The sequence below is a fragment of the Mesoplodon densirostris genome, chromosome 11, assembly GCF_025265405.1.
Source record: "Mesoplodon densirostris isolate mMesDen1 chromosome 11, mMesDen1 primary haplotype, whole genome shotgun sequence".
NCBI lineage: Eukaryota > Metazoa > Chordata > Mammalia > Artiodactyla > Ziphiidae > Mesoplodon > Mesoplodon densirostris.
Genome location: NC_082671.1, coordinates 45,646,089 through 45,718,177, shown reverse-complemented (window position 1 = coordinate 45,718,177; position 72,089 = coordinate 45,646,089). Strand labels below are relative to the sequence as shown.

At 39.8% G+C, this 72,089-nt stretch overlaps 2 protein-coding genes and 1 pseudogene across 2 annotated transcripts; 2 read left to right on the top strand and 1 right to left on the bottom strand.

The window, feature by feature from the left end:
• Positions 1-27,680: 27,680 nt before the first annotated feature.
• Positions 27,681-28,619, top strand: LOC132499267 (olfactory receptor 9K2-like; annotated as a pseudogene).
• An 11,716-nt stretch (positions 28,620-40,335) lies between these two features.
• On the top strand, positions 40,336-41,334 carry LOC132499204 (olfactory receptor 9K2). The gene has a single exon (XM_060113622.1). The coding sequence runs from the start codon at positions 40,393-40,395 to the stop codon at positions 41,332-41,334; it is 942 nt and encodes a 313-aa protein (XP_059969605.1). The 5' UTR covers positions 40,336-40,392.
• An 8,396-nt stretch (positions 41,335-49,730) lies between these two features.
• LOC132498901 (olfactory receptor 9K2-like) lies at positions 49,731-50,661 on the bottom strand (the record flags this gene model as incomplete). Its single annotated transcript, XM_060113128.1, is given in 2 exon segments — positions 49,731-50,078; positions 50,080-50,661. Coding segments are annotated over 2 exon segments (930 nt in total), but the record flags the coding sequence as incomplete, so codon positions are not given.
• Positions 50,662-72,089: the final 21,428 nt, after the last annotated feature.

Genomic DNA, 72,089 nt, shown 5'->3' with positions numbered 1-72,089 from the left:
CCCGAACTTGATCCCTATAGGCCCTGCAGGCTAATCCCTACCTCGGCTTTCCCAGTCCCCATCTCAGGAGGTCAGGCAGTGAGGTTGCTGATGTTGGTGTGGGAGCAGGATTTTGAGCTTCCCTCTCTGTCAGCTGGTGTCTGTTTTCACGACAGATGGTGGGTGGTGACGTGGCTCTATTGTCCTCCCTTGCCTGCCCTGAAGGGAGATTTCCTTTGCCAGCAAACGTGCTGTACTTCCAGAGGAAATAGCATCTGCCTCTGAGGACAGGTCCAGAAGGCATCCCTACTCTCTCTCCACCACATCCCTTGGCCTGAAAGTAACTCTTCACTCATTTAAGGCCCAAAGAGTAGCCTGTTGTTCTCAATCAGCTTTCATGGCTGCAGCAAAGGAACAAGTTTAATGTCCCAAAAGAGTCAATGAAGTTAGGTGTGGGGAGGGATTTTTTGAATGTAAGGGTTATTACATATGACTCAATGAGCTCAAAACTTTCAAATTTGTTCATAATCAAACCTGCTTCTCTACTATATATTCTTTTTTTCTGATACTCTCTCCTCCTGTCCTAATACTGCTGTAGTTTCCCCTAAGATTGTTCAGAAGAATTTTTAATTTTAGATAGTGGAAAATGGGAAGTATTTTATGGAGAACTTTCAGAGAGCTCAGTAGTGCTTAAATTTTTGCACGCATCAGAATTGCTTGGTACGCGCTTGTGCGGAGTGGTGGGGGGAAGTGTAGGAGAGCTTGCTAAGATGCTGATTTTAGGGCTAAAACCTTAGAGTCTTATTTAGTAGGCATGACTACTCTGGCATGTGTATTTTTGGTAAGAACAACAGTGATGATAAAGTTGAAAAATATTTCCTGGGGTTTTAGACTGAGGCTATTCATTTAGCAGATTAAAAAAGTATATTGAGGGAGAAGAAAATGGAGAAATGTTTGCAAGGCTTGTTGCTAATGGAGGATAGAGGGAAGAGGAAAGAGACACGTAGTTAAATAAGAGAAGAAAGAAGAGGATTTTGTGAACTAAAGGGCTCAACCGCTTGTGAAAAAAGGAAGCCCTGGAGAGCTTAATTAAGATGAAGACTGAGGTGGAGGAATCCGGCAGTCTCCACCTATTGTAATATACTTAGGATGCAGAGCCTTTTCAAAATAATACTATTAATGTTTTCTTTGGATCAAACTAGAAAGAAAATGAAAACTGTCTGGTTTTATGGAAGATGCTGAGCTTAGGGCCTAAAACTTGGAACTCTACTTCAGGATCATGTAGATCGTAGGGCTTTGAGATACCCCTGCTCTCACGCAGCTACTGGAATAATATTAATGAATAAAAAATAATTTATACTTATAGAGTGGTATAGTGGTTAGGATATCAGCTTTTAGTTACTGTATCAAATAAGACCAAAATATTTGTGACTGGGCTTCCCTGGTGGCGCAGTGGTTGAGAGTCCGCCTGCCCATGCAGGGGACACGGGTTCGTGCCCTGGTCCGGGAAGATCCCACATGCCGCGGAGTGGCTGGGCCCATGAGCCATGGCCACTGAGCCTGCGCGTCCGGAGCCTGTGCTCCGCAACGGGAGAGGCCACAACAGTGAGAGGCCCGCGTACTGCAAAAAAAAAAAAAAAAAAAAAAAAATTTGTGACTTAAGATAGAAGGTTATTTTTCCTTTACAAAAACTCTAGGAAGTGTGACCAAGAATAGTAGGGTAACCACACAGTTTTCAGGGACTCAGGATCCTTCTCTCTTGTTTTGCTGCCATCGTAAATGAGCAGCTTAAAAAACAAATTATTTTATTGAAGTATAGTTGATGTACAATGTTATGTTAGCTTCTGATGCACAGCAAAGTGATTCAGTTGTACATATATCTAACAGTTTGCATCTGCTAATCCCAAACTCCCAGTCCATCCCTCCCTCACCCCTCCTCCCCCTTGGCAACCACAAGTCTGTTCTCTATGTCTGTGAGTCTCTAAACATGCAGCTTTTATTCATCTCTAAGATGGTTACTCTTGCTTCTGCCATCATAGTCACATTCCGGCCGGAAGGACAGCGGTGGGGGAGGGGGTGTGGGTAGAGAGAAGAAAAGGTGGGCACAAGCTTGCTCTTGGAGAATGATCTGTAAGTTACATACACCAGTGACCTGAACTTAGTCACACAGCCATGCATAGCTGTGAGGGATGTTGAGCCACCATATGCCCAGCTTCACCTTATATTCTAGGTAAGGACAGAAAAACAGACATTGGTGAATTTCAGTGGTATTTTTTTCCCCACAAGCAGGTTATAGTTCCTAAAACGTAGCAAATGAATCATATCTCATTCTCAATGTGAGACAAGTAACATGGTCAGTATTATTTTTCTTTTCAGATGAGAAACTAGGCCTAAGCGACAAGTGGCTGATTTTTGACTTTGAACTCGGACAAGTCTTTTGATTACAAGTCTCCTATTCTTTCCACTATGTTGGGATGTTTTCCATTAAAACAACGTAAAGACAGAGCTTTTCTGACCTTTCTGATTGTATCCAGTAATTAATGACAAATTCTATCCCTCCAGACACTTTCTAATTCAGGCAACCCCTTTTACTCTCCTCCCTACCCCACCTCACACTTCCATCTCTCCAGACCCGGTTGGAGAGAGATTTCCAAGTCCTGCACTTTGAACTCAACAGCTGCCAGGAACCAGAGGGCTATATTTTATGGTTATTTTAATACAGGTTTTGGGAGCAGCCTCTCAGTTTAATCCTTGGCAGATGAACTCACAGTAGAGAGATTGGGAGTTATTTACGAAGACTCGCTGGCTGCAGGAGATTGGACAGTTGTTAATCTTTTCAGCTGAGGTTGAGGGAGCCCATTTTCATCAGAATTTGTTCAGGAATAATCCTTTCTTTAAATTCTGGCCCAATTCCTCCAATAATTGCAATCAGGGCAGTGCTCTTTGGAAGACAGTGTGTTAATATGGAGTTTAAAGGAATCAAATAGGCAGACTGAAATAGTTCCAGAAAAGAACCCAACAAGAGCTCTGTTTGTTGCTCTCACATAATTTAAGGCTGTCATGGTGGAAGGGGTCTAACAACCACTGTGCTTCCACCTGCGTCTAGGGAGGACTTGTCTGAAGTTATGCCACATGTGACCCTGGGAAATGAAAACAAACTAAAGACCCTCATGACTCACTAGAGAATTTTACTCCAAGAAAGAACTAATAAAAGAAGAAAAGATTATGTTCAAACAAGTCTATAGTGGGGACTTCTTATGACAGTGCCACTGCATAAATACATAATTATGTTTCCTTGGGGAAGAAGGTATCACTCAACTGTAAACCAAGAGACCAAGTATGTTAATTTGAAATCTTTTAGAAGCAGATGCCAAGATATGATTTTGGGGGGAGAAATGCCTATGAAGGATTAAGGGGACAGGGGAGAGAACAGGAGTGGGAAGAGAAATCCTTCGGATTTCAATGCAGGTCTGATACCTATGACAGGAGAGGGGAAGGAAGCAGGATTGTGTAGGAAGAGACTCAGACCACAGCATAGCTGTAAGCAAGTTTTGGCGGTGTCATTGGTGAGTCCCTGAGCCCAAACGGCCTGTTGGAGGAATCCTGCATGTTATAGGGCCTGTCTTGTGGTTAGTCATTAACAGGGAGACCACAGGGGTAACATGGCATCCATGGTGGTGGGTCTAGAGGGATGTCAGCCAGCTGTGCTCCCTGCAGTAGGTTCTTTTGCAGAAGATCCCAGTAGCTCATTTCCATGGCCATCACACCTGGGTTCCCAGTTGTTTGGCTTGAGTAATTTCCTTCCCTATCTGGGCTTCAGTTTCCTCATTTACAGAACAAAATGGCCATGGCTAGATGATCTTTAAGTCCCATGCATCTCTTTCCACCTCTGATTTTACAGAATCTCAACCTTTAATCCCTAAAGGGTGGATGTGTGTATGTGTTGGGCAGGGGTGTGAGCTGGGAAAGGCTGGAGTGGAGAGAAATGTGTTAACGGCTGTGAGGAAAGATGGATCATTCTGTCAGGTACCTTCTTCCTATCTCAGTCCTCTCCCTTTTCTGTTCTCTGTGCTCCAACCTGGGCGATGTCTGGGCTGGCCACGGCTTCAGCCTAATCTAATCTAATATATCAGAGAGGTAATGAACTATAAAAGTGTGGATTCAGTTACAATTAGAGGGGAGTTTTGTGTTGGCTGGAGTCTGCTGCTAGCCAGAGAATAGAAATTCAGGCTAGGTTGAAAGGCCCCATCTGTGCTAGCGGGGCCTGCCGTTAGGGGCTGGGCAAAACCTGATTGAACACAGTGAGGAAAGAACAGAACTCATATCAATGATTTTTTTTAAGGGAGAAAAGTATTTTTATTTTTATTCATTTATTTTTAACATCTTTATTGGAGTATAATTGCTTTACAATGTTGTGTTAGTTGCTGCTGTATGGCAAAGTGAATCAACTATATGTATACATATATCCCCATATCTCCTCCCTCTTGCGTCTCCCTCCCACATTCCCTATCCCACCCCCCCATCCCACCCCTCTAGGTGGTCACAAAGCACTGAGCTCATCTCCCTGTGCTATGCGGCTGCTTCCCACTAGCTATCTATTTTACATTTGGTAGTGTATATATGTCCATGCCACTCTCTCACTTCATCCCAGCTTCCCCTTCCCCCTCCCCGTGTCCTCAAGTCCATTCTCTACGTCTGCGTCTTTATTCCTGTCCTGCCGCTAGGTTCATTTAGAACTGTAGAGAAAAGTATTTTTAGATTTTGTCTTTTTTCAGGACAAGACCAGAGGAAACAAAGTTTTCTTTGATTTTCTTACCCTAATTTCTCAGGTAGAGCCCAGGTATACTCAGAATCTTTATGGCTTTGACTCTCTTTTCTAAGACTCCTGAATCTTCACCTCTCACCGTCTCCCTTCTCTTCCTAAATGGTAAAGCTTTAGGCAATGGAATAGCCTGTCCTTTGGATTTCAAGAAAGATCTCATTCTGTTGGAACCCATACAAATTCTGCCAGAGAGCCTTAGAGACTCTTCCTTTATTTATTTATTATTCTTCCTTTATTTCTTTTTTTTTTTAAATTTATTTATTTAATTTATTTATTTTTGGCTGCGTTGGGTCTTCATTGCTGCATGCGGGCTTTCTCTAGTTGCAGCGAGTGAGGGCTACTCTTCGTTGCGGTGCATGGGCTTCTCATTGCAGTGGCTTCTCTTGTTGTGGAGCACGGGCTCTAGGCGCATGTGGGCTTCAGTAGTTGTGGCTCACGGGCTCTACAGTCCAGGCTCAGTAGTTGTGGGGCACGGGCTTAGTTGCTCCACAGCATGTGGGATCTTCCTGGACCAGGGATTGAACCTGTGTCCCCTGCATTGGCAGGGGGATTCTTAACCAGGGAAGTCCCCTTCCTTTATTTCTGTAATCCAAAATTGTACCCATCTTTCACAGTCCAGCCTTCTGGCATTTCCTAAGAATGTACCCTTAGAAGAATCTCAGAGAGTTGTGATCTGTTTTTCTCTCCTAAACCTCCATTACACAATGGAATTCTCCCGATGAAATCTATCCTAGTTTGCCTTGCATTAGAGACATTTGCTACTTGTTTTTGCTCATTTTTCTTCTTTACTGTTAAACCTCTGATTTCAGGGATTTCCCCCCACACACACTAATCTCTATATCCTTTGCCCTGAGCCCATCTTTAATTAGTGTATAATATTCATTAAATACAAGCTTACTGAGAAGGATAATGTATTCTCAAGAAGAAATACTTGCGAAAGATTGTCTTCTCTGTCCTCTTAAAAATAAAAATCTCTTCACTACCCTATTTTCCTGCTTTGCCTAATTTCCTTTTCCAAAGGGAACACTGAGCAAGCCAGTTAAAAAATAAAGTGAATTTAAAAAAGTGAACTGTTTTTTTTTCCCATGCTATTTGCATGGAAGGGAAGACCCTTGTCCCCTGACCCAATTATAATTATTCTTACCTGAAATGTTATAATTTAAAGTATAAGTTTGGGGAGTCCCACTGCAATATATGACTTTCCTGAAATTCTGCATGAACTTAGTTACAAAACTGTTTCAATATTCACCCATCTATATGGCAACGTGGAAATATTCTTTACATATAAATATTTTATTTTTATTTTTCATTAAACAAGTAATAAAAGTATCCTTTATCCCAGTTCTGCCTCTTACTAGTAACATGATATTGGGCATACAAAATTTCTCTGTGCCTCAGTTTCCTTATTTTTAAAACAAGTATAATAATGGTATCTTCCTCAAAGATTTTTTGCACCAATATTGTGCTGTAAAGCAAGTGCTATTTAAATATCGGCTGTGTTCATTACTGTTACTGTCAAAAATTATTAAAAACAGAGAAGCAAAATTAAAAATATATCTATCAATATAAGAGTCATTCATAATCCATTACCATGTATCCAGATTTCTTTGGAGGGATTTTTTTAAGTGGCTAAAACTTTTCTTTCTTCTTTCAGTGGACACATTTGTGTCTGGGACTGAACCAATAATATTTTGAGGATTTATAAAATGTCGAAAAAGAGAGCTGGACCTGTGTCCTTACAAAGGTTCTCACATTAGACTGATCTAAATTGAATTGTAGAACACTTGGGTCACGTAGGGAGTAAGAATTCATGCGCTGTATTAGGGAGTGGGAACCATACACGGGAGGGCTTCTATTTTAAAATCAAGCAAATAACATGAAAATCAGATGCAAAATAAAACCCAGATTAGCATATAATCACATTAGCAGACTAATTGAGTCAGGAGCGCAGCACTTTGGGTAATAAGGTTGCATCCTTCAAAGGGAGAATAAGACAAAGTCCAAATTGTTTATCCATCCTTCTATTTCAATGCAGAGCAGAGGGTCCTGGGACCAGATGTGGCCAGGGTCCCATCCGGGCACTCAGCACAGTATCACTTACTCTAGGGGACCTATAAGAGGGGATTAGGGGTCATAGACTGAGTGGGGCAGCCCCCTAAGGCCTGAAGGATTAGCATTTAATGCAGCCAGCTTTGCAGAAAATCGGGCTCAGACGAGGATCTAACCTCCTTTATTTATCTTTGTTTTTCAAAAGCTCCAAGAGTGAGGGGGTTTCCTTCTCTTTTCATACAGTGAGGTTTTTTCCATCCTGAGAAACTGGGGTGGGGACAGACATGCTGGATCTCCAGGTATTTATTTGTGTCAAATCTGAAATAAAACTTATTTTCCATCAATCCACACTTCCTGTGTTTCTTCTGGGCTTTTGTTCTTTCTGCCCAGTTACCTTTTATCCATCCTCTCCTCCTAGATACCTAACCCCGAATATTTTAATTGGAATTAGTTCCTTTACTCCTCTTAAGTCCGAATGGAAACAGCAAAATAAGTCCTACCTTCTAGCCCCCTCAATGTATTTGGAGCAATCGTTAATGTTGCTACGTTTGCCTTCAGCCATTCAAAATTTATCTGTATAGTGCTTACTACATATAGGCCAGGCTCTTCTAAGCTCCCCTGCCTAAATCATTACAATATAATGGAGAACACTAGAATAAAATAGACTAGAACCTAATGCAATTATATATCTAGATTGACTACAATTTCATCTAGTTCAATTCCTTCAATTTTACTGATGAGTAGAATTTATGAGATATTTAGCAAGGTGTTCATGATCCCAGGTCTAGATATTGGATGACAAAGCCATATCCAGGGTCATTCACTCTCATAACAGTGTTCTTTTCACTGTACTCCCTATGTACAATCACAGTTGACCCTTGAACAACACTGGAGTTAGGGGTGCTGACCCTGCCAAGTCGAAAATCCATGTATAACGTTTGACGCTCCCAAAACTTAATTGCTAATAGCCTACTGTTGACTGAAAGCCTTACCAGTATATAAACAGTCAATTAACATGTATTTTCTATGTTATATGTGTATCTACATATATTTTATGCATTCATGACATACCTAATTTAAATTTTTTTGATATTCATGGGCTATGCAGTTTGTGAGTTTTTTCAAGTTGTTGCAATCTCCAAAAAATTTTCCAATATACCCATTGAAAAAAAATCCACATATAAGTAGATCTGCACAGTTGAAACCCATGTTACTTAAGGGTTAACTGTACTTCTTTTTTCAGTTTCCCTCTACTATTTTTTCAACATCTCATAAAGTTGCAATACTTATAACTTATCTGCAGAAAATGGGTTTCATCTGAAAGTGGAACATTTTGTCCCCATTTATTTTCTCCCTCAAATTTGCATTACACATTATCCAAAGGGATCGGAAACTTCTATGAAATACTCCTATTTCCTACCTTTTTCTCTGAGGCATAGGAAAAGCACAATAGCAGACCATACAGAACAAATTTCTTAGTAAATCTGCAAGCTAATGAGATGCATAGAAGTTCTTAGGCTAAGCTTTAGAGTTAGACCAGGGCTCCAATGACGCTTTGTTGCCGAAATATCAGCTTCCCTGTGCACTGATGCCGTACAGAAATACGGAGACAGAGATTTTGGAGGAAGAGAGAGATGGCTTTATTTTTCTGCCAGGCAGAAGGGAAGACACAGCAGGCTACTGCCTCAAGAACTGTGCCCCCTTGTCTTGGGGAATTACAGGGGGTCTTATAGGTGGAACTCGCAGTCCAGGATAAGTGATAAGGATCGAAGTGGTGAAGGTCTTGCGTTCTTCTTCTTCTTGCGATATTTTAAAACAGTCACTGCTGGTGTAAGTCAGCCTAGCCTGGTAATTGGGTCCGTTCATCTCTGGGTTATGGGCCCGAGACCTTCATTCTGAAATGCAAACAGCTACAAGGGGTGATTTGCTACAAGAGAATGCAGCGAGAAATTGCCAGGTGCAGGGTCCAATTCATATGGAATCAGAGAGTAATTAGCTTTGTTTAGCTTTGTGAAGGACCAGTCTAGCTACAAGTGTTTGTTAGTAACAACAGCTAAAGAATAACCAAGATTGCTTAACTCTTTCAGGCCTGTTTATGCTGTTTCCCCAGCCTGTTCATTGTTGCTTACTTTCCTTGTTTATCAGAAAAGTCTAATTTCTATTTTTGCTGCAACAGCTTCTGATATTTATTACTCGTGTGGCAGTGGGCAAGCTCCTCCATAAGCTTCAGTTTTCCTCATCTATAAATTGTGAGACGGTGTGACCCACACAGGAGGGTTTTTGAGAATATAGAGGGCTATATATGTAGAACAACTGGCACATGGAAGGCACCAACCAAATAGTAGTCTGTAAGCAAACATATTTCTTAAGCTGTCTTACACTTTGTGGACCTGGCATGGAGGTAAAGGGAATTTAAAAGAAGGAGAACGCAATGCAGTTTATGCTCCAAAGACATCTAAAATCTCAAGAAATGGCTGAAATCCAAAACTGCAAGTTCATAGGCAGAATTTTAGTTTCTGGTTCCTCATGTAAGGAGCTTGGGAGTTGCCACTCTAACAAGTAAAAAGCTGCGAAGACTGAAAAACTAACAACTCTTCTTGGATTCACAAGAGACGGAAGGACACAAGGCAAACCACCGCCCCCGAGATTGGAGAGACAGGAGAACACAGGTCATCCGGTTTACCAGAGCAGAGGCTCACAAGTGGCACCTCTGTGGAAAGCAGGGGCAGGGCAGGGTGACCTGCTCTGTAAATGATGAATTGCTGGAGGCTCGTGTGGACGCCTCTGAGAGTTAAAAACTCCAGGGGGACCCATCATGGGGGGTGGGCACAGTTTTGTATTTACTTCTAGGAGCTTGACCAGATTCTCACAGCAAGTATCTGAGAAAAATCCCTGCATGCTTCAAGCAGTTGGAGGGGAAGAGGAACAGTTTTGAAATACTTTGGAGAACTCTGTTCTTAACAAGGCCTGCCCTCTGGTGAAACTAGTTCAGCAGAGCCTAACTGACTAGAGGGTGGGAAATGCCCCACATCAGCCATCTCCAGCTGTTGTGTCCACCTAAGGTGGGGAGAAGAAAACTGAGAAGCTCTTGAGAAGTTCACGGTCCAGAGGCACACGCTTATTGGAAGCCAGAGACCTGATCATAGGACTACACATGCTTCTCCTCTCCCCACACCTCACAACCACATCACTAAAGGCCTATTTGCAGCAGTTCCGTTTACCCAGTACAACATGTCTGGTTATCAAGAAAATATTGCAAGGAATACCAAAAGGTAAAAAATGAACCACAACCTGAAGAGACAGAGCAAGCGTCAGAACCAGACATGGCAGCAGTGTTGGAATTATCCAGTTCATAGGCACTTATTAAAAGTGTCTCCAGGGGCTTCCCTGGTGGCGCAGTGGTTGAGAGTCCGCCTGCCGATGCAGGGGACACGGGTTCGTGCCCCGGTCTGGGAAGATCCCCCATGCCGCAGAGTGGCTGGGCCCGTGAGCCATGGCCGCTGAGCCCGCGCGTCCGGAGCCTGTGCTCCGCAACGGGAGAGGCCACAACAGTGAGAGGCCCGCCTACTGGAAAAAAAAAAAAAAGTGTCTCCAGGATCTAGTGTTGGGATAAAAAGCGTAAGATGCTGCTCCATGCTTCAAGGGCACTGATGTCTAGGGAGAGACAGATATTACATTGCCACAAAATATCTGCTATTTGCTAGTATGAAAGGATCGATCCAGTACTACATGACACAGGGAAAGGAATTTGGAATATGTATAGAGAGAAGACAGAGACTGTTAGAAAGACATTTAAGTTATGCATTAAGGGGTAAAAGTAGAGAGAAGCATTCCAAGCAGTGGGGATGCCAGGGCAAAGGACAAGCTTGAGAGTAATTGAGGTGTCCTGGGACTAAGGAATGTTCTAAGGGATCAGTGAGTAGTATCGGTGGGCGGTGACGCGTGTGGAGGGGGTTGGTTAAGGATGAGTTTAGGTAAACTGTAACTGAGTAGTGCCAGCCTAAAGTGTTTGGACTTGATCCTACTGGTGATAGGAAGACACTGGCATTTTTACACAGAGAAGCAGCAAGATTCAATGTCAGTGACTGGTATCCTGACATGGGACCAAAGTGGTCCATTTTGGAGAAGGTGTGCTTAACAAACCAATGTATCCTGGAGGAATTTTTGTTCAGTCTGTTAGGGTGGTATATTTTCTCTGAATCAGATTTAGGGAGACATAGATTGCTGAGGGCCTCCTTGATAAATGGGGAGTGGATCAGAGGCAGAAATGGCCCATTGATGTTCTGTCCCCAGACCTGGACTCCTCTCCCATCCCTCCGAGGCTCACGAGAAATGTTTCAAGGTGCCAGTCTGGTATTCATACCCCATCTGTCACGAACCCCGTCGCAGTCCTGCCTCTCATTAGAGGGTGGGCAGCCCCTTTCCCAGCTACCTCCACTGCCCTCTCACCCAGCCTCTACACCAAAACAATCGGATCAGAGTCCCGCGGATTGTTTCCTATGGAAATCAGGCATGTGGAGCCCCAGGGGGAATAGCTCTGCTCTCTTATATTCATTTTCTTCCAGAAAGGAAAGGGATTGGGGAGGGCAGTTTCTAGGCCTTCACATATGTCTGAGAGAAAGGGACTAAGAGTGGCTTAGGGTAGAAAAGGGTAACGGGGTAGCAACAGAATTGCTTGCCTAGGTCACAGACACTTTTGTTTAGGGGAGAACTTTAGGTTTCTGGGGTTCTGAAAACTGAGAGAGGTAACTTCATATCCAACTATCCTAAATCTTAGTATATTAATTAGATGAGGATAATAGCATGATAGTGGGATAAAGAGACACCTCATTTGTTTTGCTATTACACCAAGAATTTCATAAGCAAACAGGACATCATCTAAGGTTACAGGTCATTTGTTTATTTTTGTTCTGCTGGCCAGAGCTGGATAAAATTATTTTTGTTCTTTTAAACTGGTTAGTTACTCAGTGATGTTCAAAGAGTCAGAATGTTATTGTTGTGCAGATAAAACATCTGCAGGTTTGACAATTGTTTTTAGACTTCAGCTGGATATTAGCTTTTAATAATCCTGCATTACTTTCCAACTAAACTAGAACTACTTCACAATTAGCCATCTATATCTATATTTATATCTGTATTTCCTAGACATCTTGTTATACTTTCAAAATTTTGTTAAATGTACCTTGTTTATAGCCCTTACTTTTTAGCTCCCCACCCTAAATTTTTTTTTTTTTTTTTTTTTTGCGGTATGCGGGCCTCTCACTGTTGTGGCCTCCCCCGTTGCGGAGCACAGGCTCCGGACGCGCAGGCTCCGGACGCGCAGGCTCAGCGGCCATGGCTCACGGGCCCAGCCGCTCCGCGGCATATGGGATCCTCCCAGACCGGGGCACGAACCCGTATCCCCTGCATCGGCAGGCGGACTCCCAACCACTTGCGCCACCAGGGAGGCCCCCACCCTAAATTTTTGCAAAGAAAACAAACATGAATTACTATGTAACTGTTTTTTAAATTTCCAAATTGATGTATTTATTAGAGAAACTTTGAAATTGTGACATCAGGAATATTCCTGCCAATCTGAGACATTTGTGTGAATCTGAGGCTGAGCTAGGCGCAGGGCCCAGGTGTTCTCTCCAGGGGGCAATATGGGTGGATGATGGGGGTTGGGAGTTGGATCAGAGGGTGAGTGAATGTACAGACTCAGACAGCTGAGGTTTGTATTTGATTTGATGATTTGATTTGATTTGATTTGATCTGAGAAACTTGATTCTTAGACACAGAATAAACCTGTCCCTTTTTTTCAGTTTGCCTAGTGTTTACTTTTGACAGCATCTTATTAGAACATTTCCTTTTTTAGAAATTATAAGATATTCCCCATTTCTTATTGAATTAAGTAGTAACACTGAGAACAGTCTGTCATTCAAAGCTTCTACCAACAGCCTCAATCTACCACTCTAATCATTTACCCAAATACTTCTGATTACGAACTTTATACACTTGCCAAAACAGACCACATTTGTTTTTCCATTAGTGCAGACTCTGCTTTTGGACTTTCCTAGACATGCTTTTGCTCCTATGTGTGCTGTGCTTGGGATTCTTATCATCTACCCCTCCCCCACTTCTCTCCTCCCAAGAGAACTTGATTTGTGCCGATTTCTTGAAATCAGCCAGATGGATTTGGCTCCTTCCTTTAAGTCTTCAGGACAGTTCCTACCTCATTGGTGTTATTTGCAGGTTTTTGTATTAACCCTTTTAAGAAAACATTTATCAATTTCCCAACTATAGTCGAGACCCTCAATAGGGCAGTGGGTGGCCTCCTTATCCTCACCCCCATCTCCATCTCACCAGATCCCTATCCCTATAAAAATGTATTATCTCTCCTACTAATTAGAGAAGAGGTAATACACATTTTAAGTTATATATGTGTATATATATGTGTGTGTGTGTGTATGTATATATATATACATATATATATATATACATACACACACACACACATATTGTGTGTGTGTGTGTGTGAATTTCAGTTCCTTTGCATCTTCCAATTTTGGATCTCTATTCAATGTAAAGTTAAAGGGGTTTGATTCAATGATCTTAAACGTGTATTATTGATAAAGTGTTACAGATTCTACAGTCCTTCCTAACTCCTTCATTAAGGGCATACTTTATGATTGTTGGGGGGCAGGGACTAACGTTTAAAAAGGGTGTCTTACAGAATCTGTCTTATAAATATTTATTTGAATTAAAAACAAATGTCTAGAGTCTTTACTTTGTGAAGTTCAAATCAAGCCTCTTTTTTCCTCTGTTCCCTCCCCAGTTAGCAGAAATCCTGCTGTGACTGCAGCATCCTGTCCCTGGGCCTGGGTCACAGCTTGCTGGGACTCAGCTTTCCGGAGGGGGCTGCAGACGCTGGGGGGTGACAGATGGCTCAGCAGCAGCAACAGTTTGAGGAAGGAGTCACCAAGGGGAATCTGAGAAGGGCGTGTATCAGGCCTTCCTAAGAGCTAGAAGAAAAGACCCAAGGGGGGTATAAATACCGGGGTTTGTCTTATAGAGAGGCTTTCACAAATTTGGACTAAGGAAACAAGCACAAAATAAAGAGCTTCTTCCTTGGGCAAAGACTTATTTTCCCACTTTTCCTACCATCTTTAGAAGCCTCTGTACAGGTTACTGTGTCCCTGTTGTCTCTTTCTGGTCAGCCTCTTTCTGTAACTTCAGATAAGGTCCTTTTCTGATTCAACAGGTTTGGGGAAGGGGTCAACACCTCCCTCTGGCCCAGGCTAAGGCCCTAACTTGACACCTGAGCTGTGAGCCTAGAGTTCTAGAACGTTGAACTTTCAGGGCTGGTGGGATGCTAAGGAGCCACTGAGACTGGAACACCTAGGCCAAGGCCCTGAAGTGGCAGGATGACCAGGGTATGCACAGGACAGGGGTCCACTATGATTTTATTTCCAGTTTATCTAGGGTCAAGTGATTAAATCTCAGGGCTTAATCACCATGCTGTTCACTCACGTGCAGCCTTGGGGAGAGCCCCTCCCTCTGGGGCCGTTAATTCTGGAAATCCTCAACCTTCTAAGCCTGTTACACCAGCACCTCGGGATTAGACGGGGTGTCCACCTAGTGGCTGCTGAGGAGAACAGCAGCTACATTCCTTAATTACCTCTTTAAGAGGTTGGGAGAATAGGAAGCAGTGACACCAGGAGACCAGTCATCCATCTCACCCTCACCAGGCCGACTCCAGTGTCTTATAACACTTCGTTCAGGCAAGTTCTTCTGAAGGACCAATCATATCACTTTCGTGAAAGGCTAAACCTATTAATTTCATTCAACACACTGGGGATTGGTTTTAGCATCCTTTTCTGAAAAAGAGTGATCAAGTCAGTGATTTTGTGGTCAACGATATTACACTTGAGTGTGACTTGGGCAAGTCACTTAATTTGTTGAACATCCATTTCCAGATTGGTAAAATGAAGATGATACTTTCTGCCTTACAGAATGATTATAATTAGTGCTTAGTGCTTTACAGTTTACGAAAGTGGTTTACAAAAGCTATAACTTACATCACATATAGTGCTATAGTAGGTGGTCATAAGAGATTAGTGATATGAAAATGTAAATTTTACTAATAGGAGGATTTATACAATTAAGGACCTTAATCCTAACATAATTCTGAGGGAGATTTAAGGTGATTCTACCCATTTCCTAGATAGGAAATCTGAGGCACAACATGAAAAATGACCACAGAACAAATCAGGGTCAGAATGAAATTAGGCTCATCACACTGTTTTTCAATCATTCTAATATAAAGTTGGCCCTCTGTATCTGCAGGCTCTGCATCCATGGATTCAACCAATTGCAGGTCAAAAATATTCGAAAAAAATTCCAGAAAGTTCCAAAAAGCAAAACTTGAATTTACCCCACGCTGGCAACTATTTACATACCATCTACATTGTATTATGTATTATAAGTAGTCTAGAGATGATTTACAGTATACGGGAGGATGTGTGTAGGTTATATGCAAATACTATACCATTTTATATAAGCAGCAGACTTGAGCATCTGCTGATTTTGGTATCCACAGGGGCCCTGGAACAAATTCCCTGTGGATACAGAGGGACGACTGCACTCACATATCAAATGATCATAGAGATAGTATAGCACTAGTTTCTTGAACATGCCTGAGCCCAAAGTGAGTTCAATTATTATTTGATCTCAGAGAAGCAGAGATAGGATATTCCTCCCACCCTTTCCTACCTTCTTCATCAAGGATGTTTTGTGGGGTTTAAAAGACAAATTATTCCAAGTCCTAAGGGAGGTAAGGGGGAAAAGAAACATTATTGCACATTACTGTGTTCTGGTCACTGAGATAACTGTGGGGTACTTTACATTTGTCATTAGAAGTTTAAACCCAGCAATAATTCTAAGAGAGAATGTAGTGAAAGAACCCAAATTATTCTACAATGGGAGAGACACTGGAGAATTTTCTGACATGAATTGTCAAACATTGGAAGAAGTGCTAAGTGGCGCTTATGCAATTTCCTGCCCAAACCCTTTAGATCTTTAAAGGGCAAATGAAACATGTTTAGTGATTATTAGTGCCAAACATTTTATATATCTCATTAAAACAACTCTCTGGTGCAATTATAATTATCCTCATTTTATACATGAGTCAACCGAATCTTAGAGATTTAAAGCTAAAAATGTCACTCTAGTTCACACAGCTGGTGGCTGACTCTAATGCCCTTTCTCTTTTTTTTTTGCAATACGCGGGCCTCTCACTGTTGTGGCCTCTCCCGTTGCGAAGCACAGGCTCCGGACGCACAGGCCCAGTGGCCATGGCTCACGGGCCCAGCCGCTCCGCGGCATGTGGGATCCTCCCAGACCGGGGCACGAACCTGTGTCCCCTGCCTCGGCAGGCAGACTCTCAACCACTGCGCCACCAGGGAAGCCCCCTTTCTCTTTTTATTATATTACATGCACACCTTGTTTTATTGGACTTCCCTTTATTGTACCTTGCAGATACTGCAATTTTTACACATTGAAGGTCTGTGGTAACCCTGAGTGGAGCAAGTCTACTGGAAGCATTTTTCCGAGAGCATTTGCTCACTTCGTGCGCAAAATCTTCGTTTTTATAATTCTTGAAATATTTCAAACCTTCCCATTAGTATTATATTTGTTATTGGTGATCTGTGATCAGTGATCTTTGATGTTACTACTGTAATTGTTTTAGGGGGCCATGAATCGCACCCATATAAATGGTAAACTTAATTGATTGTTGAAATGACAACAAGGGATTTAGAATATAATGCAAACTTAGTTGGAAAAACAGTGACAGGGTTTGAGAAGATTAACTCCAAATTTGAAAGAAATTCTTCGTGGGTAAAATGCTATCAAATAGTATTGCATGCTACAGAGAAATCATTTGTGAAAGGAACAGTCAATTGATGTGGCAAAATTCATTGTTGTCTTATTGTAAGCAATTACAATAGCCACCCTACCTTACAGCAGTTACCACCCCAATCAGTCACCAGCCATCAACATCAGGTCAAGACGCCCCACCAGTAAAAAGATTACTACTTGCTGGAGGCTCAGATGATATTAGCGTTTTTTAGCAATATTTTAAAATTCAGGTATGTACACTGGTTTTTTTTGGACATAGTGCTATTGCATACTTAATCGACTACACTATAATGTAAACATAACTTTTATACGCACTGGGAAACGAAAAGATTTGTGCAACTCGCTTTATTGCGATATTTGATTTATATTGTGGTGGTCTGGAACCGAACCTGCAATATCCCTGAGGTTTGCCTGTATGCTGATGTAACACACCAAGACCTTTGCTGTCCACTAGTCACAGACAGATATTTAAATTTAAATTAATTGAAATGAAGGAAAACTAAAATTCTGTTTCTCAGTCACATAAGCCATATTTCAAATGTTCAGTAGTCACAGGTGGCCAGGGGCTACCCTACTGGACAGAGCAGATATAGAACATTTCCACTGATGCAGAAAGTTCTAGACAGAACAAAGTCCCCTCTATATGAGAAATGGTGTAATGAAGTGAATGAGGGCACAGGCTCTGAGAATCAACAGATTTGGGCTTGAAACCTAGCTTTTCCACTATGAATTGTATAATCTTAAATTACTTATCTTCTTTAAGCCTCAATTCACTGGTTTGAAGCATGAGAACAATAAAAGATTTTCTCTCAAAAGGTTATTATGCGTCAAATAGCAGAATCCCAGGAAATTCACAAGCACTTGGCAAAAGTTAGCTATTATTACATACATTCTAGTTTTAAGAAAATGAATAGGTTTTGTTAGAAATAAGCATAAAGATGGTTTGATTTACTGGAGTTCTAAAATAAACCAGGTTGGTGTGGGAGCTTCCCTAAAGCGTGTACAGTAAAAATGTTACATTCTGGGAAACCCCTCAGGCCCAGGCAAACTAGCAATGACTAGGAATGACTAAATGACTGCATTTAGCCTGAAGGAGAATGATTGTAAAGTCAACTTAAAGGTTTATCTATTTCTATAGCCTAATATTACTTTAATTTGCGCAACATCCATTCATTTTACACTTAAAGTAAATATATGAGGTTCAGCCCCAAAAGTGAATGAGCCTATTGATACCCAAATCACTCCCATTTTGTGGGGAGGGGTTAGAAAATGGGAAGGTACCAAAAGGAGATCTTTAGGTCATGGGGAGCTGGGACTAGAGAAAGAGGAGAAGGCCCCACGAAAAAACTGCTTGCTGCTCAGTTTACGTAGTTTATTCCATAGTATCATTTCTCTTAGCGATAACCGTCGTCTGGAGGCTTTGGGGTAGCGAAACGGCACGATGGTGCCCTGGGGGCTAGAAGACAAGGGTCAGATCCCAGTTCTGTCCACTAACTGCTTGTTTGACTTTGGGAAAATGCCTTAATTTTTCAGAAATTAGGTTTCCTCTTTGGAAGGTGAAGGGAAACTTGGGCTAAATTGATTCTGAAGTTCTTCCTAAGGTTAACACTTAGGATTTAATGGGGACATCTCACTCAAGGTTTTCTTTCTGACCACGGACAAGTCAGTGTGGAAGCAGTGTTATCATGGGGACGTGCTGCCACCACATGGTATTTTGGGTTGTCCGCATTCACTCGTTTCGAAAATTTCTGATTTGATATTACATTTTAATACTGGTTTCTCCTAAAGGAATACAGATATTTGCTTAGCATTTGGAAGCTTTGGGATGCAATACTCTACAGCTGAGCTTGTTTCTACTGACTGACCCTAGAAGTAATCACGTACCACATCTATACACATAATTTTTTTTGATGAAAAAGATGAATCCATTTTATGAAGTTATGAGATTTAAAGTCAGTTATTTCTTAAACTTAGAATAAAAGGTATTTCTGTCATACACATAAGCCAATCTTTTCCTGAGTAGTTTTTAGAAAATACATTGTTCAGTACTATGCACACATGTCCGATTACATAGAGAGCTTTGCTAGCACAGCGCCTTACTGCTAGTGAGCACTCAATCAGGATTTATTGTATGAACAATAATGAACAGTTTCAGTATGTACCTCTTTTATGTTGTCATAGGTACTTTACAAATATTGCTTTAAAAATATAGGTACTAAAGTATAGATCTAAGCACTTTGGAAATATTTGGAAATGTATATGCTCGTATCACTTTTATATTGTACCTCTCTTTTTCAAAGTCTAATGAAGCTGAAGTGGAGCTCTAGAGAAGACAGAACGGTGTAGCTGTTCTTTCAAGTCTGGGTCTTGGTCCTTGGAGCTCCAATTCCCATTCAGAGGAAAAGGCACCTCTGATGTTTTGCTCTGTGTAAAGTCACTGTGTCTTAAAAAAACGTGCATCTTGAGCAAAATTCACTGTTTTTAGTCAACAGCAATTGGTTGATATGTGTGGGGAGATTTTTGAGTTTGGAAGAGCTGCTGGCCACTTAATGGTTCATCCAAGCATGTGGTGAAATTACTCTTCCAAACTATAACACAAAAAGAGAAGTAAGCGGTAAGCTGGAGTGTAAGATTAGGTCAGCAGGTAGAATTTGGGATTGGCTGATGTCAACTTATTCTGATCGGTATCACATGTTGGTTAGCAGCTAGAGAGAAAGGAAAAAAAGTGATTTCATGTGTCATTCAAGGACCAGGGAGTCAGGACAGAGAGTAAGCCTGTGCTCATTACTTTTTGCTGAGACAACCTCTCATTATCTCTGTTTCAATTTTTAAAACAACTAAAATACTTCACCGCTGTGGAAAGTACTGAAAACAGTGTAATATATGGCCATCTAGGAACTATCTCAATTTAGCAAATTTAACATTTTCTGTTTTTGCTTCAAAGCTCTCTGTTTTTAAAATTAAACAATACAGTGATACTTAAATCTTAAATCACTAAAATCTTAAACCTTTGGCATTTTACCCTCCGTTTATGCATAGATTTACTTCTGCTACTTAACGTTTAGATCCATGGATAATACATAATGTATTTAGTATAATTAATACATTTATGAAATGTATCATATGTATGTATAATTAATACAATTTATGAAAACTATGCCCTTCCATATATATGATTTAACAATTTATCTTCATCATACAGCATTATGTTTGCAATATGTACATATCTTGATATATATATACATATATATATATATCTTTATTCATTTTAAAAGTCTATAACATACATCAATAAATCTCTTATCTAATATCATATTAGTTAGAAATTTGTTTTTAATTATTTTAACTTCTTTATTGGAGTATAATTGCTTTATAATGGTGTGTTACTTTCTGCTTTATAACAAAGTGAATCAGCTATATATATACATATATTCCCATATCTCCTCCCTCTTGCGTCTCCCTCCCACACTCCCTATCCCACCCTTCTAAGTGGTCACAAAGCACCAAGCTGATCTCCCTGTGCTATGCAGCTGCTTCCCACTAGCTATCTATTTTATATTTGGTAGTGTATATATGTCAATGTTACTCTTTCACTTTGTCCCAGCTTACCCTTCCCCCTCCCCATGTCCTCAAGTCCATTTTCTACATCTGCATCTTTATTCCTGTCCTGCCCCTAGGTTCATCAGAACCTTTTTTTTTTTTTTAGATTCCATATATATTCCTTAGCATACAGTATTTGTTTTTCTCTTTCTGACTTACTTCACTCTGTAAGACAGACTCTAGGTCCATCCACCTCACTACGAATAACTCAATTTCGTTTCTGTTTATGGCTGAGTAATATTCCATTGTATATATGTGCCACATCTTCTTTATCCATTCATCTGTTGATGGACACTTAGGTTGCTTCCATGTCCTGGCTATTGTAAATACTGCTGCAATGAACATTGTGGTACATGTCTCCTTTTGAATTATGGTTTTCTCAGGGTATATGCCCAGCAGTGGGATTGCTGGGTTGTATGGTAGTTCTATTTTTAGTTTTTTAAGAAACCTCCATACTGTTCTCCATAGTGGCTGTATCAATTTACATTCCCATCAACAGTGCAAGAGGGTTCCCTTTTCTCCACACCCTCTCCAGAATTTATTGCTTGTAGATTTTTTTGATGATGGCCATTCTGACCAGTGTGAGGTGATACTTCATTGTAGTTTTGATTTGCATTTCTCTAATGATTAGCAATGTTGAGCATCCTTTCATGTGTTTGTTGGCAATCTGTATATCTTCTTTGGAGAAATATCTATTCAGGCCTTCTGTCCATTTTTGGATTCGGTTGTTTGTTTTTTTAATATTGAGCTGCATGAACTGCTTGTATATTTTGGAGATTAATCCTTTGTCAGTTGCTTCATTTGCAAATATTTTCTCCCATTCTGAGGGTTGTCTTTTCATCTTGTTTATGGTTTCCTTTGCTGTGCAAAAGCTTTTAAGTTTCATTAGGTCCAATTTGTTTATTTTTGTTTTGATTTCCATTTCTCTAGGAGGTGGGTCAAAAAGGATCTTGCTGTGATTTATCATGCTGTGAACACATAGAGTGTTCTGCCTATGTTTTCTTTTAAGAGTTTTATAATGTCTGGCCTTACATTTAGGTCTTTAATCCATTTTGAGTTTACCTTTGTGTATGGTGTTAGGTACTGTTCTACTTTCATTCTTTTACATGTAGCTGTCCAGTTTTCCCAGCACCACTTATTGAAGAGGCTGTCTTTTCACCATTGTATATTCTTGCCTCCTTTATCAAAGATAAGGTGACCATATGAGTGTGGGTTTATCTCTAGGCTTTCTATCCTGTTCCATTGATCTATATTTCTGTTTTTGTGCCAGTACCATATTGTCTTGACTATTGTAGCTTTGTAGTATAGTCTGAAGTCAGGGAGCCTGATTCCTCCAGCTCCATTTTTCTTTCTTAAGATTGCTTTGGCTATTCAGGGTCTTTGGTGTTTCCATAGAAATTGTAAAATTTTTTGTTCTATTTCTGTGAAAAATGCCATTGGTAATTTGATAGGGATTGCATTGAATCTGTAGATTGCTTTGGTTAGTATAGTCATTTTCACAATATTGATTCTTCCAATCCAAGAACATGGTATATCTCTCCATCTGTTTGTATCATCTTTAATTTCTTTCATCAGTGTCTTATAGTTTTCTGCATACAGGTCTTTTGTCTCTTGAGGAAAGTTTATTCCTAGGTATTTTATTCTTTTTGTTGCAGTGGTAAATGGGATTGTTTCCTTAATTTCTCTTTCAGATTTTTCATCATTAGTGTATAGGAATGCCAGAGATTTTTGTGCATTAATTTTGTATCTGCCACTTTACCAAATTCATTGATTAGCTCTAGTAGTTTTCTGGTAGCATCTTTAGGATTCTCTATGTATAGTATCATGTCATCTGTAAACAGTGACAGTTTTACTTCTTTTCTGATATGGATTCCTTTTATTTCTTTTTCTTCTCTGATTGTTCTGGCTAAAACTTCCAAAACTATATTGAATAATAGTGGTGAGAGTGGACAACCTTGTCTTGTTCTTGATCTTACAGGAAATGGTTTCAGTTTTTCACCATTGAGAATAATGTTGGCTGTGCGTGTGTCATATATGGCCTTTATTATGTTGAGGTAGGTTCCCTCTATGCCCACTTTCTGGAGAGTTTTTATCATAAATGGGTGTTGAGTTTTGTCAAAAGCTTTTTCTGCATCTATTGAGATGATCATATGGTTTTTCTCCTTCAATTTGTTAATATGTTGTATCACATTAATTGATTTGCATATATTGTAGAATCCTTGCATTCCTGGGATAAACCCCACTTGATCATGGTGTATGATCCTTTTAATGTGCTGCTGGATTCTGTTTGCTAGTATTTTGTTGAGGATTTTTGTATTTATGTTCATCAGTGATACTGGCCTGTAGTTTTCTTTTTTTGTGACATCTTTGTCTGTTTTTGGTATCAGGGTGATGGTGGCCTCGTAGAATGAGTTTGGTAGTGTTCCTCCCTCTGCTATATTTTGGAAGAGTTTGAGAAGGGTAGGTGTTAGCTCTTCTCTGAATGTTTGATAGAATTTGTTTAGTCTGTGAAGCCATCTGTTCCTGGGCTTTTGTTTGTTGGAAGATTTTTTTTTTTTTTTTTTTTTGCTGTACGCGGGCCTCTCACTGTTGTGGCCTCCCCCATTGCGGAGCACAGGCTCCGGACGCACAGGCCCAGCGGCCATGGCTCACGGGCCCAGCCGCTCCGCGGCATGTGGGATCTTCCCAGACCGGGGCACGAACCCGTATCCCCTGCATCGGCAGGCGGACTCTCAACCACTGCGCCACCAGGGAAGCCCTGTTGGAAGATTTTTAATCACAGTCTCAATTTCAGTGCTTGTGACTGGGTCTGTTTATATTTTCTATTTCTTCCTGGTTCAGTCTTGGAAGATTATGCTTTTCTAAGAATTTGTCCACTTCTTCCAGGTTGTCATTTTATTGGCATACAGTTGCTTATAATAATCTCTCATGATCCTTTGTATTTCTTTGTGTTTCTGCAGTGTCAGTTGTTACTTCTCCCTTTTCGTTTCTAATTCTATTGATTTGAGTCTTCTCCCTTTTTTTTCTTGATGAGTCTGGCTAATTTTGTTTATCAATTTTGTTTATCTTCTCAAAGAACCGACTTTTAGTTTTATTGATCTTTGCAATCATTTCCTTCATTTATTTTTCATTTATTTCTGATCTGATTTTTATGATTTCTTTCCTTCTGCTAACTTTGGGTTTTCTCAGACCCTTTCTTTGTCTCTTTTTCTTCTGGGACCCCTATAATTTGAATGTTGGTGTGTTTAATGTTGTTCCAGAGGTCTCTGAGACTGTCCTCAGTCCTTTTCATTCTTTTTTCTTTATTCTGCTCTGTGGTAGTTATTTCCACTATTTTATCTTCCAGATCATTTATCCATGCTTCTGCCTCAGTTATTCTGCTATTGATTCCTTCTAGAGAATTTTAAATTTCATTTACTGTGTTGTTCCTCATTGTTTGTTTGCTCTTTAATTCTTTAGGTACTTGTTAAACGTTTCTTGTATTTTCTCCATTCTATTTCCAAGATTTTGGATCATCTTTACTATCGTTTCTCTGAATTCTTTATCAGGTAGACTCCCTATTTCCTCTTCATTTGTTTGGTCTTGTGGGTTTTTACCTTGCTCCCTCATCTGCTGCATATTTCTCTGTCTTCTCATTTTGTTTAACTTACTGTGTTTGAGGTCTCCTTTTCACAGGCTGCAGGTTCATAGTTCCCATTGTTTTTGGTGTCTGCCCCCAGTGGGTAAGGTAGGTTCAGTGGTTTGTGTAGGCTTCCTGGTGAAGGGGACTGGTGCCTGCTTTCTGGTGGGTGGAGCTGGATCTTTTCTTTCAGGTGGGCAGGGTCACATCCGGTGGTGTGTTTTGGGGTGCCTGTGAACTTAGTATGATTTTAGGCAGCCTCTCTGCTAATGGGTGGGGTTGTGTCCCTGTCTTGCTAGTTGTTTGGCATGGGGCATCCAGCACTGGAGTATGTGGCTGTTGGGTGGAGCTGGGTTTTAGCATTGAGACGGAGATCTCTGGGAGAGCTCTCACCGATTGATATTACATTGGGTCGGGAGGTCTCTGGTGGTCCAATGTCCTAAGCTCGGCTCTCCCACCTCAGAGGCTCAGGACTGATACCAAGCCAGAGCACCAAGATCCTGGTAATATGATACCTGATGTTTAAAATAGTACTAATGATGTATATTCTATGATCTCTTTTTTTCTCTCTTGTTCCACTTCTTAGAAGAATTCAAAATTATAAAAATCCTCCATTGTCTCTATTTTTATTATGTCTTGCCTAATATGGACTCTTTATAATTCTATGAACAGAGGAGAATCTTTTTTTAGTCTATATTCTATACTTTTGTACAAAAGCAATATAAATGATATTACTCTATTATATTAGCCTAGGTTAGGTTATCCTTGAAATATTAATGTTACTTTTATTGATATAGCATCAAAAAAGTAACATTTGACTCGGCTTAAGAACAAAATTTCTTCTCCTCCATCTTCTGCTCCTTCTTCTTCCTCTCCTCCTCCTCCTCCTCCTTTTTAAATAGGAGCAAAGTGCAAGGCCTATTAATCTTGTGTCTCTTTGCAGAAAGAAGTTTTGTGAAATGATTTTAGCATGTTTCAGAAGTGCTTTCTATTCTAAATCTTCTTTTTCTGATTGCAAACCAACACATGATGGCTGAAACTGCTCCCTTCAGCTTTATGCCTAAAAAGAGTCATTCTATTAGTTCTAGAATAAAAGATAATTGTCTTCATGTATGTTAACCTGTAAACTTAATTCATTCCCTCATCCCCTAATAAAACCAAACTGCTATACAATTATTTGAATGGATTTCAAATATGTAGTAGAGCAGTGGAGTGAGGATGGAGACTGAGAATAGTATTATTATTTTGTTCCTCCCTTGATTTGAATTTATATGAATTAACTTTATGTCCTTTTTATTTTTGGGCCACGCAGTACGTGGCCTGTGAGATCTTAGTTCCCCAACCAGGGATCAAACTCAGGCTCTCAGCAGTGAAAATGTGGAGTCTTAACCACTGGACTGCCAGGGAATTCCCTCATGTCCTTTTTTGAGGAAGTTATTGGGAGAAACAAGTGAAAGAAGCAGAGAAGATCATGAAGGCTTTAGGATCCAAGGGATTTTTTGCAGACCAGAGAAAAATAAGAAATAAAAGCTCTTACAATTGAGGGAATTTTGAGAGTCAAAAAGAAACTCAGCATACTCTCTAATTTTGATTGTTACTATATCATTCATTTTAATTTGGTAAAGACATTTTGTGGATCGTTTGCTGGTTTTTATTATCCATACCACTCTCTGGCAGGATAAATGACATTTGCTTTAAATGCCATCTAGAAGAAAAGATGTGTAAGATTATCCTTAAGGGCTAGACGACCTAATTGACCATGAATGTGTTGTTTCATAAAGAAATAATAGAAATATTTCAAATTAAACAAAGTTGTCTTGGTTACTTAACAGGTCACCCAAATTCAAACAGGTTAATTTGGATGTTCCTAGGAAATCAATATTTATTTGTTCTTAAAACTACTGAGCTCAGGGCTTCCCTGGTGGCACAGTGTTTGAGAATCTGCCTGCCAATGCAGGGGACACGGGTTCGAGCCCTGGTCTGGGAAGATCCCACATGCCGCGGAGCAACAAAGCCTGTGAGCCACAACTACTGAGCCTGCGCGTCTGGAGCCTGTGCTCCGTAACGGGAGAGGCCGTGACAGTGAGAGGCCTGCACACCACGATGAAGGGTGGCCTCCTCTCTCCACAACTGGAGAAAGCCCTCGCACAGAAACGAAAACCCAACACAGCCAAAAATAAATAAATAAATTTATTAAAAAAAAAACTACTGAGCTCTAATATCATATTAAGAGTTCAGTAAAATTTGCTATCTAATCTAATATATTCTTTTACACAGTTAACATTTTTTATTGGTTCCTTATAATGAAACTTCAATTTTTTTTCTCTTATTTAGAAAAGTTTGAGATGACATGGATGTCTTGACAGATTTATGTAGAGAAAACCAGGATCAATAAACGTCACAGGGGCTTCCCTGGTGGCGCAGTGGTTGAGAGTCCGCCTGCCGATGCAGGGCACACGGGTTCGTGCCCCAGTCTGGGAAGATCCCACGTGCCGCAGAGCGGCTAGGCCCGTGAGCCATGGCTGCTGAGCCTGCGCGTCCGGAGCCTGTTCTCCGCAATGGGAGAGGCCAAGAGGGTGAGAGGCCCGCGTACTGCAAAAAATAAATAAATAAATAAATAAATAAATAAACGTCACAGGATAAAAAATATGAAGGTATCACTCACATTTTGCTTTTGCACTTAAATAAAATTAGACTAGTTCCAGAAGTTGAAGAATGATTTCATTTTAAAAGATCTCTAAGTATGACAGTTAGTTCTTTAGTAATGTACTTGCAATTGTAAGAGCTCTTTTTGGTAGAAAGTTCATATTATCTTGGAATGTACTTTTAGCTTCCTTTTCCTTCATTTATTTTTTATTACTGAATTGAAGCAAAGTATTACAGATAAAGATGAATATTAAATGATAAATTGAAATTTAAGGAAGTGTCTTTTTCTTAGTACAAGTTTATCAGATTTTAATATTTTGAAATCACAGATGACATCTCACAAAACATCTCATTTGACAAAGTAGAAAGATATAAATAAGTGTCAAGTTATGTTGTGTTGTAATTAACCCTAGACTTGAATTCAAAATATTTCATCTTGAGTCCAAATTCCATTTTTAACCATGTGTGTTACCTTAGGCAAGTCAAACTATGTCTCATTTTCCTTTGGCCATGTGTGCAAGCTTAATGGGATAATGGATATGAAAGTATTATGTCATCTATAAAGCCTTTTTATTTATTAAAAATTTTTTTAAAATTTATTTTTGGCTGCGTTGGGTCTTCGTTGCTGTGTGCAGGCTTTCTTTAATTATTTGCAGCAAGTGGGGGCTACTCTTCTTTGCGGTGTGCAGGCTTCTTATTGAGGTGGCTTCTCTTGTTGCAGAGCATGGGCTCTAGGCACACGGGCTTCAGTAGTTGTGGCACGAGGGCTTCAGTAGTTGTGGCTCATGGGCTCTAGAGTGCAGGCTCAGTAGTTGTGGCTCATGGGCTCTAGAGTGTAGGCTCAGTAGTTGCGGCACACAGACTTAGTCGCTCCGTGGCATGTGGGATCTTCCCAGCCCAGGGCTCGAACTAGTGTTTCCTAAATCAGCAAGCAGATTCTTAACCACTGCACCACCAGGGAAGCCCCTAGAAAGTCTTCTTAAATGTGAAGTGTTATTTGTGATAGTAGAGAAAGAGCAGAAACTTTACTTGTTGACTTTCTCTTATGCCTTTAAGCAGAAGTTTGCCATGGGTGATAAGGGAGGAGACAACCATTCGGAAGTGACTGACTTCATTTTTGCAGCATCAGGGTCCGCCCAGAGCTCCACAGTCTCCTCTTCCTGCTATTCCTGATTGTTTATGGGATGGTCCTTCTGGGAAACCTTAGTATGACTGGCATCATTGTGACTGATCCCCGGCTAAACTCACCAATGTATTTCTTACTAGGCAATCTCTCCATCATTGACCTCTCCTACTCCACTGTTATTGTACCCAGAGCCATGGTCAACATCCTGTCTCAGAAAAACACCATATCCTTTGCAGGTTGTGTGGCTCAGCTGTTTCTTTATGCACTTCTCATGGTAACAGAGTCCTTTGTCTTGGCAGCCATGGCCTATGACCACTTCATTGCCATCTGCAACCTGCTCCTCTATACTGTCCTCATGTCAAGAAGTCTCTGTATCCAGTTGGTGGCTGGTTCTTATCTCTGTGGCTGGGTCAGTTCCATTCTTCAAATCAGTGTAACATTCTCAATGTCTTTCTGTGCCTCTCGAGTCATTGATCACTTCTACTGTGATTCAAACCCAATTGAGAAGATCTCCTGTTGCAATGTCCTTATCAATAAGATGGTGTCACTTAGTTTGGCTATCCTCTTTATTTGCCCACAATAGTTGTCACTGTAGTATCTTACATGATATTGTGTCCACAGTTTTAAAGATCTGCTCCAGCGAAGGAAGGAAGAAAGGCTTCTCCACTTGTAGCTCCCATCTGGGGGTTGTAAGTTTGCTCTATGGGACTGTCTCCCTTGTCTATCTCACACCACCAAATAACCCGGAACTTCGTAAAGTGGCTTCAGTATGTTACATTTTATTCACACCTATGCTGAACCCTTTACTCTACTCTCTAAGAAATAAGGATGTTAAAGATGTCATGAGAAAAGTCGTATAGAAGAAAAAAGTTTTACTCTAAATATACTTCCACTTGACTTACTGTTTCTTGCATCATTTGATTTTGTCCTCCAAATCTCCTAGGCTTATGCATTTAAAGCTCAGGTTTTAAAAACAATAAAAGCAAAACCAAAAACCCTAACTGTTTTATTCAACAGCATTAATAATATCCTATAAAGAATGCTACAAATTCACTTTTCACTATTTACTTTTCATTTTTCCTCAAGGCAATGTTAAATCTGAAAGTTCTGGACACTCATGAAAATTTGCTGTATTTCTAAAGAGATATATATTTCTCACTCTCCAGGTAACAATATGTATGTAAATGAGGAAGTATAAAATTGTATTGTTTCCCTTCCCTGTATGCCTAAGTAAAATTTAGAAAATACCTAGTGTAACGATTCACTTGGAAACTGTGTGACCCAACTGGTTTATATGCAAATGACAGAATAAATGCTAGTGTTGTGTTTTGTTTTTGACATCATGTCAAAGATGTGAGGACATGTGTATATGATGAAGAGGAAAAGGAAAGATAAAATAAACAGTGATCTTTGTTGAATTAAAGGGGCCAAATAAGAAGAAACGTAGGAAGATTGTATTGATTTGGTTTAAATTATGACATTTTTAAATTATGACATTTTGGGGCTTCCCTGGTGGCACAGTGGTTGAGAGTCCGCCTGCCGATGCAGGGGACACGGGTTCAAGCCCTGGTCTGGGAAGATCCCACATGCCCCGGAGCGGCTGGGCCCGTGAGCCATGGCCTCTGAGCCTGCACGTCCGGAGCCTGTGCTCTGCAATGGGAGAGGCCACAGCGGTGAGAGGCCCGAGTACCACAAAAAAAAAAAAAAAAAATTATGACATTTTGGTTCTCCTTGAATGGCACAGTCTTCCTACTTTGCTCTCATATGATGAGAACATTTTATGATATTTACGATGTTTTACAGCTCATGCCCTCTATCTTTTGGGTAATACAAATTATTGGTAGTGAATATGAAATTAAGGAAAGCACTGTGTTGAAATAAAGTCAGTTTGAAAATCTCAGTTAAAAATATCACAATCCTTTACAATAACCTCTATGGATAGCTGGATTATATGTAAATGTACATACATATTTGTGTGCATGCGTGTGTGTTTGTCTATGTATGAGTGTGTTTGGGTTATTTGAATATGGGGTAATTTTAAAATGTGATTAGTCCTAAATATCAGATGTCAATTGAGAAGGGAAGGGTGGTTAAAGCAGCATCCCACAGATTTGATAGGTATTAAGGGAAGCCAAGTTATAGAGAAAGTCGTGCCAGAGTTATCATCTTTATAGTTTATATAAGTAATGCTTTAGTTAAACAATTACAATGCCTAAGTCAGGACAACATTAAATTCTAGACAAGAACTAAACCTAAGAAATAAAATATAATTACATGTAAATGTAAATGTACATATGTAAATGTACATACATATTTGTGTGCATGCGTGTGTGTTTGTCTATGTATGAGTGTGTTTGGGTTATTTGAATATGGGGTAATTTTAAAATGTGATTAATCCTAAATATCAGATGTCAATTGAGAAGGGAAGGGTGGTTAAAGCAGCATCCCACAGATTTGATAGGTATTAAGGGAAGCCAAGTTATAGAGAAAGTCGTGCCAGAGTTATCATCTTTATAGTTTATATAAGTAATGCTTTAGTTAAACAATTACAATGCCTAAGTCAGGACAACATTAAATTCTAGACAAGAACTAAACCTAAGAAATAAAATATAATTACCAGTTTTGTCCGTATACTTGGCATTGTGGAAACCTAAAATATGGATCTTTGATTAGGTCTTCTATTTTTCTGTTTTTGTTTAGATAGCAAAGCCTCCTATGATGAATGCACAACTGCATACATCTTTATGGGTTAATGTTTACTAGCATAAGAGATGTGAGAAATAAATATTCTTATTGAATAGATAAAGAGAGAAGCTAAGTGACAATAAATCAAGGTTATATTTATCTCCTTCTCCCTAAACCTGTGGATCTACCATTTTTCTTGGTGCTCAGATTCTACCATTTTTCTTGATATTCAGAAAAATGTCATTTGAGGGTAGAATACGAATCCAAATCAGCTTGGGAAACTGAGCTTTGGCATTGATTATTATAAGTCTGGAAATACTCTTTTTAGGTTTAGGTTTTACTTATTTCCACTGCATGTCTATTACCCTTAGAATGTCACTCTTTGATGTATCTAACAAGTGTGGGTTATGAAGGACTATTGGGAAAAGGCAATCAAATATTGAATAAGAATATAGCCTAGATTAATTTGCTTTAGTTTTTAGTCTGGTGGATTATATTTTCTGTTTTGTAGCCATAAGATTACAGTATTCCTGTGTATAACCTCAAAAGTGGCATTGCTTAAATCACTCCAAATGTTGGAAGAAATCCAGGAAAGCTGAAAATCAAGGCAGATTGTTTTCAAACGTGTTAAATTAAGCTCTCTCTTACTTTCTTTTAATTGTCATAAACATTTTTCTTGGTAAATGTTTTTCTGGGTTCACAGGCCTTATATGAAAAGTAGTGCCTAATTTATATCTCTCTTGTTACATGTGCCATCAAGATTCCATCAGAACAACCCAGTGTCTTACCAAACTTTTGTTGGCTTTTATTGACAAAGTGTGTTCTTTTTCAATGATGCATGGATTGCTTACAAAATGTTGTCACATTCCAAGGGAGTTTGAAGATTGTATTCTGCATCATGTACATAATAAGTCGTTACTTTGAGGGGACTTGAAAACTGTATCCACATGGAGAAGTGTTTCAATAGGGATGTGATCTTGAGAGGCTGAAGATTGCATTAGACGTCTCAAACACTTAATTTGTTTGTACTGAATTGTCTCATCTTCCCTGGTTACAAATTTTTGGACATGCATGTATATTGATTGTCCTATAACATCATGTGCTGTATTTTGTCTTTAATTTTTTTGATTGTTAATGTTTACCTAATGTTTAGTGTATTGATGCAGAAATTTGGTGAGGGCGTTTATACTAATATTTTCTATTGCCAGGATGCTAAGATTCTCTGACTCACATAATTGCAAATGATAATTCAAAAATTCACAAATATAAGTTAAAATTAGTAAACTAAACATCTGTTGGACAAACACCCAAAGCTTGCTCCATTTGTGTTTCCTTAGGATAATTTTAACTCTTATTATGAGATTTAAATTGTTGTGGTGATTGGAATAGCTGAACTGATTAGATATTGCAGAAACGTTGAAATGTGAATATGTATTGGACTGTTATTCTTACTCTTGTGAAGTATGAGATGTCACTTTATCCTATCCCATAATATCAGTATGTCATAAAATCAATAAAAAATTTTGAGTGTGCATAAGCTATTATATAAGTGATCTCAGTGAGTACAAAGCTACTTACTGTTAAGGGCTGGAGAGGGAGGGAGGAGAAGAAGAGGGAAAGGATGGGTTAAGAAAAAAGCAAGGTATCCTGGAACTGAAAAGGGAATCCATTTCAACATCATTTCTTTTTCTTTTCTTTTTTTTTTTTAGTTGAAGAACAGATTTTCTTTTCCTTTCTTTAAAATTCTTTTTCAAATTCTTTTCCCATTTAGGTTGTTATATAATATTGAGCACAGTTCCCTGTGCTATACAGTAGGTCCTCACTGGTTATCCATTTTCAATATAGCAGTGTGTACATGACAATCCCAAACTCCCTAACTATCCCTCCCCACCACCATTCCCTACTGGTAACCATAAGTTCGTTCCCTAAGTTTGTGAGTTTGTTTCTGTTTTGTGAACAAGATCATTTGAATCCTTTTTTTTTAAAGATTCCATATATAAGTGATATCTCATGCAACTTAATATCATCAAAACAAACAACCCAATCAAAAAAATGGGCAGAGGACCTAAATAGACATTTCTCCAAAGAAGACATACAGATGGTCAACATCATTTCTTAATTATTCTAATTTGTAAAAATAAAAGACAAAGCCCCCAAAAAACTTTAATCAAAGACTAATTTTTATATTTCTTACTTTTACAGAATATGACTTCTAGATTTTAAAAATAGTCTCTTCTTTCCTTATCAACTTGTAAACAATCATTCATTTATTCACATTGTTTGGCACTGTGATGATGGGTATCAGTTTCCTCAATTTCATGTCTTATAGTTAGGTTTCTTTAGTGGCAACCCACATAACTGAACTTTGGATGACTTAAGCAAAAGATGAATAATTAGATATATAAAATTTTCTTTTGCTCTGGTGGCACATACACGATGATAAGGCTGGAGAAAGTGAGTCCCTAAGCAGCATTCTAGGAAGTTAGAGAGTGAAAAATAGACAAAGGACCTTCAAACAGGATCCAAACTTGTCAAACATCACACTATTAGAAATATTTACTTCAAGAAATTTCAGGCTCTTTGTCCCTCTGCTGGATAGTTCTGAGATAGGGTCTAAATAGCTCTAAAAGTCCACAAAATGTTTGGGCTTATACTTTTCTTCAGTGTTTGGTCACCCAAAAATTAGACACAAATATTTAAAGAAGGTTTGCTGGAAGGATTTCAGTTCATATCTTACTCAAGAGCATCCAGCCTTCTCTTCATTCCAGTGACTCTTTGTGAACCAACTCAGGTCTAAGAATTGGGAGATGGGTATGATCTGAATCATGGTGGCTCAAGTCAGCTTTCTGTTGATTGGAGAGAGCTAATCTTTCTTTCTCTCTCTCTCTCTCTCTATCTCTCTCTCTCAGAAGAGTGTCCACTTTCTTTATTCCTAGATACTTCATGACTACCTAATCTTAGGTGGAGATTACTATACCACAGCCATCCTTTGGACTAATAAGCTAGAGTTGCTACTATTATGTTAACCAAATCTTCCTTTGCTCTGTCAGTCAGAGGCCACAGTTTGAACTCTCTCACTCCTCTCTTCTCACTGATATCAGGAAGGCCATTTTAAGTTTAATGTCTGCCACCAACATCCTTAGAGAGAAGCATCCCAGCTGCTTTGAAGACTGCTGGCTGTTTGCTTTGTCACTGGTGAAGGGAAGATTTTCTGACACCTCAGGGGCATCTAACCAGGATATATGAGACAAGAACTTCTATGGTTAATCCTCCTTGGCACTGCTATCTCCGAAGATATTGAATTTCTTTTTCTACACTTTTCCCAAAGTGTTCTAGGGTCTTAACTTCCTTTAGAGATATCCAGTATTAGTTAATGAATTGTATTCATCAACCCAACCAACTATTAGACTTTGACTTATTTACATGAGTTAGCACACTAATTGTCAAAGCTTTGGTAAGTAAGAATTCTGCCCAGTATCTCCCTCCCCCTCAAGTAAAAGAGCCCTGAAAATTCATTCACACCAAAACACTTTTGCTAATATGTATCCAAAAAACACTCATAATTTTAGGCCAGTCTTCCACAAATTCTGCATCTGCCTTGGAGCAGTATTCATGTCTCAGCATGCTGGGTTCTGGTGATAATAATCGAGCTCATAAAATGAAAATGAGGAGTGGAATGAAAGGGGAATTATCTTCTTCCTTCAAGGGAACTTCCCCAGCTAAAGGAGTAGCAGCGTCTTAAAGTGAGCAGGGAATAACTCTGTCAGGGAGGTAGGTCTGCTTTCTTGTGCAAAGGTGGTGGTGGTAGAATTTCCAAAATGTCAGAATTTTGAAACATTTTAAGTAATGTTACAAACCTAGGAATCCTCAGTTAATTGTATGAGAGATATTGAAGGAATGAATCAACATACTTTGTGTTCAGTAAACCAAAAATTTACACTCTGGGTTTAGTTTTCTGCAACTTCATATCTGCAGCTGTAATATATAGATTATTTTGTTATGGTGACAAGTTCCCTATCTAAAGAGAATTTAAGAATCTGACCTCAGTTTTTGCTTTAATTTGTCAGAAGTACTCACAGCATGCTGCAGTCTTTGAATTACCCTTGCCATAATTACATCACATAAAGGTAACTCTATTGGTCCATCAGGTTCTTGCTTTCAGTGGGTATATGATTCCATTTAACCGTGTGGTAAGTTATAGACATTTTTGCCACAAATTATGCAAACAGCTAGGTTTTATTCTTAATATAAAATAAAGTTTCTTTTTCTTATATCATATTTTTGGCCAGATAAGCAATTAGGCCCAAACCCTAGTTTTCCCTGAAGCAATTACATCCATGCATTCCCTGGAACTGATTTTGAATGTTTGTTTAAAGTTTTGGATACAAGTAACAGAAACTTAGTTAAGTAACCTAGGCAAAAAGTTATTTATTAGAAGGGTAAGAGTATTGGTTAACACACAGAAATGATAGGAAGGCAGAAGTTTCATGTTTAAAACAGGGTAAGACCAAATACATTGCAGAGAACGAAGAAGCAAGATATATAGGAATGGTCTGGCAGTGATCCATCTGAAAAAAAGTGTCACAAGTTGGAAATATAAACTTCAAGTATTATCATTCTCTGAGTCACGCTGCTAAAACTTCAAATTCCAGTGAGGAAGCATTCTATTGGCCTTTCTTTGGTATGGGCCTGTTTGCCAAGGGAAGATAAGACACATAAGTTGAGTCCAGTAGACTGTATCAAAATGGAATTTCCTAATGCCTCAAAAATAAATTAAGTGTTATTAAGGAAGGGGAAATGGAAACCAGAGAGCAAAAAAGCAATACAAAGCCACTACACAGTTTGTATTTCATGAAACAGTTCATGAAAAAGAGACAAGATTTTTTAACATATATATATTCATTCTTTTGCAGATTCTTTTCTATTATAGGTTATTACAAGATACTGAGTATAGTTCCCTGTGCTATACAGTAGGTCCTTGTTGTTTACCTATTTTATATATAGTAGTGTGTATATGTTAATCCCAAACTCCTAATTTGTCTCTCCCCTGCTCCCCACCACTATCTCCTTCGGTAACCATTGGTTTGTTTTTTATGTCTGTGAATCTATTTCTGTTTTGTAAATAAGTTCATTTGTATCATTTTTTTTAGATTCCACATATAAATGATATCATATGATATTTGTCTTTGTCTGACTCACTTCACTTAATGTGATAATCTCTAGGTCCATCCATGTTGCTGTAAATGGCATTATTTCATTCTTTTTTATGGCTGAGTAATATTCCATTGTGTGTGTGTGTGTGTGTGTGTGTGTGTGTGTATACACATACCACATCTCTATCCATTCATCAGTTGATGGACATTTAAGGTGTTTCCATGTCTTGGCTATTGTAAATAGTGCTGCTGTGAGCATTGGGGTGCATGTATCTTTTCGAATTAGAGTTTTCTATGGATATATGCCCAGGAGTGGGATTGCTTGATCATATGGTAACTCTGTTTTTAGTTTTTAAAGGAATCTCCATACTGTCTTCCATAGACGCTGCACCAAATTCCATTCCCACCAACAGTGTAGGAGGCTTCCCTTTTCTCCACACCCTCTCCAGCATTTATTGTTTGTGGATTTTTAATGATGGCCATTCTGACTGGTGTGAGGTGAAAGTAAGCACCCCTGGCCTTCAAAGCCAAACTTTCTGGAGGCTCATCTTCTCATATTCCTAGCACAGGAATACTGTGCTGGGGATCCTGATATGAGCCTCAGACCCCTCACTCCTTGGGAAGAACCTCGGCAACTGTAATTATTCTCCTGCTTGTAGGTCACCCACCTGTTTGTGGGTCACCCTGGAGTATGGGTCTTGGCTAAACTGAGACTCTGCCCCTCCTACCCTTCTCATTGTGGTTTCGTCTTTATACCTTTAGTTGTAGAAGATATTTTCTGGTAAGTTCTGGTTTTACTTATAAATAGCTGTTCTGTAAATAGTTGTAATTTTGATGTACCCCTGAGAGGAGGTGAGCTCAGAGTCTTCTTACTCTGCCATCTTGGGAATTCTCTGCTCAAATTGCTTCTGCTAATACTGGTATACCCTATTAGGACTCAACAAATGTCTTATTCAATATTATGCCATATTGCACTAGTGCCTTGGTGCAAGGCACTCACTTTACAAGAAGAGAAGTAAGGTGATGCACTCATACCCATGAAAGTCAATAGAATTATCATGCAGCTAGTCAAACAGAGTCAGATGAATTTATGGAATGGTGGAATCACTTATTGAAGCCTCAGTTGTTGAACCAATTGGCTGGCAATACTTTACAAATTTGGGTTATTGTCATCCAGGATATGGTCTGTGCTCTGCATTCAGAACGAATTTATGAAGATACTTCTTTCCTAATCATACTATGGTCCAACTACAATGGGTCAAAGTGGGAATGCCAACCACCACTATAAAACCTACTAACCCACTCTCAACATTTTTTCTTCACTGTCTGAGACGTTTGACTTTGCTGAATTAGAATACCTACTACCCAGCAGACAGATGATTTTACTAGGGGACACAGCAATTGCTCCTGCCTCTTGGGCATACATTTCACTGAACTACAGGTAAACAAAATGCTTTGTATTCTTTTGGGTAACTGATACTGATTAGCAAAAGATATTAATAGAAAGGAGAAAAGAAGGAGTATGGTAGTGACCCAGGGAATATTCCACGATGCCTCCTAATACTAATATTAATGAACAACTATAGCAATTCAACTCGACAAGACCACAAGGGCTCAGATCCTTCAGCAGTGAGGTTTGCATCACCCCACCAGGTAAATAACTTTTGGACACTGTGGTTATTGTTGAGACCAGGGGGAATATGGAAAGAAAAATACCAACTATTGCCTTCAACCAGCTGCACATGTAAGGACTTTATGAGCCACCATTATTTTCTTCCTTTTTACCTATTCTCCTTCCCTTACTATGTTACAATATGTATTTATGGCAGTTAGCTTAATGATTTAATTCATATTAAATACAAATTGGGATTTTCTTGACTGATATAAAACAGTTTAAAAATTATTTTGAAGTGTATATAATGACTGTTGAGAAATTAACCTAATACATGACATCTGGATAAACATCTCTGAATCAATTAAAGTTACAAAGTGAACCTATCTTTAGATATAGTTAATCATTATCTATCCTTTACTTAACCAATTAGGGGGCACTTACTGGGCTTTGCCCCACATCTTAGTCATGCTGCTGTACTCTTTATTATCAATTATTATTGACACAATGTATCTAAAGAATAAATATGGAGAGTTTTGAGTGAAAATGAAATGAACTTTACAGCTAGGAACAAAATTTCCCTGTAAGTTATGTTTCATAATATAATATTTCCTTTCATATCTATTTCTATTTGCCTACCAAAAACTTTGCTGAAATGATAAATTGAAATGCTCCTTTTCAGTGAAGAAATTAAGACTGAAAGATGGTTTTGGTCCCTCCCAAAGGATTCTCACAATAAGAAAACAGCTCTTGTATGTATTTTGACTCCTATTAGGCTTAGGCTCCTTTTTGTTCCCATTTTCTTTCTTTCTTTTTAAAATCTGGAGTCTCTGTGTTCCTCATGGACCTTGGCTCTGGAGCCTAGATATCTTAATAACTAATTTATGCTTCTTTCTTTCCCAGGAGGACTATCTCCCAGAAAGTGAGGGAAACCTCAATGCTGTAATTATATGAAAAATGTGCATTGTTATGTCAAAATACCAAAGCCATTATAAATAACTGCTGCTGATATTTTGGCAGATTATCAGAGATTCCAGATGATTCAGGGCCTCTGCTTGGATATCTAAGACAATCTATTTTCCTTCTTTAAAATGTTCAAGCACCCAAGAAAGCAGGAGAGAGAATATCCTGCAGATTGATTCTTCAGGTTCACTTTGCATAACTACAGAATATTATTCCTGGAAATATTTCAGAGTTAGCCCAGCATCATTTGGAAAATTCACTTGTTTCTCTTTTTACAAAGGACGATAACATTTTCCAATATCAACTACTAAAGGAAAGGAGAGTAGTTTATATAGAGCAATAAGGAAAGTAAGTTTATTTTCTCTATGGGAAGAATATGAAACTGGGATAATGAACACACCTTTGGAAATTTTTTTGGGGGGGAAGGGGTTCATTTTATCTTGACATAATGATTTTTCATTACTTGTAGTTGTAACATAGTCATTAATTAACTTTATGTTTACTCTTTCTAGAATTAACAACAAGACAAAAACATCAGAATTCTGCTGCTTCCTTTTACAGAATATGACAAATTACCCAACAATATAAGGTAAGAGTAAAATTTCAAATGTTAGTTTTTGACAAATAATAAATCACAAACTGACTACTTGTCTATTGGCTACCCTGGGAAAAACTCTCCCTTTTCCAGGCATAAATGGCTTCAGTCATAAACTTATTAACATTGGAATGAGTTTGATAGGAGTAAATCTCAAAAATTAAAATGATCTGTTTCCTTGCCCCTAGGCAAGATTAAAGAAATATAAATAAAATATATGATTTTTCAAAAAAGATTTCACAACTACCTTAGTTTCTTTTCACTGCCTAAATAGCTTATACTTCCTCAGACCCTAAGTATGATCTTTTTAAAATCTTGCTCCTTTATAATTATTTGAATATTTAATTTTTGATGGAGTTGGTGCATAACAAAAATGTATCAAGAAGACATCATGCCATTTTCCTGGAAGTCATTTTTTTTAGGCAAAATATTACACTTCTCTCAGATTTCTTTATCAAAGGTGATAGATATCACACAGTGATTAAGAGCATGGATTCTGGAGCCAGGTTTCTTGGCTTCAAATTCCAATTCTGACCCTAGTATGTGGCTTTCAACATATATTATTTCTTGGTACCTCATTTTCCTTACTGTAAACTGGAGACTATAATAGTACTCAGCTCACATTATTGTTGTATGTATTAAATGAGCTACTATGAAAGCATTTAGAAAAGTAGCCTATAAAAGGTGCCATATAATGTTTGCTATTATTATTGTTGTCTAAGCAGAGTCATGCATATAAAGCCCTGAGGGGAGAGAAAGAGGAACCAGGAGTTCAAAATCTTGCTTGAGCTGTCTAGTAAATGAACTAATGATGGCTGTGAAGGTTATATCCAGGGTGAATAAGAATTCAATCAACAATTCCTTCATATGTATCTTTTGTTTAGCATCCATTTCTAAAGAAATTCTTCTGTCTAGTCAGTGTAAGGCTTTTTCTTTAAAAACTATGAGCTGTCAGTTGAGGAAATGCAGGGAAATTGTATTTATGAAAGGGGTTTTGAGGCTCATATGGAGAAATAGCATGCAAGTGCTAATAATTTTTGTGCTTGGTTGTGCACAACTTTTTCTTTGTAAGTATATAACTTACATCGGAATCGAAAGTTTCCATTACCCACAAAAAGTAATTGCACCTTTTAAGTAGTCTTAAAATTCAGTCACTTTCTTTGTATCTGCTGGTACTTAAGCCCTCCAAGCTAAGTTTTCCTAAACTAGACTACTGAAGCCCCTAATATCTCTAAACCCAGACACCAAAATTGCTTTAAAATGTCATTTATTGAAATATTTGTGCTCTCTCCCAATCACTGTTTCATGACATTAAATTTATTGCATAAATCACGAATTGCAAATATATACAGAAGTGACACTTGCAAATGTGAAGGGTATTTGGATGAAAACGCATGGCATTAGACTCAGAGGAAAAAGCTCTAGTTCCACCACTTGTATGAATTAGGACATAAAACTAACCTTTTGGTTCCTCATCCGTTGCAGTTGGCTTAAATTTAAGTCACTGCAATTTTTAAGGTTAAAATAAATAATGATTTTAGAATAGCTTTGTGAATACTAATACTGTAAGCGATTATTTGTAGCTAGGATGAAAGCCAAGAGTTAATTGGTTTATTTTGCCTTGTGCCTCTCAGCAGGTTTCTGGCATGGCTGACAGGGGAACAAGCAATCGCTCAGAAGTGACTGACTTCATTCTTGTAGGCTTCAGGGTCCGCCCAGAGCTCCACATTCTCCTCTTCCTGCTATTTCTGCTTGTCTATGCCACGATCCTTCTAGGGAATGCTGGCATGATGGTCATCATTATGACCGATCCCCGGCTGAACACAGCAATGTATTTCTTCCTGGGCAACCTCTCCTTCATTGATCTCTTCTGTTCATCTGTTATTGTACCCAAGGCGATGATCAACTTCTGGTCTGAGAGCAAGTCCATCTCCTTTGCAGGCTGTGTGACCCAGCTCTTTCTCTTTGCCCTCTTCATTGTGACTGAGGGATTTCTCCTGGCAGCCATGGCTTATGACCGCTTCATTGCCATCTGCAGTCCACTCCTCTACTCTGTCCAGATGTCAACACGTCTCTGTGCTCAGTTGGTGGCTGGTTCCTATTTCTGTGGCTGCATCAGCTCAATTCTTCAGACCTGCATGACATTTACTTTATCCTTTTGTGCTTCTCGGGCCATTGACCACTTTTACTGTGATACTCGCCCACTTGAGAGACTATCTTGTTCTGACCTCTTCATCCATAAAATGGTTTCTTTCTCCTTATCCGGCATCATTATCTTGCCTACCATCATAGTTATTATTGTTTCTTATTTGTATATTGTGTCCACAGTTCTAAAGATACCCTCCACTGAGGGACGTAAGAAAGCCTTCTCCACCTGCAGCTCTCACCTGGGAGTCGTGAGTGTACTGTATGGTGCTGCATTTTTTATGTATCTCACTCCTGACAGATATCCTGAGCTGAGTAAAGTGGCCTCATTATGTTACACCCTAGTCACTCCCATGTTGAATCCTTTGACTTACTCTTTGAGAAACAAAGATGTCAAAGAGGCTCTAACCAAACTTTTGGAGAAGAAAAGTACTATTCTGTGATTATTCTTTCTCTTCCACTAATGATGTTGTGGCTGTTTATTTTGTACTCCTGGCCATCAGTGAAATTTATTCTCTCGAGTATCATAAAAATATTATTGAAAGCTTTTTAAGGTAATGTATCCTTCCCATATATTACTTTTTTTTTTTCCATCTGAGACATTGTCAATCCTAAATGTCCTGGATATTGGAGATGTTCAGCAGGCGGACTCCCAACCACTGCGCCACCAGGGAAGCCCGGTTTTACTGAATTTTATTTAGAATTATTGTGTATATGTTCATCATCAAGACAAAGCATTATTTGGTTTCCTCATACTAATCATGGCACATTTTGGACTCAAGCTTGTCTTAACATCATTAAAAGACAGGGAATTTTTTTCTCCTTTTTTTATTCTGTAAAAAAGATCTTATAACATTGAAGTTGTTCCCTCTTTCAAGGTTTGCAAGAACTGACAGGAATTGCCATCTGACAAAGTGTTTTTTTAATGAAAAAAATTTTGACTTATGATTCAATTGTTTTAGTAGTTACCAAAAGGGGTGATGATCAAAATATTTAACAGCTTATTCAGTAAGCATTATATAAAATATATATATTATATATATAAAGCAAATAAAGGTTGCTGTTTTAAGTTGATAGCAACTTAAGCTTGAATGCATTCTAAATAAATTTTAATTTACCTCACGTGTTGTTTTTGATGTTGTATTTTACATCTTTTTATTTTGCGTATACCTCAACTAATTATTGTAGTTATTGTTCATTTTACTATGTTTGTCTTTTAATCTTCATAGTAGCTTCACAAGTGGTTAAACCACTACTTTTACTATATATTTGCCTTTACCAGTGAGATTTTTTACTTTCAAATGTCTCCTTTTTACTAAATAGTACTTTTTCTTTTCAGTTTAAAGGAGTCTCTTTATTTATTTTTTATTCTTTTTCATTTTCTTTTCCATTATGATATATTATAGAATATTAAATATAGATCCTTGCATTTTTCTTCTTTTTTTAAATTAATTAATTTATTATTTATTTTTGGCTGTGTTGGGTCTTCATTGCTGCACGCAGGCTTTTTCTAGTTCTGGCAAGTGGGGGCTACTCTTTCTTATGGTGTGCGGGCTTCTCATTGTGGTGGCTTCTCTATGTTGCATAACATGGGCTGTAGGAGCACGGGCTTCAGTAGTTGTGGCACATGGGCTCAGTAGTTGTAGCTTGCACGCTCTAGAGTGCAGGCTCAGTAGTTGTGGCACATAGGCTTAGTTGCTCCGTGGCATGTGGGATCTTCCTGGACCAGGGATCAAACCCGTGTCCCCTGAACTGGCAGGCGGATTCTTAACCACTGCATCACCAAGGAAGGCCAGATCCTTGTGTTTCAAAGTAGGACCTTGTTGTTTATCTATTCTATATATAACAGTTTGCATCTGCTAATCCCGAACTCCCCATCCATGCCTCCTTCCCACTCCCTCCGCCTTGGCAACCACAAGTCTGTCCTCTAAGTCTGTGAGTCTGTTTCTGTTTCATAGATAAGTTCATTCGAGTCATATTTTAGATTCCACACGTAAGTGATATTTGTCTTTGATCATAAGGTATTTGTCTTTCTCTTTCTGGCTTCACTTAGTATAATAATCTCTAGACCCATCCATGTTGCTGCAAACGACATCATTTCATTCTTTTTTATGCTGAGTAATATTCCATTGTATATATGTACCACATCTTCTTTCCATTTGTCTGTCGATGGACATTTAGGTTGTTTCCATGTCTTGGCTATTGCAAATAGTGCTGCAGTGAGCATAGGGGTGGATATATCTTTTTGAATTAGAGTTTTCTCTGGATATATGCCCAGGAGTGGGATTACTGGATCACATGGCAACTCTGTGTTAGTTTTTTGATGAACCTCCATACTGTTTTCCACAGTGGCTGCACCAATGTACATTCCCATCAACAGTGTAGGAGGGTTCTCTTTCTTCCATACTCTTTCCAGCATTTGTTATTTGTAGACATTTTAATGATGGCCATTCTGGCAGGTGTGAAGTGGCGCCTCATTGTAGTTTTTTTTTTTTTTTTTTTTTTTATGGTACGCGGGCCTCTCACTGTTGTGGCCTCTCACGTTGCAGAGCACAGGCTCCGGACACACAAGCCCAGCGGCCATGGCTCACAGGCCCAGCCGCTCCGCAGCATGTGGGATCTTCCCGGACCAGGGCACAAACCCGTGTCCCCTGCATTGGCAGGCAGACTCTCAACCACTGCGCCACCAGGGAAGCCCTCATTGTAGTTTTGATTTGCATTTCTCTAATAATTAGCAGTGATGAGCATCTTTTCATGTGTCTATTGGCCATCTGTATGTCTTCTTTGGAGAAATGTCTGTTTATGCTGTCTGCCCATTCTTTTTTTTTTTTTTTTTTTTTTTTTTTTTGTGGTACGCGGGCCTCTCACCGCTGTGGCCCCTCCCGTTGCGGAGCACAGGCTCCGGACGCACAGGCCCAGCGGCCATGGCTCACGGGCCCAGCCACTCCGCGGCATGTGGGATCCTCCCGGACCGGGGCACGAACCCGCGTCCCCTGCACTGGCAGGCGGACTCCCAACCACTGCGCCACCAGGGAAGCCCTGCCCATTCTTTGATTGGGTTTTTGTGGTTGTTGTTGTTGAGTTGTATGAGCTGTGTGTATATTTTGGAAATTAAGCTAAAAGAGTCACTTTAACACTTCTTGTAGGTCCAGTTTAGTGGTGATGAATTCCTTTAACTTTTGCTGGTCTGGAAAACCCTTAATCTCTCCTTTAATTCTGTATGATAACCTTACCAGGTAGATTATTCTTGGTTGGAATTTTTTTCCTCTCAGCCCTCTGTGTGTGTCATGCCATTCTCTTTGGTCCTGAAAAGTTTCTGCTGAAGAAATCAGTTGATCATCTTACGGGGGCACCCTTGTATGTAACAAGTTGCTTTTTGCTTGCTACTTTTAAGATTCTCTCTTTATCTTTAGTTTTTGACATTTTAATTTTAATGTGTTTGGTGTGGATCTCTTTGCACTTATCTTTCCTGGCACTCTGTGCTTCCTGCACCTGGATGTCTGTTTTTTTCTCCAGGTTAGGGAAATTTTCAGCCATTATTTCTTCAAATAGTTTTATTCCCCTTTCTCTCATTCTTTTCCTTCTGGGACCCCTAGAATGTGTATGTTATTCTGCTTGATGTTGTTCCATATGTCCCTTAAGCTATCTTCACTTTTTAAAATTCTTTTTTATGGTTTTTGTTTGTTTGTATTTGCTGCTTCTTTGGATGATTTTTTTCTGCCCTGTCTTCCAGGTGATGAAATAAAATTTATATTCAAAGGCAGGACAAGAAAAATTAAACATAAAATGTTCTCTCTGTAACTATTTGGCCTCCTCCCTCCCTCCCTAATGTGCAGTGTGCATCTGCATTACACATTAACCAGAGCTCCTAAAAATGGGAATGCCTGCTTGACCATATAGATCATCTTCTTCCTTTCTTCTGATGCTAGCAGTGCAACTTCTTAAAAGAACAGAGTTCTTTGCCAACTCTGTAGGGGTCATAGTGACTTTCTGTTTGCCTTGCACGTGCTTACCTGGACTATGTATCTTTGGTGAACTTTATGTAAATATCTATATTTCATTTGATGTGCTTTTAACTTCTAACAGGTGGAACAGTTCTCAGAGCTTTCTGAGAGGATGTCTCCCAGATTTTAATTCTCAGTTTGGCTTGAATAAATACTCCTTTCTTCTTCATAATTTGATTGTTAATTGAATTTTCATTGGCACAGGTCACTGATCCTAGTTGCTACTCATCCAGTGTGCCTCTGAATCCCTCCAGAGTGTTTTTCAGTTTAGCTATTGTATTCTTCAGTTCTGTGACCACTGTTTGGTACTTTCTTATATTTTTTGTCTCTTTGTTGAAGTTCTGTGTTCATCCTTTCTTCTCCTGAGGTCTCTCAGTATCTTTATGACCATTACTTTGAACTCTTTATCAGGTAGGTTACTTATCTCTGTTCATTAAGTTCTTTTTTTTCCTGAGGTTTTATCTTGTTAATTTGGAACATATTCTTCTATCTCCTCATTTTGCTTGACTCTTTGTGTTTTTTTCTGTGTATCAGGTGAAGCAGCTATCTCTCCCAGTCTTGAAGGAGTGGCCTTGCATAGGAGATGATGTGCAGGGTCTAGAAGTGCCATCCCCCCAGGCCACCAGAGCCAAGGGGCAGCCCTTGCGTGGACTGTGTGGGACAACCACCTGTGATGGGGCCCTGACTGCAGTGTAGGGGTAAGTGGGGAGCAGGAAGCTCGCCCAACTGGCTGTAGCGGGGCTACGACTGCAAAGGAGTGTTTGAGGTTTGTCTGAACCCCAGCAGGGTCTTTCTTAGCTGCCTCCTTCCTTGGTTCCTTCTGATAACCTTCTAGTTGGTCCGCAGTTAGCTTTTTGTTCTCATGGAGCCACCAGCCTCCTCTTAATTGTTTATCACCGAATATTTATTAAGTTTTAGAGTTCACTTAAGCTTGAAATTTCCCACACATTTTTTCCAAATAAAGTCAGTTCACTTGGAGAAAGCTGTGGAGGCCTCTGTTACTATGGTACACCTTTCATTCTAGGTAAAACCTGTGTTCACTTGTTCTGGAACTGGAGCAGGAACAGTGGACCAGTTCACTCAGAATGACACCCCTGCTTTAGAAGCCAGTATCGGAGTGAGGTCAGTAGCCTATGGTCTTCTGAGCATAGAGCTTCTGTCCTTTGAGGGAACTGCAGCAGATGCAATTGGGGCCCAGTATTCTTGGCCTGGCATGCTTAGGGTAGAGGTTTTTTTTTTTTGCCATACGCGGGCCTCTCACTGTTGTGGCCTCTCCCGTTGCGGAGCACAGGCTCCGGACGCACAGGCCCAGCGGCCATGGCTCATGGGCCCAGCCACTCCGCGGTATGTGGGATCCTCCCGGACCGGGGCACGAACCCGTGTCCCCTGCATCGGCAGGTGGACTCTCAACCACTGCGCCACCAGGGAAGCCCAGGGTAGAGCTTTTACCCTATGAATGGGGCCTGGGTAGAGATCACCAGCGTTTTAGTTACTCTTGCCTTAAATAGATTTTCTTCAATATGGAGCTGGAGGGGATAAGAGATGTTTGCAGCTGCCACTCTCAAGGGGATATGGTAGCCTTTGTTTGGGATCTAGGGGCAGAGGGATCTCTATGTTCTTGCCTGCACTTGCCTGAGTACACTTTGTCCTATGCTGGGGTGAGAGAGGGCAGGGAGGGAGTGGTCCTGGCTCAAATATCATAGATTCTCGCTATTCTTCCTGAGATTTAGTAAATTTTATTGCATTAATATTTCTTGGTTTATCGTTTATTTCCAGATGTTTCCCTGGTAGTCTCTTCAAAAGTCGAACATATATTTATTATAAGAACTAAGCATTTCAATCTTCAACATTACCAAAGATAAAGGAAAACAAGTCTAAGCAAATACATATGAACATTCATACCAGCTTTATTTACAATATCTAAAAACTGAACACACATCAATTGCCCATTTATTTAAGAGTGCATAAACAAAATTTGGTATATGTTTACAATGGAAAAATGGAATACTACTCAGCAATAAAAAGAATGAGTTACTTATACGTGACAAAATAAATAAATCTCGGAATCATTTTACTCAGTGAAAGAAGTCTGAGAGAAAAGAGCACATAATGTATGATTCCAATATATATCATTCAGATCATTGGTTATCTGGAAATGGGTTTGGAGGTGAGCATGGACTGGAAAGAGGCATAATAAACCTTTGAGAAATGAAGGAAATGTTCTGTATCTTGATGTGGTGGTGTTTTCATTGAAGCCAAAACTCACAGAATTGTGCACTTTGAATGCATACTGTTTATTTCACACCAATTACTCCTCAATAAAGTGTTTTGGAAAAAATAATGAGCAGATCTTTTTTTAGATCCAAGGATTTGCGTTTTAGAGCAATGACTCAGAAGTATCTTTTTTTGAATGAAACTCTAATTTTCACCAAAAAAATGATAAGCTACACAGGAAATGGAAAATTTACAATTTACTTATTTATAATAATTATACATATTTATTATTTAGAATCATAAATAATAGTTATTATTAATTAACTAATTTACTATAGATATTTCTTATATAAAAATCTGAATGTTAAAAGTAGGCTAAAACTTTTTAATATAATTGCTGTTGGTGTAGCAGCAGCTGAGTGAGGATTCAATACCATGAACAATATCATTTAAATTAAGAAAATCTTATTAGTTATGACACTACAATCAGCTATAATTATAAATGTAATGCCATGTCACAAGATGAGTTTAAAGAAGTAATAATATTATAGACCAGTGTGGTCTTTAAGTTATTTAGGCATATTATACTAGCACTCCTTTGGGTGTAAAGTACAGAATCTTTCATGCAGCACTCCTATAATGGAACAAACCTTCAATGAAAGTGATTTGTAATTCTTTTTAGTTCCAGCTCACCTAAATCCCAGGTATAGGGTCTTTGCCCACTGGACATTAGTAATCTTACATTAAACTGAGAAACCAGAGTCACTGCAAAGTCAAGACAGTTGACTGTTGAGCATATAGGCAAAACCAGAATTTGAAAGTTCAGTCTGAATCTTGAGCTTATTTTCTTAACTCTTAATGATTAACTATTATTCTTCATATTTTCCTCCTCATTTTGTAAGGCAGCATTTCCCCAATGAGAGATGCTCAAACATTAGAACATCATTGTTCTAACATCAAACATCATTGACTTCCACCCATTTCTCATTTTATCAACCATCAATCAATATTCAGCTTAGATTACCTGTAGGTTTAAAGATAGTCCCTCTCTTCACTGTCTCGTGTAAGACTGCCATCATTAAAGCCACTGTAACCTCTTACTTGAACAGTCACACACTTTCCATGATTATCTACTTCTTCCATGAATATTTACCTACCACAAATTACCAATGTGATTTTCATTAAATTCCAATTTGAACACAATATATCCTTTAAAAAAAATCCCCAGTGGTTCCCCACTTCCAACACAATAAAGGACATCTTCCTTTTCTTGTTATATAGGTCTGCAAGATTTCCATGAATTTCCTTATCTCTCACTCCTTCTCTTGTGTATTAAAAATCAGGTATTAAACTTCAGGAAGTTTAACATGTAGTTATTTAATTTCCTTTGCACAGAAACTTTTCTATTTCACCTTGCTCAATTCCACTTATGTTTTAAAATGTACTTACAAAGTTTACCCTGATCATTTAGATCAGTCATCTTTAGCGGCTGCACTCTCTTTGTATTTTCTATACATGCCTTTATTCACTGGGTTTACCATATGAATGCTAGCTCTCTATTCAGCTATTTTCCCCTCAATTATTGTGAGCTCAAGTACAGAAATTATTTCTACCTAGGAATTTTTATAGGGCAAAGAGTACATCAAAATTCAGTAAATATTAATTTGATGAATGAATTCTCACTAACGTATATATAATAAAATATGAATTATCTTTACTCTTGTTTCTTTTTATTATAGTTTTCATGAGAAAAGGGAGAATTTTCAAAAAATACTTTGTCAGTTTAGTAGATATTCAAATGAGGGGGAGAAATAATAATGATTCAAGTCAGAGAAACCATGAAATAAATGTATCACTCATTTAGCCTCCGGACAATTAAGAGTTACTTACATGTCACCCTTCAGACTCTGTGCACTGCAGAGTATCTGATTCTCTCACTAAGCTTTCACGAAGATGGCTTCAGGAAATCTGATATTTGTTCTCTCTGGCTTATTACATCACATTGTGTTACCTCTACCAATTACCTACATATCCACATAACACGTGTAACTGACCCAAGATAAACAATACATCCCAACCAATAACCTCAAAGAGTCAGCAGCAAAGTTGGAATACATTTTCCTAAAAGCAAATTACATAGCAATCATTATCTTTACCCAAAATGAAGATGAAGTACAGAGAAAGTCACTCCATTCCCAAATCAACAGCCAGACAAAATATAGTCCAAATGTATTCTTTGGCTGTAATTTCATGGAATTCATATAAATAAGCTCTCTAAGATTAAAATTTCTAAGCTCAATGGTACTTTTTTTTTTTTTTTTTTTTTTTGCAGTACGAGGGCCTCTCACTGTTGTGGCCTCTCCTGTTGCGGAGCACAGGCTCCGGACGTGCAGGCTCAGCGGCCACTCACGGGCCCAGCCGCTCCGTGGTATGTGGGATCCTCCCAGACCGGGGCACGAAGCCGTGTCCCCTGCATCAGCAGGCGGACTCTCAACCACTGCAATACCAGGGAAGCCCCTACATTTTTTTTTGAGTCAGTGTTTCCGCAAGTTATTATAATGCCCAGGTCTTTCAGTTATATAGAATTTCAAAAAGAATGTTCAAATAGAATTAAATAAAAATATCTTTTCCCCCAGGATCTTCCTCAGAGCCTCTTTGACATCTTTGTTTCTCAAAGAGTAAATCAAAGGATTCAACATGGGAGTGACTAGGGTGTAACATAATGAGGCCACTTTACTCAGCTCAGGATATCTGTCAGGAGTGAGATACATAAAAAATGCAGCACCATACAGTACACTCACGACTCCCAGGTGAGAGCTGCAGGTGGAGAAGGCTTTCTTACGTCCCTCAGTGGAGGGTTTCTTTAGAACTGTGGACACAATATACAAATAAGAAACAATAATAACTATGATGGTAGGCAAGATAATGATGACAGATAAGGAGAAAGAAACCATTTTATGGATGAAGATGGTCAGAACAAGATAGTCTCTCAAGTGGGCGAGTATCACAGTAAAAGTGGTCAATGGCCCGAGAAGCACAAAAGGATAAAGTAAATGTCATGCAGGTCTGAAGAATTGAGCTGATGCAGCCACAGAAATAGGAACCAGCCACCAACTGAGCACAGAGACGTGTTGACATCTGGACAGAGTAGAGGAGTGGACTGCAGATGGCAATGAAGCGGTCATAAGCCATGGCTGCCAGGAGAAATCCCTCAGTCACAATGAAGAGGGCAAAGAGAAAGAGCTGGGTCACACAGCCTGCAAAGGAGATGGACTTGCTCTCAGACCAGAAGTTGATCATCGCCTTGGGTACAATAACAGATGAACAGAAGAGATCAATGAAGGAGAGGTTGCCCAGGAAGAAATACATTGCTGTGTTCAGCCGGGGATCGGTCATAATGATGACCATCATGCCAGCATTCCCTAGAAGGATCGTGGCATAGACAAGCAGAAATAGCAGGAAGAGGAGAATGTGGAGCTCTGGGTGGACGCTGAAGCCTACAAGAATGAAGTCAGTCATTTTTGAGTGATTGCTTGTTCCCCTGTCAGCCATGCCAGAAACCTGCTGAGAGGCAAAAGGCAAAATAAATGAAATTATGGCTTTGATTCTAGTGCTATCAATACTCTCCAAAATGTAGAAATACATTATTTACACCTTAATGAGATATTGCATATAAAAGAATTTTTATATCAAGAAGATGCAAGAATTGGGGTTACATATCATCTGGCTTCTGAAACTGTTATTCTATTAAGCAGTGAAAGAAGTTCTTTGGCTATTTTATTTGAATCATATTTTTGCAAGGAAGTCAGTAAGAAAGTAGCATATTTTCTCGTGTAATTTTACTCACATTCTGAATTTCTATTCTTAATATATTTATAGTTAAAAATTATGTGTATCTAAAATAAGAGTATTACATACAATCTAAATTAGGAATATTACATATTATCTAAAACAGGAGTAGTACATACAATATCAGTGACAGTGTTGAGCCATTATGATAGCCAAGTCCATGTCTGAATCACAACACAACAGTAATAACAGTAATAAATATATTTAAAATATTTTAACCTGGGCTTCCCTGGTGGCGCAGTGGTTGAGAGTCCGCCTACCGATGCGGGGGACGCGGGTTCATGCCCCGGTCCGGGAAGATCCCACATGCCGCGGAGCGGCTGAGCCCATGGGCCGTGGCCACTGGGCCTGCATGTCCGGAGCCTGTGCTCCACAACAGGAGAGGCCACGGTGGTGAGAGGCCCGCGTACCGCAAAAAAAAAAAAAAAAAATATATATATATATATATATATATATAGGATTCTGGAGAAGACGGCTTAAGAGTAAGACGCGGAGATCACCTTCCTCCCCACAGATACATCAGAAATACATCTACACGTGGAACTACTCCTATAGAACACCCACTGATCACTGGCAGAAGACCTCAGACCTCCCAAAAGGCAAGAAACTCCCCAAAAATATCATAATCATTTAGCCCTCCTTTTGAAGCAGAGAGAGAATCTGGTGACCATTCCAATCCTTACACTGCAGTGAATGACTTTCTACCAAAGCTGCATCAATTCAAGGGATCTCACTCTTTAGTCAGGGTGAGTAAATTTAAGGAAAGTACATAAAGGAAAGTTCCTCTCCTGAATTCTAGTATGCCTCATACCACTTAAAATAAGGATAGTGGGGGTACTCTTACATAATTAAGGACCATAGCAATCTTGTGTTGTCCAGAGTCCATGATCATGAGCTAGAGTATCAACAGTGGTGTTTATGTGGGCCTTAGTTATTTTCACTCCTGTGAAACCTTCTTCAGGATATTTCAGCACTGAGGTTTTGCTCACCCTTGGTAACGGATTTCACTGGGAGAGAAGTAATCATAAAGTCAATTATGAAGACATAAGTGCAGACTCCAGGGCTGTTATCCATGAGGACATCGACAAACAAAAACTTTGTGGTAACTGTCACAGCAGGCAAACTGATAGGCAGAGAGAAACAGACTGAAAAGTCTGTACTATATGAGAAAACTTTATATAAATAAATATTTAATATTATATAATAAATTACATTTGCTATGATTATTAAAAGGCAAAAATTAACTCCAAATCAAGGTTTTCCTGTATTTCTTGATGCACATATATTTCATGGTACACAAATTCCATCTAAATCTCAAACTCAAAGTCAGATCATGCTTTGCTAATTTTATGCTTTCTTATATTTAAATGCTAATCAGTTAGATAATATCATGGAATAAATGACAGTATTCAATAAAATTATTTTTTAAATCTCTAGCAAACAAGATGGCGGAAGAGTAAGACGCGGAGATCACCTTCCTCCCCACGGATACACCAGAAATACAGCTACACGTGGAACAACTCCTACAGAACACCTACTGAACGCTGGCAGAAGACCCCAGACCTCCCAAAAGGCAAGAAACTCCCCACATACCTGGGTAGGGCAAAGCGGAGAGATTCCCGCACAGAGGAGCAGTGCCGAGCGGCACTCACCAGCCCGAAAGGATTGTCTGCTCCCCCGCCGGGGCGGGCGGCGCTGGAGCTGAAGCTCGGGCTTCGGTCAGAGCGCAGGGAGAGGACTGGGGCTGGCGGCGAGAACTCAGCCTGAAGGGGGCTAATGTGCCACAGCTAGCCGGGAGGGAATCCGGGAAAACTCTGGAGCTGCTGAAGAGGCAGGAGACTTTTTCTTCCCTCTTGGTTTCCTGGTGCGCGAGGAGAGGGGATTAAGAGCGCCGCGTAAATGAGCTCCAGAGACGGGCGTGAGTCGCGGCTGAAAGCGCGGAGCCCAGAGACGGGCGTGGGACGCTGGGGCTGCTGCTGCCGCCGCCAAGAAGCCTGTGTGCGAGCGCAGGTCACTGTCCACACCGCCCTTCCGGGAGCCTGTGCAGCCTGCCACTGCCGGGGTCCCGGGATCCAGGGGCGGCTTCCCTGGGAGAACGCACGGCGCGCCTCGGGCTGGTGCAACGTCACGCCGACATCTGCCGCTGCAGGCTCGCCCCGCACTCCGTGCCCCTCCCTCCCGCCCGGCCTGAGTGAGCCAGAGTCCCCGAAGAGGCTGCTCCTTTAACCCTGTCCTGTCTGAGCGAAGAACAGACGCCCTCCGGCGACCTACACGCAGAGGTGGGGCCAAATCCAAAGCTGAGACCCAGGAGCTGTGAGAACAAAGGAGAAAGGAAAGCCTCTCCCAGCAGCCTCAGAAGCAGCGGATTAAAGCTCCACAATCAACTTGATGTACCCTGCATCTGTGGAATACATGAATAGACAACAAATCATCCCAAATTGAGGAGCCAGGAGTCAGTGCTGTGCCCCTGAGGTGGGAGAGCCAACTTCAGGACACTGGTCCACAAGAGACCTCCCAGCTCCACACAATATCAAACGGCGAAAATCTTCCAGAGATCTCCATCTCAACACCAGCACCCAGCTTCACTCAACGACCAGCAAGCTATAGTGCTGGACACCCTATGCCAAACAACTAGCAAGACAGGAACACAACGCCACCCATTAGCAGAGTGGTGGCCTAAAATCATAAAAAGTCTGCAGACATCCCAAAACACACCACCAGACGTGGACCTGCCCACCAGAAAGACAAGATCCAGCCTCATCCACCAGAACACAGGCAGTAGTCCCCTCCACCAAGAAGCCTACACAACCCACTAAACCAACCTTAGCCACTGGGGACAGACACCAAAAACAACGGGAACTACGAACCTGCAGCCTGCAAAAAGGAGACCCCAAACACAGTAACATAAGCAAAATGAGAAGACAGAAAAACACACAGCAGGAGAAGGAGCAAGATAAAAACCCACCAGACCTAACAAATGAAGAAGTAATAGGCAGTCTACCTGAAAAAGAATTCAGAATAATGATGGTAAAGATGATCCAAAATCTTGGAAATAGAATAGACAAAATGCAAGAAACAGTTAACAAGGACCTAGAAGAACTAAAGATGAATCAAGCATCGATTAAAAACACAATAAATGAAATAAAAAATACTCTAGATGGGATCAATAGCAGAATAACTGAGGCAGAAGAACGGATAAGTGAGGTGGAAGATAAAATAGTGGAAATAACTGCTGCACAGCAAAATAAAGAAAAAAGAATGAAAAGAACAGAGGACAGTCTCAGAGACCTCTGGGACAACATTAAACGCACCAACATTCGAATTATAGGGGTTCCAGAAGAAGAAGAGAAAAAGAAAGGGACTGAGAAAATATTTGAAGAGATTATAGTTGAAAACTTCCCTAATATGGGAAAGGAAATAGTTAATCAAGTCCAGGAGGCACAGAGAGTCCCATACAGAATAAATCCAAGGAGAAATACACCAAGACACATATTAATCAAACTGTCAAAAATTAAACACAAAGAAATCATATTAAAAGCAGCAAGGCAAAAACAACAAATAACACACAGGGGAATCCCCATCAGGATAACAGCTGATCTCTCAGCAGAAACTCTACAAGCCAGAAGGGAGTGGCAGGACATACTTAAAGTGATGAAGGAGAAAAACCTGCAACCAAGATTACTCTACCCAGCAAGGATCTCATTCAGATTTGATGGAGAAATTAAAACCTTTACAGACAAGCAAAAGCTGAGAGAGTTCAGCACCACCAAACCAGCTTTACAACAAATGCTAAAGGAACTTCTCTAGGCAAGAAACACAACAGAAGGAAAAGAACTACAATAACGAACCCAAAACAATTAAGAAAATGGGAATAGGAACATACATATCAATAATTACCTTAAATGTAAATGGACTAAATGCTCCCACCAAAAGACACAGACTGGCTGAATGGATACAAAAACAAGACCCATATATATGCTGTCTACAAGAGACCCATTTCATACCTAGAGATACATACAGACTGAAAGTAAGGGGATGGAAAAAGATATTCCATGCAAATGGAAACCAAAAGAAAGCTGGAGTAGCAATTCTCATATCAGACAAAATAGACTTTAAAATAAAGACTACTAGAAGAGACAAAGAAGGACACTACATAGTGATCAAGGGATCAATCCAAGAAGAAGATATAACAATTGTAAATATTTATGCACCCAACATAGGAGCACCTCAATACATAAGGGAAATATTAACAGCCATAAAAGGAGAAATCGACAGTAACACAATCATAGTAGGGGACTTTAACACCCCACTTTCACCAATGGACAGGTCATCCAAAATGAAAATAAATAAGGAAACACAAGCTTTAAATGATACATTAAACAAGATAGACTTAATTGATATTTATAGGACATTCCATCCAAAAACAACAGAATACACATTTTTCTCAAGTGCTCATGGAACATTCTCCAGGATAGATCATATCTTGGGTCACAAATCAAGCCTTGGTAAATTTAAGAAAATTGAAATTGTATCAAGTATCTTTTCCGACCACAATGCTATGAGACTAGATATCAATTACAGGAAAAGAGCTGTAAAACATACAAACACATGGAGGCTAAACAACACACTACTTAATAACGAAGTGATCACTGAAGAAATCAAAGAGGAAATTAAAAAATACCTAGAAACAAATGACAATGGAGACACGACGACCCAAAACCTATGGGATGCAGCAAAAGCAGTTCTAAGAGGGAAGTTTATGGCAATACAATCCCACCTTAAGAAACAGGAAACATCTCGAATAAACAACCTAACCTTGCACCTAAAGCAATTAGAGAAGAACAAAAACATCCCAAAGTTAGCAGAAGGAAAGAAATCATAAAAATCCGATCAGAAATAAATGAAAAAGAAATGAAGGAATCGATAGCAAAGATCAATAAAACTAAAAGCTGGTTCTTTGAGAAGATAAACAAAATTGATAAACCATTAGCCAGACTCATCAAGAAAAAAAGGGAGAAGACTCAAATCAATAGAATTAGAAATGAAAAAGGAGAAGTAACAACTGACACTGCAGAAATACAAAAGATTATGAGAGATTACTATAAGCAACTCTATGCCAATAAAATGGACAACCTGGAAGAAATGGACAAATTCTTAGAAATGCACAACCTGCCAAGACTGAATCAGGAAGAAATAGAAAATATGAACAGACCAATCACAAGCACTGAAATTGAAACTGTGATCAAAAATCTTCCGACAAACAAAAGCCCAGGACCAGATGGCTTCACAGGCGAATTCTATCAAGCATTTAGAGAAGAGCTAACACCTATCCTTCTCAAACTCTTCCAAAATATAGCAGAGGGAGGAACACTCCCAAACTCATTCTACGAGGCCACCATCACCTTGATACCAAAACCAGACAAGGATGTCACAAAGAAAGAAAACTACAGGCCAATATCACTGATGAACATAGATGCAAAAATCCTCAACAAAATACTAGCAAACAGAATCCAACAGCACATTAAAAGGATCATACACCATGATCAAGTGGGGTTTATTCCAGGAATGCAAGGATTCTTCAATATATGCAAATCAATCAATGTGATACACCATATTAACAAACTGAAGGAGAAAAACCATATGATCATCTCAATAGATGCAGAGAAAGCTTTTGACAAAATTCAACACCCATTTATGATAAAAACCCTGCAGAAAGTAGGCATAGAGGGAACTTTCCTCAACATAATAAAGGCCATATATGACAAACCCACAGCCAGCATCGTCCTCAATGGTGAAAAACTGAAACCATTTCCACTAAGATCAGGAACAAGACAAGGTTGCCCACTCTCACCACTCTTATTCAACATAGTTTTGGAAGTTTTAGCCACAGCAATCAGAGAAGAAAAGGAAATAAAAGGAATCCAAATGGGAAAAGAAGAAGTAAAGCTGTCACTGTTTGCAGATGACATGATACTATACATAGAGAATCCTAAAGATGCTACCAGAAAACTACTAGAGCTAATCAATGAATTTGGTAAAGTTGCAGGATACAAAATTAATGCACAGAAATCTCTGGCATTCCTATATACTAATGATGAAAAATCTGAAAGTGAAATCAAGGAAACACTCCCATTTACCATTGCAACAAAAAGAATAAAATATCTAGGAATAAACCTACCTAAGGAGACAAAAGACCTGTATGCAGAAAATTATAAGACACTGATGAAAGAAATTAAAGATGATACAAATAGATGGAGAGATGTACCATGTTCTTGGATTGGAAGAATCAACATTGTGAAAATGACTCTACTACCCAAAGCAATCTACAGATTCAATGCAATACCTATCAAACTACCAATGGCATTTTTCACAGAACTAGAACAAAAAATTGCACAATTTGTATGGAAACACAAAAGACCCCGAATAGCCAAAGCAATCTTGAGAACAAAAAACGGAGCTGGAGGAATCAGGCTCCCTGACTTCAGACTATACTACAAAGCTACAGTAATCAAGACAGTATGGTACTGGCACAAAAACAGAAAGATAGATCAATGGAACAGGATAGAAAGCCCAGAGATAAACCCACGGACATATGGTCACCTTATCTTTGATAAAGGAGGCAGGAATGTACAGTGGAGAAAGGACAGTCTCTTCAATAAGTGGTGCTGGGAAAACTGGACAGGGACATGTAAAAGTATGAGATTAGATCACTCCCTAACACCATACACAAAAATTAGCTCAAAATGGATTAAAGACCTAAATGTAAGGCCAGACACTATCAAACTCCTAGAGGAAAACATAGGCAGAACACTCTATGACATAAATCACAGCAAGATCCTTTTTGACCTGCCTCCTAGAGAAATGGAAATAAAGACAAAAATAAACACATGGGACCTAATGAAACTTCAAAGCTTTTGCACAGCAAAGGAAACCATAAACAAGACCAAAAGACAACCCTCAGAATGGGAGAAAATATTTGCAAATGAAGCAACTGACAAAGGATTAATCTCCAAAATTTATAAGCAGCTCATGCAGCTCAATAGCAAAAAAACAAACAACCCAATCCAAAAATGGGCAGAAGACCTAAATAGACATTTCTCCACAGAAGATATACAGACAGCCAACAAACACATGAAAGGATGCTCAACATCTTTACTCATTAGAGAAATGCAAATCAAAACTACAATGAGATATCATCTCACACCAGTCAGAATGGCCATCATCAAAAAATCTAGAAACAATAAATGCTGGAGAGGGTGTGGAAAAAAGGGAACACTCTTGCACTGCTGGTGGGAATGTGAATTGGTACAGCCACTATGGAGAACGGTATGGAGGTTCCTTAAAAAACTACAAATAGAACTACCATATGACCCAGCAATCCCACTACTGGGCATATACCCTGAGAAAACCATAATTCAAAAAGAGACATGTACCAAAATGTTCATAGCAGCCCTATTTACAATAGCCCGGAGATGGAAACAACCTAAGTGTCCATCATCGGATGAATGGGTAAAGAAGATGTGGCACATATATACAATGGAATATTACTCAGCCATAAAAAGAAATGAAATTGAGCTATTTGTAATGAGGTGGATGGACCTAGAGTCTGTCATACAGAGTGAAGTAAGTCAGAAAGAGAAAGACAAATACTGTATGCTGACACATATATATGGAATTTAAGAAAAAAATGTCATCAAGAACATAGGGGTAAGACAGGAATAAAGACACAGACCTACTAGAGCATGGACTTGAGGATATGGGGAGGGGGAAGGGTAAGCTGTGACAAAGTGAAAGAGTGGCATGGACATATATACACTACCAAACGTAAGGTAGATAGCTAGTGGGAAGCAGCCGCATAGCACAGGGAGATCAGCTTGGTTCTTTGTGACCGCCTGGAGGGGTGGGATAGGGAGGGTGGGAGGGAGACGCAAAAGGGAGGGGATATGGGAACATATGTGTATGTATAACTGATTAAATTTGTAAAATAAAAAAAAATATATTTTCTGCAAAAAAAAAAAAAAAAAAAAAAAAGGATCATACACCATGATCAAGTGGGGTTTATTCCAGGAATGCAAGGATTCTTCAATATACGCAAATCAATCAACGTGATACACCATATTAACAAACTGAAGGAGAAAAACCATATGATCATCTCAATAGATGCAGAGAAAGCTTTTGACAAAATTCAACACCCATTTATGATAAAAACCCTGCAGAAAGTAGGCATAGAGGGAACTTTCCTCAACATAATAAAGGCCATATATGACAAACCCACAGCCAGCATCGTCCTCAATGGTGAAAAATTGAAACCATTTCCACTAAGAGCAGGAACAAGACAAGGTTGCCCACTCTCACCACTCTTATTCAACATAGTTTTGGAAGTTTTAGCCACAGCAATCAGAGAAGAAAAGGAAATAAAAGGAATCCAAATTGGAAAAGAAGAAGTAAAGCTGTCACTGTTTGCAGATGACATGATACTATACATAGAGAATCCTAAAGATGCTACCAGAAAACTACTAGAGCTAATCAATGAATTTGGTAAAGTTGCAGGATACAAAATTAATGCACAGAAATCTCTGGCATTCCTATATACTAATGATGAAAAATCTGAAAGTGAAATCAAGGAAACACTCCCATTTACCATTGCAACAAAAAGAATAAAATATCTAGGAATAAACCTACCTAAGGAGACAAAAGACCTGTATGCAGAAAATTATAAGACACTGATGAAAGAAATTAAAGATGATACAAATAGATGGAGAGATGTACCATGTTCTTGGATTGGAAGAATCAACATTGTGAAAATGACTCTACTACCCAAAGCAATCTACAGATTCAATGCAATCCCTATCAAACTACCACTGGCATTTTTCACAGAACTAGAACAAAAAATTTCACAATTTGTATGGAAACACAAAAGACCCCGAATAGCCAAAGCAATCTTGAGAACGAAAAATGGAGCTGGAGGAATCAGGCTCCCTGACTTCAGACTATACTACAAAGCTACAGTAATCAAGACAGTATGGTACTGGCACAAAAACAGAAAGATAGATCAATGGAACAGGATAGAAAGCCCAGAGATAAACCCACGGACATATGGTCACCTTATCTTTGATAAAGGAGGCAGGAATGTACAGTGGAGAAAGGACAGTCTCTTCAATAAGTGGTGCTGGGAAAACTGGACAGGGACATGTAAAAGTATGAGATTAGATCACTCCCTAACACCATACACAAAAATAAGCTCAAAATGGATTAAAGACCTAAATGTAAGGCCAGACACTATCAAACTCCTAGAGGAAAACATAGGCAGAACACTCTATGACATAAATCACAGCAAGATCCTTTTTGACCCACCTCCTAGAGAAATGGAAATAAAGACAAAAATAAACACATGGGACCTAATGAAACTTCAAAGCTTTTGCACAGCAAAGGAAACCATAAACAAGACCAAAAGACAACCCTCAGAATGGGAGAAAATATTTGCAAATGAAGCAACTGACAAAGGATTAATCTCCAAAATTTATAAGCAGCTCATGCAGCTCAATAGCAAAAAAACAAACAACCCAATCCAAAAATGGGCAGAAGACCTAAATAGACATTTCTCCACAGAAGATATACAGACAGCCAACAAACACATGAAAGGATGCTCAACATCTTTACTCATTAGAGAAATGCAAATCAAAACTACAATGAGATATCATCTCACACCAGTCAGAATGGCCATCATCAAAAAATCTAGAAACAATAAATGCTGGAGAGGGTGTGGAAAAAAGGGAACACTCTTGCACTGCTGGTGGGAATGTGAATTGGTACAGCCACTATGGAGAACGGTATGGAGGTTCCTTAAAAAACTACAAATAGAACTACCATATGACCCAGCAATCCCACTACTGGGCATATACCCTGAGAAAACCATAATTCAAAAAGAGACATGTACCAAAATGTTCATAGCAGCCCTATTTACAATAGCCCGGAGATGGAAACAACCTAAGTGTCCATCATCGGATGAATGGGTAAAGAAGATGTGGCACATATATACAATGGAATATTACTCAGCCATAAAAAGAAATGAAATTGAGCTATTTGTAATGAGGTGGATGGACCTAGAGTCTGTCATACAGAGTGAAGTAAGTCAGAAAGAGAAAGACAAATACTGTATGCTGACACATATATATGGAATTTAAGAATAAAAATGTCATCAAGAACCTAGGAGTAAGACAGGAATAAAGACACAGACCTACTAGAGCATGGACTTGAGGATATGGGGAGGGGGAAGGGTAAGCTGTGACAAAGTGAAAGAGCGGCATGGACATATATACACTACCAAACGTAAGGTAGATAGCTAGTGGGAAGCAGCCGCATAGCACAGGGAGATCAGCTCGGTTCTTTGTGACTGCCTGGAGGGGTGGGATAGGGAGGGTGGGAGGGAGACGCAAAAGGGAGGGGATATGGGAACATATGTATATGTATAACTGATTAAATTTGTAAAATAAAAAAAAAATAAAATAAAATGTAAGGAAAAAAAAAATCTCTAGCAAAAATATTTATGAGATCAGGACTTATATTTTAAAATTCCTTAATAGCTATGGTGTGACTGCAAGAGTAGATTAAAACCAGAGACATTATACTCTATTTAACAAGCCTAATATTATAAGGATGTCATTTCCCCTAAATATTTCCATAAGTTAATTGTAATCCTATTTTTAGAAAATCCATTTTTAATTAAAAATTATTTTTAGACTTTACTTGGAATTTTTTCAGTATATAGATTGAAAAATGATATGGGGCTAGAGCTTCTCTTTATTATAATACAGTATTATTAATAGTGTAGGAAGAGAAAGCAGTTTAGGAATTTTAGGCAGGAAAATGTTAATAATTAAGGTGAATAGAGACCCATGAAATTTGGAAAGGCTGGAGGAACTTCTAGCCGAAACTCTTGTAATGACTCTTAGAACAATATAGAATTAATTCACAAAGAGAGGCTACCATTGTACGTATGATTTAAAAACATAGTACCGTTGACTGTGATCCAAGGATCAGATACACAGAAGCAAAACTATGTCACTACTTTCTTATCCATCAAAACAGCTTCTCTAGGAAGTTGGAGGTTCAACAAGCCTTCAGAGAAAAACCTACATGTTTCCATGACTTCCTAACAAGTAGAAAAGTCAAAATGAACAGAACATTGATCCTGAATACACTATGCCCTTCCAAATTCTGTGTATGGATCTAATTGGTATAGTAAAATCTGCATCAAGAACCTTAGTAGCAGGAGACATTTTAACTTTTTAACATCTCCATCTAAAAAGCACCTGGAGAGGAGCTTTGGTATCTAATCCAATATACTTTTTCTCATTCCCTAAACTTCTCACAATACCATTAGCAATAACAACATGCTAATGATTATAAATACACAAGAAACACTTACTGGCATTCACATAAATGGGATGAGCCCTCAACAAATTCAAAGACTGAAATCATTCAGTATATGTTCTTTGATCATGGTCAACTTAATATAGAAATGAATAACAAATAGATAACTAGAAAGCATGGACATTAAAAATAAACACTGCCTAAAAGTCCATGGATAAAAAGGAAATCAAACTATCTTTTTATTTAGTTTAAACTAAACTATAATAAATTATGATATACCTAAACATCTAGGGTGCAGAAAAAGAAGTATTTAGTGGGATAAATAAAGCCCTATAAGTAACTATTATAAAGGAGAAAAGCGGGAACATAAATAGACTAATTGTCTACTTTAATTACGTGAAAGAGAAAACAGCCAGTCCAAAGAAAGTAAAATAAAAGAAGGTAAATAATATAGGTAAAAATTAGTTATATAGAAATATATAGATAGTATAGGATATTTACATGGTTTAATATTGAGTTTTTGAAAGATTAGTAAGATGTATAAAACCCTAGCCAACTTAACAAAGGAAATACAGCAACACTGAATCACAAGTATCAGGAATGAAAAGGGGATAGCACTACAAATGCTCCTAATATTAAAAAAAAGGCTGTAGTAAATAGTATTTTTTAACCAGAAATGATGATTTTTTAAAATAAAGGTATTTTAAATAGAATGAAATGATATATAAATGATAAATATGAATTTTAAAATGTCAATTAATTTGCTGATATAAACTACTGTATATAAAATAGATAAACAGCAGGGTCCTATTGTAACATACAGGGAACTATATTCAATATTCTTTATTACAGGATGGGGGAGGGGAGAAATTGTTGAAAATACTTTTGTTTGAAAATCGCATCAGTTCAAAGTGATATACCTGACTTTCTAGTGTTTGGGGTTGGCCTGCCTCAGTTTGCCCCGCTGGATTAGAGCCAAGAGCATCCTAATCCAGACTTTAGGCAGCACAGCCCAGACCTCTATCAAAAAAAGCACTGGGAGAAAGGTCCATTTGCATCCGCATTCACAGGTCCACCAGGCCCAGCCCCTGCGAGGGACTGCCTGGAATACAGATGGGCCACCTCTCGCCACAGCCACTTAGGGCTTTTAGGGCACCTCAAGAGAGGACTACAGGGTCACTGTTCCCCAGACCATGAGCAGGTGCAGGTAGACACTGGCTTGGTTGCAAACCAAAGCAAGTTGTCTGTCTAAACTGCAAACGGAGTTTCAAAGAGAACACTGCTGTCTGTGTGGCAAACCCCCAAGAGGTCCTTATCTTTTTTTGTGAGGAGCCTTGGAAGGAATACGGATGACAGATTCTGACAACTGTTGAGGCCGACTGTGTGCAGATCCTGGCCTCCCTAGACCTTGCATGGATAAAGGGGGCACTATGGGTTTTGCCCCACTTTACAGAAGAACAGAGAGAGGCTCAGGGAAGTGAAGTAACTTGCCCAAGAGGAGAGGAAGAGTAGAGATTTGAACACAAGACAGCCTGACCCCTCTGGGTAATGGGGTTATCAAGCATCTTGCAACCATGAAGTGACACTTCCCAGGATGGGAGAAGGAGGGCAAACTTCTGTCAGGAATCAAGAAATGGGGAGTGACCAGTGTCTGCTGATTAATATTATCCGCCAGAATGACAGTGAGCCAGAGATGCAAGCCAGCCCATGGCCTGAGCAGTAGAGGACCCCTGGGAGCCGCCCCCAGGCAACTGGAACTGAGACATTTCAATCTCAGTTTTTTTCCAGGAAACGCTCAGGACCTCTCTGAGCCTCCGCATGTTTGGCTGTAAAACAGAAATACTACTGCCTTCCAGGGTTCCTGTGAGGATGAGCTGAGAGCAAGCACGTAAAGCACCAGCCTGGTATTTGACTGCAGCTTTGCCAGCACCCAGACAGAGGCTTGTCAGCTTTCTCCACTCACCTTAAAACTACAGGTCCAAGTACAGAAAAGTGGTTTCTAAGAGAAGGGCCTCTCCTTGTTTCCAGGCATCCTACTCATATTGTTGGGAAAACATCTCAAGGCCACATAGGACTTTAAGAAACAAAACTAAATGACAGCAATCCCACCTGTAACTGAAATTTGTGGTAATAATGCTGAATTTTTATTTCACCCCAACACAAAGCTGTGACACCACAAAATCTGCAGCAGCCTTGTTCTGAGCGTGCATGGGACTTGGGGGAGCATGGATTCTGCAGGAAACCCCGGAGCTCCACCCGCCCACTGCCTCGTGGGGTGGGAAACCTCAAGTGCAGCCCAGTCCTCGACTCCTGCACCATTGACCGTGGCAGCAAAACCCTGAGCCAGACAGGGTCTGCGTCTCCTTGTCCAAAACATGACAGAACTTCTCTGCAAATATGCTCTGACGCTCCGGCACTTCGGTGGCCTGCAGAGAATCACTCTCGCCAAGTGTTATCGATGACACAGCTGAAAACCAGAAAGAGTTCCTTTCCTAGCCACAGGACTACTGCAATCCCCCGCTTCATACTGTACTTGGGGAAACCGAGGCCCAGAAATCTGAGCCTCACAAGGCCCCCCAGAAGGTGAGGCCAGAGAGGCTGGGACAGGGACTCCTCACTCCCCAGACCATGCAACCCTAACAAATTAAACCACTTCACTTTGAGCTACTCCCACTGGCCTTAAGGAGCCCACGCTGGGAGGTTGGGGTGTACACAGAGTTATAAAGAGAAACCCAAGTTGGAGCCTCAGATTGCTAATCAGTAGCAAAATACCCCGCAGACCCTAGTCCGGCCCTGAACTCACAGACTGAGAAGGTAAAGGAAGAACTGCCAGGCTAGCACCCGACCTTCCCGGGCACAGACCCCCGCCCCCACGTCAAGGCACCTGCACAGGCCACTTGGCCATTGAACCAAACAGAGAGGGTCCGGTCCCCACCCCATCCCCAGGCTGTCTCTCTGGGGAAGACCAGTCATTTAAGATGACGCGATACATTTTCTCTGAACTAGGAAAGCCTTCAAAGAAAACCAGAAAGGGCTGTTTCATCTCCACCTTCAGGCACATATCCAGGCGGCAGCAACTGCCACCAGAAGCAGGAGTCAAGCCACCAAAAATGTGGAAGGACACGGAGGCAGGAGAGGGGCGAGGCAACAGGGAGGAGTTACTGATCAGAGGGCTGGGAAATGGGGCCCGGCCCTACAGAGCCCTCTGCCCTGGGCCGGACAGTCACACGGGTGTGGGAGATGGTCGCCGAGCTTTCCTGAGGCCAAAGGTCCTCCCACACACAGCCTGGCCACCCGCAACCGTGGCGCTTCCCATAACGTGACCAACAGTTTACAAATCCCTTCAGAAGCTTTTATCCACCTCAACTCCAGGAGGTAGGGATCATCGTCTCCATTCTACAGAGAAGGAAACTGAGGCACACGGAGACGAAAAGCCAGGATCCATTCCAAGCACATATCCCTCTGTGAAGTCTTACAGCCTCGGCTGAGAAAGGTCCCCGGACCCTGAGAAGGGCAGGACTAAGAGCCAACCAGGAAGGCTCTTAGCCCTGGTCCTCTGGCCCAGCTGCCTGTGCCCCTTGCCAGCGGGCAGGCAGCATGCAGAAGCCCGGAGGAATTCCAGCCCCAGCACACACGTGAACGCTGCTCACGTTTGGGGCTGCCTGTTGTCCCAAATAAGAGGGGAAATTTCACTTTTGCGCAAAAGGCCTTTCGGGGTTTTGTTTTGTTTGTTTGTTTTTCCATGAAAAATGTCCCGCTCCTGGACAAGGGTTTCCAGGCTGGGATGCGGCGCCTCCAGCCAGCCCCACAGTTCCGGCCTCTAATACTCATCACTCCGCCGGAGAGAAACTTTTCTGGGGTCTGGTGGGTCCCGGGCCCACTGCTGATTGCACGCCTCCATCTTTTAACCAGAAAATCACCACCCAAAGCCCCACTGCAGGTGGGCTTGGGATCTCCCTGCCCAGAGCCGGACGCCAGCTGGAGGAGGGCTCTAGAGTGGCGGCCACCTGTGGAGGAAGGGGTTGTGCGCCCGAGACCCGCGCTGCCCGGCCGGTGCCTTCCTTACCGTGCAGGCCGTTGGGGATGCTTCGGTGGTGAGATGGCGCCAACAGGTCGTCCAGGGACATGCAAGTGGTGACGGCCTTGTTTGCGGGCCCTGTGCGGTCCGGGGGGCAGCAGCGGGGCCGGGAAGTGCTGGTGGGCGTCTGGGCTGTTGCAGTCGCCCATGTCTCCCGCCGCGTCGCCCGCCATTGGCCCGCTCAAGCCGGCCTGGCCATCGATGGAGCTGCGGGAGCCGCCGCCGCCGTCGCCCACGCCCCGCGCTCCCGGTCCAGCAGCAGCAGCTGCTCGGTGAGCTCCAGGTTCCCGCGCAGCAGGGCCTCCGGGTGCGCCTCGCGTTCGCGCAGCTTCCGCGGTCGCGGGCCGCCTCGTGCCACACGGCGCCGACCGCCCCAAGGACTGCCACAGGGCGCAGGCCTGCGCCCCTTCTGCCGGTCGTCATCCAGGAAGCAGCAGGCTCGCGAAGCCGCCGGTTCACGTCGAGCGTCAGGCCGCCGCGCTCCAGCACGAGGCCCACCTCCTCGGGCGCCGGGCGCCAGCTCCTCCTCGCTCCAGGCGGTGTCGGAAGAGCTGAGCCAGGTGCCGGACCAGGAGCCCTTCTAGTTTTCCAAAGGTCGGGTGAGTTTACTAATTAATAATTTCCTCTCTTATTTTTCTTTTTGCATTATGATAGAAAACACATTACTGGGCAGAGAGACATTTAGGTCCCTTGCAGAGGGAATGGCTACTACTCCCGTTTTCCTCCCCAGGAGAGAATTTCTCTCAAGACCCATCACGGGTATGCTTGTTGGTCTAATCAATAAAAAAGTACAGAGAACTAAAAAGAGAGAGAGAGAGAAGCTACATTTTTTCCCTAATACTTGTTCATTTTAACAAATTTAACTCATGATCTAAACAGTGAAGAAATGCAAGCCACGTTGCAAAATTACTTCCTGTTAAACAAATATTTGCTTCTTTTCATACTTTTGTTTATTCATGAATTACTTGATTTCATAGTTGGTAGAGGGTTTACTCTACTGTAAGGAGTACAAGGAATCATATCCAGTCATGAGACTGTCTCATATTTTCCAAACTCTTCTTTTAGATGGTTTTAGTTACATTTCTGTCTTTTAAAAGAAAAATGTTTCTGTTGAAACCAGAAATGTGTTTATGTAACAAATGAAGTGGCTTTGAGTTTCGTTTCTGGAGAATTGTCATTTTAATTTCGTGCTACTGTGTTACTGTGGTTTTTCATGGTGTTTGATGAGTTGTTTCTCTGCTGGTACATTTGAAGTAGTGAACACCTTTCTTCTTTAGGAAAAGCTGCTTTAAAAAAAAAAAGATTATAATGATCCAACAGGTTAGTAATTAGCAGTCTTTCTCTTGTTTTCAGCAGGTGGTACTATAGCACCAGTTTTCGGTTCCTCTTACCTGAGCTGCCTCTGGTTATATTAGAGATTTGACACTTTCCACCCTCCACTACCTCTGCCAGAGGTAGTTGCCCGGTGCCCTCATTGTTGCTGCTTGTGCATCCAGGGTCACTGGTGCCTTGCTGCTGCTGTGGCGAATGTCCACCTGGGGTTCTGGGATGGCTGGCATCTCTGCTACCTTCGGGGTCTCCTGGGATGCAGGCTCCACCACCCCAGGGGGCAGGCAAAAGTTTCGGGGAAGCTGTGGTCACGGGTTCCTCTGCTGCATCTGGAGTTGCTGAGTTCACAGGTGCTGCTGCTGTGGGCAAGGGGCCAGAGTCACGGGTGCCTCTCCAGCTAAAGAAATGGGGTGGCGGGCTCTGCTGTTGCCTGATTTCTTGTGGCTGTGGTCGCTATTGCATCCTGCAGGCCTGAGTCGTGTGCCACCTTCCCTGCAGCCACCGGCTTCTCTGGGACTACAAGCTCAGCTGGGGGTCTGGGACCACATGTGCCAACTCTGCTTATCCCCTGGCTCTGCCTCCTCTGTGTTTCCCGCCTACCCGCCCACCCCCGCTTTAGATGTGCAGATGTGTGGCATTCTCTGGTGTTCTGGTGTGTTGGGCAGAGGTACCTTTGTTGAATTATGGATGTTTTACTGGTTGTAGATTGAAGGGGAGAAACAAAGAGAACGTCTCACATCACTATGGTGCTGACTTCAAATTTTTTATATGGTGTCTCTTATTAAAACTTTGATTTTTAACTTTTTATGTAGCATTTTATAGCTGTGAGCTTTTTAAAGCTTCAGCTTTTCCCCCCACTCCCACATATATAGTAGACACCATATTTTGAAACGGGAGGGATTTATCTCATTTACATTGACTGTAAAGATCTGTTATTGTTCTTTACTTTTGCCATTTTAATATCTTTGTTCTATGTTCCTTTTTTTTGTATTTTGCTTTTAAATAAATAATTACCCATTCACTTTCATCTTTGAGAAATATAAGCTTAAATTATGTGCATCACTTATGTTTACATATAGGAATTTACTCTATGTTGGTTTACCCTCTCTTATTTAAAATTGAATTTTCTTAAATATTTGATCTATATATTATACATTTAGAACTACAGAAGACTGTATTAGAATTTTTCTTCAACCACCAAACATAATTTAGAAAACTCAAGAGAAGTCTATTATATTTACCCACAGTGTAGTATATCATCCACAATATATTATATACTATGCTTTGAATTTCAGTTTTTCTATGAAATCTCTTATAGCTGAGATTTTTATAAATCAAATTTCCTTTTCTTTGTCACAAATGTAATTCTCTTAAAATAAAGGTAGTATATATCATTTACATTCATTGTTAAATCTATTTTACTTGAGTTTTGTCATTTTTTATATTTTCTTATTCTATGTATGTTCCTCTTTTGTACATTGTTTTAGAGAAAATAATACTTCTGCTGTTTCCATCTTTGAGAAGTATAAGCCTATATTACATCACTTGTGTCTATAGTTAGCAAATGTATCACATTTTTACCTTTCGATTTTTAAGATTCAACAAATTATTAAAACTCATCTTTTACTTTTAGAAATAGTATTGTTCTCCAAGCCTTGTAAAATTACACATATCTGTCAGTTGTTCTTATATGTAAACAAATGATTTGGAATATAACAGATTTTTTTCCAGAAAATATTATTCTATCATTTAACAGATGAGAAATAGAGGTCATTATAATTGTATAGATATTTAACTTATGTACTTTATATGCCCATATATAGAAATATTTTAATTTTTAAAAGTCAAGTAACACTTATGAGAATCATATATTTCTCTATGCTGTGTCATCTTTTCTGTTGCACTTTAAATGGATCATATTTGTTTATTTTTGTTCCCTGCAGTAGCAAGTGAATGTCTCCTAACAAAGACTACATCCTATTTTCAGGGACTCTTTCTAAGGGCTTAGAGTCTCACTTTGACTAAAAACTTCGATTCCTTTAAACAGTTAACATTAGTAAGAAAAGGAGTTATAAAATATGAGGAAACTGATTAAAAAATAAATAGAATGGTATGATCCAGCCAAGGATGTGCAGAACCGCTCAGGATTCCTGGAGGGTTCTTGCTCCAGAAGCAAACACTTGATGCAGCTGCTGTTTGCCGCCATCTGGTGGCTATTGGCAACTCTGACTAAATCTAAGGCAAAGATTCTAGGTACTGTGATAGAATGGAACTTCCAGAACGGTTAAGAATTCCAGTTATTTCCTAGTTACTTGGTTTCCATCCCCATCATATAGTCCTGAGTGGGGGAGGTTGGCTGGAAATAACTAGCAATGTGCAAAGCCCCCAACACCTCCCTGTCTCCCGAGATAAAGTTGCCTCTGGCATTGTCAGTCCTGTTTTTCCTCCCCTCCTTCAGTTCTTGCCCTCACCAAAATGAGTCCTGTAAGATCTCATCCCTTGTTTCAAAAAAGGGATGAACAGAAAATGGAAAATATTTGCCAATTATGTTATATCTGAATTTGTCTTATCTTAAGATACCTTTTCACGGGGTTTCACTGAATTTTATTTAGAATTATGTGTATATGTTCATCATCAAGACAAAGCATTATTTGGTTTCCTCATACTAATCATGGCACATTTTGGACTCAAGCTTGTCTTAACATCATTTAAAGATGGTGGATTTTTCCTCTTTTTTTAATTCTGAAAAGGAGATTGTATAACACTGAAATTATTCCCTGTTTCAAGGTTTTCAAGAACTAATGGGAGTTGCCATCTGACAAGGGGTTTTTATTATAGGAAGAGTTTTGACTTATGACTCAGTTACTTTAGTGGTTACCAAAATGGGTGATAATCAAAATATTTAACAGCTTGTTCAGTTATCATTTATGCAAGTGTTTGTATATCAATAAATAAATCAATAGTAAAAATAGTCCCTTTTGTATACTTACTAAACTTCTTACTAGTGATGAAGTTTTTAACACAAATCATTCTAAAGTTTTCTAAACGATTTATTGATTATTTTTGCAAATTGTTGTGGGAAGACTTTGGTTTGACATACTATCACTAAATGCTGTCTGAACCACAGTTTGTATCCCCCACAGTTATCAGAGGGGACTAGACGAGGCCAAACATTAAATTGAAAGTCGTTAGATGATGTGATATTTGAAAAAGTACAGTCATCTTTCAACAAAGTTGTTCATAATGCTGAATACTCTCCTGGCTTCTGCTCAACTAGTATCAATTATATTTACAATTTTCTGCTCAACTAATATCAATTATATTTACAATTTTCTAACTCTTTGTCTTGTTCCTGAGCTTCAGATAAACTCTTTCAAACTTTCATCATTAAGGGTGATGTTACCCCTAGATTTTTCACAGATGCCTTTTATCAGGCTGAGGAAAGTTGCTGAGAATTATCAGGAATAAATGTCTGGTTTCGTGTGTACATATTCTCCTTTCTACCTTGTTAACATAGTAAATTACATTATTTTTGAACATTAAACCAGCTTTGCATTCCGGGGGTAACATCTACTTGGTCGTAGTGTATTATCCCTTTGATCCTTTGTTGGATTGAATTTACTAAATTTTTGTTTAGAAATTTTGGGCTTCCCTGGTGGCGCAGTGGTTGAGAGTCCACCTGCCTATGCAGGGGACACGGGTTCGTGCCCCGGTCTAGGAGTATCCCAAATGCCACGGAGCAGCTAGGCCCGTGAGCCATGGCCGCTGGGCCTGTGCATCCGGAGCCTGTGCTCCGCAACGGCAGAGGCCACAACAGTGAGAGGCCCGCATACCGCAAAAAGAAAACAAACAAAAAAACTAGCCACTTATCTTCTCTTTGTTTCCTTGTTTGTAACTGTCAGGGTTTTTTTTGTTTGATATTGTGGTAGTGCTTTCAACATCTTTCTTAATATTTAATGTTCAACAGTTTAGTTATCATGTGTCTAAGATTGAATTTATTTGTGTTTATCCTGTTTCAGGTTTTTTAGCTTCATTTAATTTATGAATTAATTCATAAATTAATATATATTTCTTTCTAATTTAGAAGAATTTTGCCATTATTTCTTCAAATACTTTTCTGCCTTTTTCTATCTTTACTCTTTTTCTGAGACTGTCATCGTGTAAATTAAAAAGAGTAAAATCCCTTTTTATAATTGTTTGATAATATCTACTAACATAATCTTAAATGCATCCTATGACCAAGAATTCCACTCCTCATTATTAAGTCAGAGGAAATGTATATATATATATTCACAAAATATATGTACAAAATATTAATAGCAGGAATATTTGTAAATGCTACCTAAATGTC

What these genes read in the sequence shown, in the direction of transcription:
- LOC132499204 (XM_060113622.1), top strand. Translation starts at nt 40,393, where the DNA reads ATGGCTGACAGGGGAACAAGCAATCGCTCAGAAGTGACTGACTTCATT.